Source organism: Lycium ferocissimum, chromosome 3 (assembly GCF_029784015.1).
Source record: "Lycium ferocissimum isolate CSIRO_LF1 chromosome 3, AGI_CSIRO_Lferr_CH_V1, whole genome shotgun sequence".
In the NCBI taxonomy this organism is placed as follows: Eukaryota; Viridiplantae; Streptophyta; class Magnoliopsida; order Solanales; family Solanaceae; genus Lycium; species Lycium ferocissimum.
In genome coordinates, this window is record NC_081344.1 from 5,642,753 (window position 1) to 5,706,218 (window position 63,466).

At 34.6% G+C, this 63,466-nt stretch overlaps 4 protein-coding genes and 1 pseudogene across 5 annotated transcripts in view; 2 read left to right on the forward strand and 3 right to left on the reverse strand.

The window, feature by feature from the left end:
• Nucleotides 1–92, forward strand: part of LOC132050787 (uncharacterized) — a 1,076-nt gene extending 984 nt beyond the window's left edge. The window contains exon 2 of the mRNA XM_059442145.1: nucleotides 1–92. This exon is cut by the window's left edge and continues 745 nt beyond it. Within this exon, the coding sequence (XP_059298128.1) occupies nucleotides 1–92 (92 nt within the window).
• A 7,865-nt stretch (nucleotides 93–7,957) lies between these two features.
• Nucleotides 7,958–9,629, reverse strand: LOC132049433 (secoisolariciresinol dehydrogenase-like; annotated as a pseudogene).
• Nucleotides 9,630–34,044: 24,415 nt separating this feature from the next.
• Nucleotides 34,045–36,487, reverse strand: LOC132049432 (secoisolariciresinol dehydrogenase-like). 2 transcript variants are annotated; one of them, XM_059440234.1, is made up of 3 exons: nucleotides 36,335–36,487; nucleotides 35,531–35,570; nucleotides 34,045–34,958 (listed from the first exon to the last, which is right to left on the reverse strand). In XM_059440234.1, exons 2-3 carry the CDS (start codon nucleotides 35,566–35,568, stop codon nucleotides 34,166–34,168), a joined length of 831 nt encoding a protein of 276 aa, XP_059296217.1. In that variant the 5' UTR covers nucleotides 35,569–35,570; nucleotides 36,335–36,487; the 3' UTR covers nucleotides 34,045–34,165. The 2 variants fall into 2 exon arrangements, with proteins under 2 accessions (XP_059296217.1, XP_059296216.1); XM_059440233.1 differs by having other exon boundaries at nucleotides 36,313–36,471.
• Nucleotides 36,488–47,396: 10,909 nt separating this feature from the next.
• On the forward strand, nucleotides 47,397–51,750 carry LOC132049435 (uncharacterized protein At5g41620). Its single transcript, XM_059440237.1, has 3 exons — nucleotides 47,397–48,752; nucleotides 49,532–49,654; nucleotides 49,896–51,750. The coding sequence occupies exons 1-3, from the start codon at nucleotides 48,288–48,290 to the stop codon at nucleotides 51,300–51,302; spliced, it is 1,995 nt and encodes a 664-aa protein (XP_059296220.1). The 5' UTR covers nucleotides 47,397–48,287; the 3' UTR covers nucleotides 51,303–51,750.
• Nucleotides 51,751–52,436: 686 nt separating this feature from the next.
• LOC132049434 (uncharacterized) lies at nucleotides 52,437–59,285 on the reverse strand. The gene is made up of 4 exons (XM_059440236.1): nucleotides 59,096–59,285; nucleotides 56,120–57,104; nucleotides 53,664–53,938; nucleotides 52,437–53,536 (listed from the first exon to the last, which is right to left on the reverse strand). Exons 2-4 carry the CDS (start codon nucleotides 57,097–57,099, stop codon nucleotides 52,779–52,781), a joined length of 2,013 nt encoding a protein of 670 aa, XP_059296219.1. The 5' UTR covers nucleotides 57,100–57,104; nucleotides 59,096–59,285; the 3' UTR covers nucleotides 52,437–52,778.
• Between the last annotated feature and the right edge of the window lie 4,181 nt (nucleotides 59,286–63,466).

The window sequence follows — 63,466 nt, forward strand, 5'->3', positions numbered from 1 at the left end:
CCACTTTTAGAAAGCAAATGACTCCTGAACAACACAGTCAGTTGGTGACCCTTTTGCAGCACTATGAAGGACAAGATGATGCAAGCTGTTGAGACCATCGCCTCGAGCCACAAGCCTTAGTAAAACTGCATTCAAAGTACAGGTGCGTGGTTCCTTGTTTTTGGACACATGTTGCACAGGACACAGTCTCCATTCACTTACATTCACCTTATCAATAACTTGTCCTTTGTTCTCAGTTTTCCATGCAGGTTCAATGTAATCCTTTCGGGCCTTAGCACGGGCTTGTTGAGGCCCAATGTTAGCGTAGGATATGTAAGAACCGGCAGTAATAAGAGTAATGTCAGCTGTAATGCCACAAAGAGTGAATTTGAGTTGTTTTAGTGTAGGTGGGTAAGACCAAACCACCATTATCTTTCTCTATTATCGAAGAATTCTGCTCAGATTGGCTTTAGTAATAGGGAAAAGGGTAAAAAATGTCCCTTTTTTTTTGTTGCGCGGATTGTCCTTTTCATTTGTGGTGGTCTTTAATTTTTGTCCTTCAAATTGGTTGTCTTTAATTTTTGCCCTTCGCCTAATACCCTGAGGTTTTGGGTTCGAACCTCAACTTAGTTAAAAAAAGAAGTAATTTTCACAAGGCAGATGTTTGGATTTGCAAGGTAGATTTTTGCCTCTAAACTCTGCCTTAACTCAAAGGCAGAGTTTTGCCTTCAAAACTCTGCCTTGCAAATCCAAACTCTACCTTGCGAATTTTTAAATTTTTTTTAACTGAGCGGGGTTCGAACTCGAAACCAAGGGATTTTTAGTGAAGGGCAAAAATTAAAAACCACCAACTTGAGGGGGAAAATTAAAGCAATCCTTGCAAGAAGGGCCCAAAAAATACCCCTCCCCTTTGGAAAAGAGGCTAAAAATATCCTACATTACAAATTTGGGTCAAAAATATCCTTCCATCATTAAAGTTTTCAAATATAGCCTTGTCTTAACGGAAATCCCTAACATAACTCGATTTCATTTTTAAACCCGCTCCATTAAAATCCGACCCAACTAAATAAAAAAGCATATGGGTTACCCGCTCCTGTGCCAAGTGGCTCCAGATGTAGGACTTGGGAACAAGTTGGTTGCATGTGAGTTTTTTGTGTAGTTGGGTAGAGTTTAAATTGAGCGGGTTTAAAAATAAAATCGAGTTATGTTGGAAATTTCCGTTAACACAGGGGTATATTTGAAAACTTTAATGAGGGTAAGGATATTTTTTACCCAAATTTGTAATGAAAAATATTTTTAGCCCTTTTTCCAAAGTAAAGGGACATTTTTGACCCTTTTTCCTTAGTAATAAATTTAGAAACTTTACTCGAGAAGATGATTATATGGTCCATTATGTTTGTGGGGAAGTTTAAATAGTAGTCTCTTAAATATATACTTGTGAGCATTTTGATCCTTTTAAGTTTGTCAAATTTGAACACTTTCGGTTTTACCGAATATTTAAAAAATATGTCTATTATATTTAACAAAACATTTTATAATGAAACATTTATATAACTAAGAGACACCAAGAAAGTTCCGTCAATTTAAAAAATGGCAACACAAAAAAACAACATCAAACATAAAAAGAATAGACTAAAATTAGTAGAAATTGCATCTCAAATAATTGCACCAACACCACAAATATACTAAATATAAAAAAATTTCACCTGCAAAGGTGATTTCTGCTAAATCCTTTTATTTTTCATAGTTTTCGATAAATTTAATAGTCAGTTTGTTAAATATTTGTATTATCTTTTAAATAACCAGATTTTATGTATCTTTTACATAAGGTACGATACATAAAATCTAACTTCTTCCATATTAATTTATGAAACACCATTTGTCGCTTTGACCATAAATAGAGTTTAAGAAGAAAAACTTTAAAACTTGTGATCTAAATAATCTTAGACATTTATGTGGTTATAAATTATTTCATTAAGAGTAAATTAAATTAAATTTTACGATTAAGTTAATTTCATATATAAAATGGTTATATTTTTTTAAAAATATGCCACGTCAATTAGGATTGAGGGAGTAATGTGTAATCCTGCGGTGCTACGGGGAGATCTTATAAGCATCTTAGGCATTTTAATATTAAAAACATCTTATATTAAAGTGCCTCAATTACCACATTTTGTTTGGTCGCAGAAAAAGTGTTCCCTTGGTTTCCAAGTCCGCAACTTAGGTGACACAAAAAAAAAAAAAAAAAAAAAACCAAAATAATACAAAAAAAAAAAAAAAAGTTACAAAAATAGGTTTCTCGCACAGATTCTGCGCGTGAAAGAGGCTACCTTTTTATTTTTATTTTTTTTTAAGTTATCAAAATCACGTTTTTTCCATACTTTGGGCAAAAATTTGTCACGACCCTAATTACTGATCGTGCGGGCACCTACCTTATTATCATTAGTAGGCGAACCCTTACCCGTTAACCCATTAATCACTAGCCAATTTTAACTTCTTTAATCATTTATAGTTAAACAATCAATGATCATGTGAAATAATAAATAACTAAACAATTCAAATTGATAGATAATATAAGTGCGAAAGTCTCAACTATTACACCCCAAAATCTGAAAGTCATCGTACCAGGACTCTAACTAACAATGTCTAAAGAACGAAGTATATCTCAAATATAATAACAAAGAATGTCTGGAATAAAAATAGACATCTAGGAAGAGAGATCTTCAGGTGTCATGGCATGGATAGACGCTCACCTCGGATACGATCGAGCAAACTAGCTTCAAGCTAGAGATGTAGTCTGGATGACATCTGCGGAACACAATTTGCACTCAAAAGGGTGCGACAAGATAGTATTAGTACAAACACTATGTCTTGGTAAGCATCATAGGCCGACTAAGATTAGTTTACGTATATAAGCATAAAATCATCAAGATAAACGAGATAGGCACTTAATACTCAAATCCGTATCAGAATATCCCCATAACGAGTCACAACCTAAGATGAAGCTTCTAACCCACCAGTCTGTCAAGTTTCAATAATCTCACCTGATAATCACAAATCCAAGTTCCTTCCCTAGGTAGAGTCATTAATCCACAATTTAACTCAGTCACTGATTATATCAATACCACAACAGCCGTTTCAGCAAACACACCAAAAGCAGAACTAAACGAGCCATATAATAATGCAGAATAAAATGTAATGATGTGCAATGCAAAATATGATGATATGCAATGCAATGCCCTGGCCAAATACACACTGTACACACATGCTACTGATGTCATAGCTCAGTAGTCATGACCTGCAGGGGACCCATGGTATCCATGTACCGCTCGTTCCGGAACACTTCTCGGACCTGAGCCATAAATCTTCTGCCCCGGAAAGAACCTCGGTCACAGATCCACATCCTGTATCACTCATTCCGGAACACTCCTCGAACCCGAGTCACTTACTGCCCTCTGCTCGAAATTTACCTCGGACTCGAGCTTATACACCCTCCGTTCCGGAAAGAACCTCGGACCCGGAGCCACTCGATTCTACAAGAAACACTATTACATCCCTCTTAATGAGCAATTATCAAGTAGTATATTATTTTCATCGAGAAGATCATATTGGCTTCTTACCACAATTGTCATCAATTTGTATCACAAGTCCGTCAAGAAGATTATATTAACTTCTGCACAATTTCACATCACAATGTATGTCTCAATGTATTTCAGTTCATTAGTATGTATGGACTATGACCAATCAGCAATATCAATATCAAACACAAGGCATCATGCCACAAGTCTTCCAAACCATTTCCATCATGCATGAGTGTATGAATGCATAAATGAATGTAAACGTGGTATATCAATACAAGCCAATAAAGCAACAGTGAAGGTACAAGTCACGAAGCCACAAGTCATATCAAGAATTGGATCAACTCAGCGATGAAATGAATCATACAATCATCTCAACCAACATAATAGTCTATGTCCTTCTTTACTTCCACATGTAGCAAGTACGCCTCACAACTAAGTCTTGTATCACCAAGAAGCTCCACTTTTCTATATATTATCATCAACAGCAATCATACATCAAGTTTTCATCTACATACTGTCATAAGTTTATATCACAATTCAAGCCTAACCTCATTATCCTTTCTTTCTCTGATAATATATGTCACAATAAGAGAGAACTGAGTACAACACGACAATTTAGGCAAGAAGTCTAATCACAGTAATAGGGCAACAAGCCACCATCAACAACAATCAACTAATAGAAATCCATCCCGAATTGCCACAGTATGAATACAACTACACCTCATATTTTAGTACATAAAGTAACGGCGACGAGCTCACAAAATCAGAAGTCATACCAACCTAGCTAATATCCAAACAAACACCATGTCCGAAGACCTAATCATGCTTTCTCCCATCAATTCTACACAATAAATACGTTTCGCTAATCAAAGTCTAACTAAAGTAAGCCATAACCTATCTCGAATGCAGAACAGGAGCCACAAACTACTCCACACGAGCCCTCTATGTTCGAAGCGCCTCATAACGGTCATGGTGCTAAGTAAGGAATAAACCATGTATTTAAACAAGAACAACAATTTGGGGAAGAATACCCACTCACTTCTACCCTTTTCAATTGGATGAAACCATCCTTCAATAGTGAATTAATCATAACATATATCTCTACAATCATTAACCTTCAATTCGTGGGTTTCTAATCAATTTTACCATTAAAACAGATTTTAAGACAAAGCTTCCATTTTTATTAGAACCCTAAGTCTCAACATGCAATTCCAACCATAAGAAATCAAATTCTCTTCCTAGAAAGTGATAATCTATACTCCTAGGTGATTAATCAACAATAAAATCAACAACCCACCAATTATTTAAGGGTTTACTAATTCTAGGGTTCTAGGATTTTCACCCACCATTGATGGACCTCTTAGAATAATCATGGAGCTTGAAGAAGAAGGGAAAATGAACAATTAAAGATGGGAACTTACCCTCCAAGATGCTTTCATCAATGAATGGGATGAATTTTGCCACTTTCTCTCTTGAAAACTGACTTTGGGGTCTTGGGGTTAAGGGTTCGAGGTTGGGGAATTAAAATAGAGGTTTCTAGCCTCGCTGGCTGCTGTGGCGGTCTCCAGACCGCTGCAGCGGTCCCGCTATAGCGGCCTCTTGGTCGCTATAGCGGTTCTGTTGGACTCTAAAATGGTCGCTATCCCTCATCCAAAGGCCAAACGCGTCGATTCTTTTTCCTATAGCTTTCTAATTTCAATATGGATCTAATGGTTCAAACCTCACTCAAAAAAAGGTCGGATGCTCAATCTGGAGCCATTTCTATCCACAAACCTCCGGCAAAAACATCGAATACGAGCGCGACACAACCCAAACGCATTTGAAACTCTTTGTAACCTCACCAAAACTTGTGGAAAAGTTCAAAATCATCATAATGACATGTTGGAACTTCCAAATCATTGACATGGGGTCATCCTAACCCGGCGTTGACCGTGGTCAACTCTAACTTGTCAACTTAACTAGTTTCTCCATCAATGACTCAATTACACTCGAACCTTGCGGAAACCAACCCAATGACTTCATTAAGTCATAGATCATGCTAACGGGACTTGGGTAAAGGTTAACAAGGTTAAATGGGTCAAAACACTATAACGACTAAACGGGTCGTTACAAGATTAGTCATGTTTCAAAATTTCGAAATATCAATATTTTATATAAAACTTAATATCTTTTTTTGCGTACAATAATGTCGGCTCATTACATCAAGTATAACTAAACGTTTGGATCGTTGTTTTAGAGGTTGTAAACTGCCCCAAAGTCAGTTTTGTTTGTTTGGAAACTTGTCATCTTTAAGTTTAAGTGTCATATTTTATAGGGTTTTGATCTAAGCGTTTTATTATTTAGTCAAATCGAATGTACAAATAAAAATATTTTGATCTACCTTTAATTTTTATATTATGTTGTTATTTTTCTTTTTTGTCTTTTTTGTTTTTGCTATTTCTTTTGTGTAATCCGATTTTTTTAATGTAATGTGTATTTTGTATTGTTTGAAAACTTGTTATCTTTATGTTTAAATATTATATTTGAATGTACAAATATTAATATTTTATTTAACAATAATTCATCCAATATGAGAGGTTTATCTAATTCAAAAATAATTCATTCCGTAAAATTACAATACTAATTCAAAGCAATACAATACTAAATTACAATAACAATACAATCTTCAAGTTCTAGAGGAGGAATGCTACACGAAAGAGCCTCTAGAACTTGAAGATTGTATTGTTATTGTAATTTAGTATTGTATTGCTTTGAAGTAATAATGTAATTTAATGGAATGAATGCTACACGAAAGAGCCTCTTAGGGCTGGATTTCGGAAGGATTATGTTGGATATCGTCCAAGTAAATCTCGTGCAAAAATAATAATCACTCTGTCCAAATTTACACAACACTCTTCCTTTTTAGTTTGTCCAAGAAAGAAGCGCACCTTTTCATATTTAATAACAATTTACCTCTAAAAGCAATAGAAGAATCGCGAATAAAAAATCGAATAATTCCTCCGTCCCATATTAGTTGTCCACATTACTATAAATATTCCTCCTAGAATATTTGTTCATTTACAAAATCAAGACATAATTAATTAAGTTTTTTCTACTTTGCCCTTAACATTAATTGTTTTTTAAAGTAACCAATATTGATTAGAGTGTAATTAATTAGAGAGAGATAAGCCTAATGTAGTAAAAATATACTTTTATTTATGAGTTCTTAAAAGGCACGTAAAGAAAAAAAAGGACAAGTAATATGACACGGAGGGAGTAATGATGGATAATTGGATATCGTCAATTCTTTTATTAACATAATAATCAAAATTAGGCTGCTATATAGAGAAAAGGCCATAAATAGTCCCTTATCTATGGGAGTAGGTCTAAAATGGTCCCTTAACTATACACTTATCGGTTTTAGTCCTTTAATTATTCAAAAACTTATCAAATTTAGTCTCCGTCTATTTTTTATACAAACAGCGTACAAATCCATAAACCTCTGTGAGATTAATGTCAAACCATTCCTCAAACCTGTCTCTCTCTCCCCGCTTCTTTTCCCTCAAGTTCATTCTTTAACCTCAACTTTTCCTCAAGTTCTCTCTCGCTTTTCAGCAATTGGAGCTGCGCGGCGGTGGAGATGAAACCGACGGAGTCCGTTTTGTAAAAATAAAATAAAAAAAAAAAAAACCGACGAGGACCCGTCGGGTTTTTTTTTTTTTTTTTTTGAAAATTAAAGAATGAAATGTAGGAACTTGGAATAGAACCTGAGTATGTTCCTTGGCATTAAAGGGCTTTACCACTAGACCACCGATATTCTTTGATATACTTACATTGATTTAATTTATACCGTTTTTTTTCGCTCTAAAATCCGAACGTCGAGAATGGCCACTTTGTTTTTTTATAAGAAAATTTAAAAAAATAAAAATTGACGGACTCCATCCGTTTATTTTAGAAAATAATATAAAAAATAATTATATTTTTCGTACATTTTTTGCGCAAAAAAACCGTTATAACGGTCTCGGTTTTTACATCTTATTTTTAGTAGTGTTTGAGAAGAATGGTTATAGAAATTGTGTGCAAAGTTCGTCTTTTCGAATTTCGAGACTCGAGAGCGACAGTCAACGCTCTTTTTTTTTTTTTTTTTTTTTAAACAAGAGGAACTCAAAGAAAAAGAAGCGGGGGAGAGAGAGAGAGAGGTTTGAAGAATGGTTCAACATTAATCTCACGCAAGTTTATGGGTTTGTCAAAACTGCTTAACATTTGTATAAAAAATAGACGAGACCAAATTTGATAAGTTTTTGAATAGTTAAAGGAAGCAAAAGCATGATAATAATGACATTTTAAACCTTCCTCAGTAGAGGAAATTTATGGCCTTTTCTCCTGCTATATATGCCGCCGCATTATTCAAGAAAAAACCTCAAATTCTATATATCAAAATTCTGGATACTTGAACATGCCTAGTCCCGGATTATACACAGAGAATCCCCCATCAATGAATAGATTGTGCCCACTGATATACTTAGCATCATCACTTGCCAAGAATAGTGCTGCTTTTGCAATATCATCCACCCTCAAAGTCACACCTTTAAGGTTCCCAAGCGTAACCAACGCCTGCTCAAGCTCTTCATTTTCAAGCCCAATGGCCTTCATCGCCAACGGCGTAACCATCCCGTTGGGCGACAAGCAATTCACACGTATACCGAATTGCCCCAGCTCCACCGCTAGGTTCTTGGTAAGCCCCAGCACGGCGTGTTTGGAGCTGCAGTATGCATGCGATCCTGCAGCTCCGACCACGGAGCTTATGCTGGTGGTGGAGATGATGCAACCGCTACGAGTCGGGACCATGACACGAGCGGCGTGCTTCATGCACAAGAAAACTCCTGTCACGTTAATGCTGAGGACCCGTTCGAAATCCGCTTTCATGTTGTCGAGGATTCTCGGCTTCATCTCGTCTGATATGCCAGCATTGCAGAACATGATGTCGAGTTTTCCAAACGTGGCGATGGTTTTGTCGACGGCGTTTTGGATGTCGTCCTTCGTTTGTGACATCACAGTGGATGTAAATGCAGTTGGATGAGCCTCCAAGGGCGTTGCTAACTGAGTTGCCGAGTTCATCTTGAACGTCGAGAATGGCCACTTTGGCTCCATGTTCAGAGAAGAGCTTTGCAGTTGCTTCACCGATGCCACTAGCTCCTCCAGTTACCATAGCTACTTTCCCCTCTAGCCTTCATACACAAAATAATAAAGTTATAACGGTCTCAATTTCATTGCATCTTATACTTTTCGCAAGAAAATCTAATGTCCAAATTAACAAATTATCTTTGTTTCCTAAAGAAGGACAATTTCGGATTTTGAAGTCAACGCATCTAACTTTCTATCGTATAAAGTATTTTTAAAATATATCATAGTCAAAGAAAAAACTATTTACTAAAGAGTAATAGTGTCAAGTCTAATTTGGATGGAAAGAGCAAGATCTTATGCCCCTTTACTCAAAACTGCTTTAACATTTTTCAGCAGAATATGCGAGGGCAGCAAGAGATATTGAACTCAATTAAGCTTTTTGAAAGATAAACGAAGCAATGAAGCGTGGAATGCAACAAACACCGTTACGACAGTTTCAAGAATTACCCTTAGTACAGGAAATTATCATATCCAGGTTGGTCTATTACGAACACTGTCGCAAGCTTTTCGGAATAAGTATATGAAAAAATTAAGGATGGTTTTCTGAAGAAGGTATTATATGAATTAAAGAAAATCAAATATTCACTTTGATTGCATATGACGTTATAGAGAAGGCTGTGATACATACCTTTTACCGATTGTTGAAAGGAATGAAGCAGAAGCCATAACTGGTGATATATGGAAAAAGAAAAAACTTGATTTAGGAGGAGAAATGTGAACAAAAGGCCCTCTATACTGAAGAAGCAAATATTGATTATATACAAGGAGAGACTACACAGGTTTGTCTTTTTGCTGGACATTTTAGACAGCCTGCACTGATAGACTATACTGCCTAGAGGAAGTGCAGACAAATTTGGAATTTAAAAAAACTGTGTCATCATCTCTATGGTAATCCATGAAATATTAATGCAAAAAACAAGACCTGTCGTCAGTGAGCTGACGAAGAGGAGTAGATAGAAGAGGGGGAGAATAAAAGGCATAAGACCTTATTCAATATTTGTGAGCTGAAAAACTTTTTCAAAAATGAGTAGGTGTCGTCAATATCAAACATGGAGGGACGAAGAAACGAGGTGCAAAAATGGGAAAAATATTATGAATTATAATGGCAGAATATGCAAAAAAAAGGTTAATTCTTTCTTGATTTGATAAGTGGACACTCTTTTTTTACTCAAGAAAAAAAAAGCTAAGTGAACACTTTTTTTGATCGAGGGAGTATTTTAGAAATGAAAAAGAAAAACAGATAAATAGGTCTAAAAACTAAGTACTAAATCATATATAAAAACATTCTTAATTAGGAATAAAAAAAATAGGATGAAGATTAGAAAATTCATGCACAATTATTTAATAAAACTTATGATACCTTAAACCAAAAGCTAGATCTAAGAAAACAAAAGGCTAAATTCATTTATAAAAGCATAGTACTCTTATCTTTATTTAACCAAACATTAAAGATGAAATCAGGAATTGAGAAGAAAAGAAAGTTCTCTCTGCCAAATTGTCCGACCTAGGCACTACAAAGACTCTTCCAGAAAGCCGTCACCGTCCTATTTGACTAATTCCCTGTGGTCTTGTCCCTTTGAAAAATCCTTCTATTCAAGATATTAATAAGTGAAGTATTTCAAAATCTTAATAAGCGCTTCTAAATCTTATATGGCCGATGTAAGATTTTATATACCTGAATACTCTTCCACACGTTTAAAATGAAGAACCTAAACAAGTGAAGTATTCCAACAACTAAGCCTTTTTGAAATGTTGTTATACAGTGGATGTGAGATGTCGTTATAACTCAATTCCCTTACACATATTATATGGAACATCTGAGCCTCCAACAATTTTGTGCTTCAATTCCCTTACACATATTATATGGAACATCTGAGCCTCCAACAATTTTGTGCTTTCATGCTCCGCAAGTTTGAGGTCCATACCTTAAAGTGACAAAGGATACACCGGCAGTGAGTAGAATTACTCCTTTTTTTGGCAGGAAAACTAACTATAGCGGCACATTCATCCACCAGAAATGCTCTACACATAATTTTTAATTCTGATACTAAAAGAAAAAAAATATGTATATATCAAAAAAAACATGTGGCAGTACAACATGGACTACCGTAAAGCTCATGAAACTATGAAAGTGGTCAAAGGAAACAAAAGGAAAAGGACAATTAATTGGCCATTTGTTTGCTTCAATCTAAACTATCTTAAATTATTTGTGTTGTAGTAAATGAATACTTTGTTGCAATGGTGAAATCAAAAGACAAGAAATGAGAAAATTTTCTTTTGTGTTGTATTTCTGTGAATCTGTACCAGTGTATATATACACAAAATGGGAATACTAAATTCTATCCTATATGTAATTCTATCCTATACACACACTTGTAATAATCCTAGTAAATACAAGGACAAAATTATAACTACCCTATACAAGACAAAAAAAATAAGGAATATACCTATACTATGTATGTACACGTATAACTATTCTAGAAGGTGTCAAGTGTAAAACTTCACACCTAATAAAAAATGATTTGTTAATAAGCATAGAGATCTAACGGCTGTCAAACCATCATCAAGATGGTGAATGGACGGTGATGAGAGATGGGGATATAATTGTTCCACAATCAGACTTAGACATAGAACCCATCGAACTGAACCTCAAACCTTCATCTTCTATCTTGTCCAAATCATCATCAATTCCATCCAAATTGTTTGAAGGAGACGAATGAAGATCAATTGAATTAGAGATCCCAACACCCCCCTCAAGTCGGAGGGAGGTGAGACGATTCCTAACTTGAGTAAAAAGGATCGATGTACAGGCCCAGAAAGGGGCTTTGTAAATACGTCGGCGAGTTGAGAAATTGAAGGTGTGTAGCTGAGAGAAATCAAACCGGCGAGGTATTGCTGACGAACAAAGTGGCAATCTAAGTCCACATGCTTTGTTCGTTCGTGGAAGACCAAATTCTTAGCTTTATGAATCGCGGCTTGGCTGTCGGAGAGAAGAGGGACCGGCAACGGTGAAGGAACTGAAAAATCATCCAAAAGACGAACCATCCAAGTGATTTCAGCTACAACTCGCCGCATGGAGCGATATTCAGCCTCAGCTGATGATAATGACACCAAGGTTTGCTTTTTGGATTTCCACGATACCGGAGAACCACCTAAAGTGATTAAGAAAACGCTAATGGATCGACGTGTATCTGGCAATGACCACAATCGGAGTCACAAAAAGCTACTAGATCAAAAGATGAAGATGAAGAGAGAAAGATCCCCAAACCCGGATCCGATAAAATATATTTGAGACATTGGAAAGTAGCTTCAAGGTGAGGTTTACGGGGTGTTTGCATAAATTGGCTTAAATGCTGAATCAAGGATGAATCTGGTCGTGTGTGGGTTAAGAAGTTGAGTTTGCTCAAAAGAGTTCGATACAGAGTTGGATTGGGGATGGGTTCACCAAGGTCCATGCAAAGCTTAGTGGAAGGGTCTAGAGGGCATGAAACAGGCTTTAAATTAGCACAATCAAATTCTTGAAGTAAGTCTAATGTAAACTTTCTTTGAGACAATACTATGCCTTATGGTTCTTTGATGATTTCCATGCCTAGGAAGTAATTAGCACACCCTAGATCCTTAATCTTGAACTCAGAATCTAGAAATCCTTTAAGTGAAGCAATTTCTATAGGATCATCCCCGGTAATTAAGATATCATCAACGTAAACTGCAAGAATAGTGATTCTATGACCTGATTTTTAAAAAAATAGGGAGTAATCATTCAATGAATGTGAGAACCCTTTGAAACTGAGTGCACCTGTCAATCTTGAGTACCATTGTCTAGAAGCTTGACGTAAACCATATAAAGATCTTTTCAATTTGCAAACATGAGATGGACTAGGAGTAGGCATTCTAATTGGAAATTTCATGTAAACCACTTTCCTGCAAATCACCATGCACGAAGGCATTGTTTACGTCTAATTGAGAGATTTCTCAATTTTTCTTGACTGCAACTGAGAGCAAACACTTCATTGCTGCCATTTTAACAACTGGTGAATAAGTTTATGTGAAATCAATCCCCTACCTTTGAATATCTCCCCTAAAAACAAACCTTGCCTTAAATCTCTCAACTGTGACATCTTGCTTATAATTTATTTTGTTTACCCGCTTGCAAGGCAAAGCTTTCTTGCCTTTGGGTAATTCGACCATATCTCATGTGTTGTTGGTTTCAAGGGCTTGAAACTCTTTGTCTATTGTTTCTTCCCAATCTAGATGCAAACTAGCTTGATAATAACTAGTTGGTTCAGAAATGTAGGAGATATTGTTTAATAATTACTGATTTGAAGAAGACAAGGCAGTGAAAGGTAAAACAATAGGAGAAATAGTTAAAGTGAAGCAACTTTGAGTGAGATCAGAGAGGATGACTGACTTGCATATATAATCATCTAAGTACTTAGGAGGATTGTGCATTTTGCTTGATTATCTAGTGTGTTGAGTCTGGACAGGAGGTATAGGAATAGGTTCATGTACTGGTTGATTTGGTTCCTCCATATATACAGTAGGTGAATTAGGTGGTGGATTGTGTAGTGGGGATACAGGGTTAGATGGATTAGGTGAAATAGGTGGTAAATTGTGTAGTGGAGATGCAAGATCAGATGTGGTAGTTGATGTAGAGTTGAAGGGTGAAGTTGAAGGATTAGGAATAGTGATGTGTGAAGGGTTTGTTTCATGTGCTGGGGTATCAGATAGAGGAAAAATAGGTAAAGAAGAATGAAGTTGGTTTATGTGAGAAAATGCGAAAATAGACTCATGAAATATGACATCCCTAGAAATAAAGACCTTGTTTGAATGCAAATCAAGAAGTTTATAACCTTTCTTAGCATAAGGATAACCTAAAAATACACATTTGATAGACCTAGGATCCAATTTTGTTCTGTGAACTAGAAGAGTTGATGCATAGCATAAGCATCCAAAGGTTTTCAAAATAGAGTAATCAAGGGACTTTCCAAAAATCAAATCGTAAGGAGTTTTTAACTTGAGTAACTGGGATGGAAATTTGTTGATTAAAAAGGTTGCAGTAAGTAAACACTCTCCCTAAACTTGATAGGCAAATTAGATTGGAATAAAAGAGCTCTACATGTCTCAAAGAGATGTCTATGCTTCCTCTCCACAACTCCATTTTGTTGTGGAGAATAAGCACAAGATGTTTGGTGAATTATCCCTTGAGAAGTAAGGAAATCAGAGGATTCTACACTACCTCCCAATTCTAAAGCATCTTTACTTTTGTGTGAATTGAGTTTGAGCCATAGACAAAAATTATTTTAAGACAGTAAAAGCATTTGATTTTGTGCTAAGACGAAAGGTCCAAGTTCCCCTAGAATAATCATTCACAATAGTTAAAAAATATTTGAATCCATCATAGGTACTTTTTATGGTCCCCAAGTGTCAACATGAATTAGGTCAAAAATGTGTTTAGATGTTATGTTGTAGAAGGAAATGGTAATTTTGATTGTCTTGCTTTAGCACAAACATCACAAGGAGATATATTTGTAGAAACAGGAATAGTAGCAATATTTCTCATATTAGAAAAGGGCATATGTCCCAACCTATTGTGCCAAATGCTTACATCAACAGAAACAGAACCAGGACTAGAAAGTTGTGCAACTGCACTTTGATTACAAACAAGAACACTGGAATTTAAAACTGGTGCATGAGCACTTTGATTACAAACAAAACTACTGAGAACATTTCCTAAACTAGCTTGATTGGCTCTAGGCTTGAGGTGGCTTGAATTATTTGACTCCAGAAGATATAGACCCTTACTAACCTTACCAAGAACCAGTGGCCTCTTCATTGAAGGGGCCTGCAAAATTGCACCAAAAACAGAGAAACTTAGAATAGCTTTGAGTTGGAGACATAATTTGTGAACTGATAATAAGTTGTAATGGAAACAAGGGACAAATAACACATGAGTAAGAGTGAATCCTGAAAAGAGAGTAACAGAACCTGAATGATAAACTAGAGCTCTAGTTGAATTAGGTTGATTGACATAAATGGGTTTAGGAAGGAACTTAATATTAAAAAGAAGATTTAATCAGATGTCATGTGCTCAGAAGCACCAGAGTCTAAGATCCAAGTAACAGAGTTTAAGGACACACTAATTTAAGATTTAGAAGAGGAAATTCTAGGAATACCAGCATAATTGGCAGAAGGATTGTCCACATTAGTTTATATTAAAAAGAAGACTTAATCAGATGTCATGTGCTCAGAAGCACCAGAGTCTCTGTGTTTCCCTTATGAACCCCATAGTGGTTGCTTGCCAGCATAAAATACTCCTGCAACTGGATGATTAGTAACTTGCACTTCCCTTTGCTTCCCATCTCTGATGAGAAGAGAATAAGCATATTTGACTGAGAGTCAAGGAACTAGCATTAGTAAATTGCTTCTTGGCCCAGCATAAGCATCATTCAGTCCTATAAGGAACTGAATCAATCTTGCATCTTGCTCAGATTTGTGTGTCTTTTCCTTACCTCCACAAGAACAGTCATAGTTACAAGTTTGAGAAACATCAAGACTGTCTAATTCATCCCATAGTCTCTTTAACTTAGTGTAGTACCAAGCAATGTCCAGATTTGCTTGTGTTAACTCACTGATTTGTTTTTGCAGTTAGAAGAGCTGAGGTCCATTGCTTTGACCAAATATCTCCTCTCCTCAATCTCTTCCCTGATTTCCCTTGTAGTCTTTAAGTAAAGAACACTCTCAGATATCTCCTTTGAAAGAGAGTTCAAGATCGTTCAAGATCCAAGAAAATACCATGTCATTGCACCTTGTCCAGGACTTGAGTGTATTAGGGTTGTTTGTTGACCTGGTGATGGTTCCCTCAATGAATCCTATCTTGTTCCTAGCAGACAAGGCAAAAAGGATTCCCCTAATCCAACCACCATATCACTTTCCATCAAACACAGTGTGGACAAGGGTCATACCAGGTGAATCAGATGGATGAAGTAAAAGGGGTCACTAGCATCTATCACAGCATTTTCAGTAGAAGCTGCAACAAGTCCTGTGACTTGTGGAGGAGAAGTTTTATCTGAAGTTTGAACATAATCAGTGATGTTTACCATGATGACAGCTTAGTGATGTGAGAAGAAAACAGACCAAGGAAGAAGAAAAGAGATTTGCTTAAAAGAATAAGAGAATGAATCTAAATCCCATTGCTCTGATACCATGTTGCAATGGTGAAATCAAAAGACAAGAAATGAGAAAATTTTCTTTTGTGTTGTATTTCTGTGAATCTGTACCAGTGTATATATACACTAAAATGGGAATACTAAATTCTATTCTATATGTACTGAATTCTATCCTATACGTACACTTGTAATAATCCTAGTAAATACAAGGACAAAAATATAACTACACTATACAAGACAAAATAAATAAGGAATTTACCTATACTATGTATGTACATGTATTACTTGACACCTAATAAAAAATGAGCTATTAATAGTATAGAGATCCAACGGCTGTAAAACCATCATCAAGATGGTGAATGGACGGTGATGAGAGATGGGATATAATTGTTCCACAATCAGACTTAGACATAAAACCCATCGAACTGAACCTCAAACCTTCATCTTCTATCTTGTCCAAATCATCATCAATTCCATCCAAATTTTTTGAAGGAGACGAATGGAGATCAATTGAATTAGAGATCCCAACATACTTCTTAATTGACTGGATATTTGAAACAGAGCGTAATTCCTTCAAAGGACTAGTAGATTGGACTTGGGAGCCGAGAAGCAATATCAATGGCAAAATAGACGCACATGTGGCCATTATGCTCAGACTATTATGCTGCTTGGAGCAGCTTGCTTATAAACAGAAGTGTCTCATTAAATGCAAGAAGAATCACTACTACTTCGAGATGGATTAACTCTCTTGCTCTAAATTCAGCTGAACTGATTTGGATAATTCTACGTTGTGAATCGAAGGTATAGCTAAGCTTGTCCTCCAACCTGAAGAAGGCTAATGTGGTACCTCTTACAAGATAGAGCGAGGCACGCTAGATGGGTTTCAAGAAATATTTGGCTTACATGTTTCACCATGTACGTTAATTGGTATTATTGGTTCAATACTTGATCCTATTATGGCTAACTCTAGAAGGTTTACAACAACGCAAAGGACATGCAACCAACCTGCATAAAAAAGGAACTTAATCTTTTTTGTTTATGTGGCGACTCTAGCAATCCAACGACTAGTTTCCTCAGAAACTGATCATCTAGAAGCCGCCTGTTCGGTTTTCTATCCAAAGTTCCTAACAGTTAAAGTAATGGTTGGATAATTCTGAATCAATGAGTCAATGCTTGTCTTTTCTGTTAGTTTCCAATATGTACAGTGCAGTCTCTGTTTGATTTGAAGATGGTGGCCAAAGCAGGAAATATAATATCTGCAAGCGTAGAGTTGGTGAAACATTTGTTAGATTTTGCATCTGTTACTGCTACTGTTTTCTAAAATAATTAGTTGTTTCGTTATAGGAGGAGTCTAATAGTTTTTAGTAGAATATTTAGTTCTTAGTAAGAGTCTTGTACTTTAGTTGTAGGAGGAGTCTACTACTTTATTTATGTGCCTATATAAAGGCTTATGATTAATAAAATTTATATGAGACAGTTTTCATTAATATTTCTACTTGTTGTTTGCATCTTTCTCTAAAAACAAAAACAAACAAAAAAAATCATAACAGTGGTATTTCATTAATATTAATGGGTCTGTGAAAAAGAATACTTTCAACCACTTTTAACCCATACCTATTTTCAATCCATTTTAACCCGTGCTTATTTTTAACGCTCAGGGCTATTTTCAACCAATTTTAACCCGTGCTTATTTTTAACGCTCAGGCTATTTTCAACCAATACCAATTTTCAATCCATACTACTTTTTAACCTTATTTTTTCAACCATTACAAGCAATAGTCTCTCTTTGAATGTCACACAAACCTTCACTGGTGAAAACTATCATATCTGGTCAGTGAAGATGAAGTTAAGCAATTTTACAATGTGTAAGAATAATTATCTTCAGTTTGAAAATAAAAGTTACACAATTATTTTCAATCGACGAAATAGAAAAATTGTCATAGAGAAATACTTGAAGCACGTGATGAAAAAATTCAACAAAATTGAGTTCAAGAAGAAGAAGAAGAAGAAGAAGAAAGACTCATGTTACTGATGTGTTCAAGTTCAAAAATACTCAAAAAAGAAATCCACAAACACCAATTGCTAGAGTCGAAATTAAGGAGGAACAACTTTTCCAGATTGCAACAATAGAAACAAGGAGGAGTGTTGGATTTTGCATCTGTTACTGCTACTGTTTTCTAAAATAATTAGTTGTTTCGTTATAGGAGGAGTCTAATAGTTTTTTGTAGAATATTCAATTCTTAGTAATAGTCTATTACTTTAGTTGTAGGAGGAGTCTACTACTTTATGTGCCTATATAAAGGCTTATGATTAATAAAATTTATATGAGACAATTTTCATTAATATTTCTACCTTGTTGTTTGCATCTTTCTCCAAAAAAAAAAATCACAACAACATTTTCATTCATGAAATCGGATTTGCTATTCCTATCTTGAGCAGAGGATTAAAGAAGTGTTACGGCAGTTCGGGAGTATTTGGGGAACTTTTTTATCTTTCTTGAGTTCACTTTAAATTAAACTATAGAGAAGAAGAAGAAGAAGAAGAAGAAGAAGAAGAAGAAAATAGAGAGATGGAAGAAGAGGAGGTTACCACTAATGGTAATGGTTTGAAGATGTAATGAAAGGAGCACGAGAGAGAACATGAAATCAGAAATTATGAGAAGGCAAAAAATGAGGCAAAGAAAGAAAAATATAGCTATATAATTTGTATATGTCATATGTATGATAACCATTGGTGTCTTATTCATGGCATGCGTTACTTGAATTTGGTGAATCGCATACATGCTAAGGGCATTATTTGTCAATCTGAAAGAATTTGCAATAATTGAGAAGTGCATTTTTCATACGAGAGACAAAGAGAAACGGATGTATATAGTTTCATGATGGTCTTATGGAGTAGGTAATCCTCGGAAATCAAGCTATTTATGTTCTCGAGAGAGAAGGAAGGAAATAAGAAAATATCCTAAGTTTTCACTCAGTGGTTGTTGCCTCACCCCCCCCCCCCCCAACCAGGTTTTGATTCTTTACTGAATTTTATATTGAAAATATATTCTTGATCTCATGTTTAGATTCAATTTCATTGAGATTTTCAAATAAGTTGTGAAGACAACTAGGCCTGTCAGACTTGCAATGACAATGACCAATATCTAATAGACATAAATAGATAGCCAGCTTTACCAAATGTCCATATTCAAAACCTATCTTTTTTCAAGTGCCTTTTAAGAAGATGAAAAGGAGAAGCAAGCTTATCAACCCAAAAAAAAAAAAAAAAAAAAAAAAAAGAATCAGGGATATCTCTGAACAAATTTCAGATCGATTACTATATACCAAGCACCTTCCGAAAATTTGACCAATCTCCAGGCCTTACATTGAAAAAAGAAATTGGAAGGATTTCAACCCACATCTAATGCTTTTCTAATAGTAGTATAGCACAACCAAACAATACAAACCAGCAGTATTGCCATTAATCCACCAGCCAACTCAATCCCCTTATCATCTTGAGTAACTAACTAACTATATGTCTCTATGCCATGGATTTCTCGTCTATATAAATGATTTTGACAGTAACTTAAACACATGCAGTTTGCTGGTACCCAATTACAAGTTCTCTACACCCAGGGGCTTTGCTTCATTTTTAAAACTTTAAAGGTTCGATCGGTAGAAATGAAGTTTAGGGGACTAAACTGAAGCTGACGCTAGTTTAATCGGCTCTTATACATTTCAGCACAAAGTAAATTCATAAATTTACCTTTCAAAGGCGCGGTGAGTAACGGCTAGTTGTTGGCTTGTCGTATTGATGATAACTCGCAAACAAAGCGGCATTTGGTACCACCATAAGTATTGTACACGACGCGTAAAACGAGAGACCATTTCTTATCCCGCATTTTTGTGCAATCGGATAATTCAAACAATTAGGACGAGCAAGGCCTTACTTTTATTTTGTTAAGCATATGAATGGCTTATGAAGCATTTAGAAGCGGAATTATTAAGAAAGGTCAAGGGCATAAATGGAAATTCGCAATATGACTCGTGGGAATATGGAAGAAAGACGAAGGGCAAATTTGGAAATTCGGGAAAAAAATTGTTGTTTTCAAGAATTACGAGACCTAGCCCAAAATATAAGTGGGCTTGGAAAATTTTGTTGGAACAAATGGAGGCCCAACCGGCCAAGGTTATGGCCCAAGCCCATATTGAATAAAATTTAGTCAATAAAAAGATGACTAAGTCATCTTTATTATCAAAAATCTCTAGAGTTTTCAAGAAGATAACAACAAAAGAAAGAAGGAGAAAAGCTTCAAGGCCTTTCGGCCATAGTGAAATCCCACAAGAAAAATTTGCAAAAATTTCTCCAAAAATTATTTCCTACTAAGTAAAAGGTCCCTAACAAGGTGGAGTAATCATTGGAACAAGAAAGATTCATGTTCTTGCAAGTAGGAAGCTTTAGTCAAGTGAAGAGTTGAAGGAAAAAGGTAAGAACCCCTCATCTTTTGCATGTTTTGGATGTTGTATATGATGTGGAATGTGAAGAAGGATGGAATTTATGAAAATATGAATAAAACTCATGGAAGCATGAAAACATGGCATGGCCGTGGGTGTGTGTATATGTTGTGTGATTGTGTTGTGTTGTGTGGTGTGTGTTTGTTGTTGTAAAGTGTAGATACCATGAGAATTCATGAAAAATATACTTAAGGGGGAGTTGGCCGAATGGTATAGGTTAAGGTAGGATGTGGAGGAATTATGTTTTAACTATTTTATCTAGTGTTAGTTGTTATTGATGTGGATATTATGTTGAGAATGGAAGTCGAATAATTTTGGAGAGGTTGTGGTTGTGTGTGCATGATGTTAGCCGTGGATGTTGTGCTTGTGGTAGCCGTGTGTAATTGTTGAAGTGTGGAGGAAAATGAGTTGATTTTATTTAGTGTTTTGGTTGTTGTTATGTTGTGAATACTATGTTGCTAATGAATGCATAATAATCTTGGGAAGTTGTAGAAGTTGGAGGCTTGTGATTGAAGTATTTAAATTGAATATTATGTTCTTGTATGCATGAAAGTTAATGTTGTTAGTATGGTGTTGTCGGAATATATATTATAAAGTTATTATGGTTTATTGGAAGTTGGAAAGACTTGAAGGAAGTAGTATGTTGATTGAAGTGTTAGAATATATTTTGGATTGAATATGGAAATTACTAGCATGGTTATTGTTATTATTGTTGATAGTTTGGCCGGGTTGAATTCCCGGATTGTTGTTGATGAGAATTGGCTAAGATGATTCTTGGGGAATGATGTATTTACAGAGGAAGTATTTGTTTCGGTAGCCAAGTGTTGTTTTAAGAATTCAATTCTAAAGGCACTAATCATGTTTGGTAAACATGACCAATTTGTAGATTTTGGAGCTTGAATTTGAGTGCCATAAGGAGCGGAAAACTATGTAAGGCTTCACCCTTCTTTCTATGGCATGTCTTATATATATATATCTATGACGTACTAAGTCGACTACGTGTCCGGAGACCATTCCTTTTCTCGGAATCTAAGATCGAAAATAGTTACTATTCATTCTATGTAAATTGAATTAGAACTTGCGCGGTTGGAAAACTTCCTAAACATCCAGAACTTGCACAAATAGGACTCGATCACCCTAAGACCCTCCTAAGTGACGCCATGAATTGTAGTATACGTAAAATTGATATGCCGCCTCATTTGACCCGAGGTGGGCCCACTATTCCCGAATTCTTCCCTATTGTCCCCTTTGACTTATTTTCATTTAATAACTAAGGAAAGTTTTCGGTTATTATTTTAACTACTAAATCATAGTTGTTTTAACTAATCCCTTGATTTCAAAACATGATTTTCATTCCTAAAAGTTTACAAATGTTTTCCTAAATACTCGTTTTCTCCAAAAACTAAGTTTTACATTATTAAGCCTTAATGACTTAGACGACGACTATGACTCTATGATGAAAAAAAAATGATGATTCTATGATTAAAGGTTCCAAGTCTATGATTCCGCCCGTCGAGATGAGAACGTTAAACTATTTCTTGAACCCTCGGCTTCATGAATAGTGTTTTCCTTTAAAGATTCTAAGTACACAAACGATGCCCTATGATCCTATGTTATACTTTCTCATGAAATTGCTCTCCACTAATATATATCGCCTTATATTAATCATCCCTTCAAGGTGAGATAAGCGCCCTTAATTACACTAATATGGTGCATATAAGATATAATCGGGAGGTTCCCGACCTTACGTCACTCCGATGGATACACGATTTTCTTGGGCTCCCCTTTTTTTTGTATATATATATATATATCTATGTATAAAAATGTATTTGGGGGGAAAAAGGGAACAAATGGAGGCAATAAAAATTTAGTCAATAAAAAGATGACTAAGTCATCTTTATTATCAAAAATCTCTAGGGTTACTCACGGTTTCTCCATGTATAAAAGGTCGTAATCATTGGAACAAGATATCATCCCGGACGCGGGATGCCCTCAAAATATTTGTGTACTATGTGGGCGAGCCGAAAAATATAAAGTTTTAACTATTTTATCTAGGCTATGATTTACTATGATACTATGATTTACTATGCTATGCTTTGATACTATGATTACTATGCTATGCTAAGATATTATGATATACTATGCTATGCTATGATACTATATTATAAAGATATACTCTATGCTATGATACTACGATATATTTTGGATTGACATAAATTCTATTTCTATGTCTATGAAAAGAAATGTTTTTCAACAAAAAAAAAGGAGACAATAGCCAAGTGTTGGTACTCGGCACCATGAAAAATATTTCTTGAGGGAAAAACTTTTCTTTATATATCCAAAATCTCTCTCTATTGTTATTTATAATCTATACTCTCCGTATATGTTATTTTCCATGTCTTACTACTTATTTTTCATTTAATAACTAAGGAAAGTTTTCGGTTATTATTTTAACTATATGGTCCCTAAAAGTTTACAAATGTTTTCCCCTTTTCTCCAAAAACTAAGTTTTACGACTTGCGTTATGACTCTAGAAGAAAAAAAAAAAATGATGATTACTATGATTAAAGGTTCCAACTTCCCGGTCTAGATGAGAACGTTAAACATGAATAGTGTTTTCCTTTAAAGATTCTAAGTACACAAACGATGCCCTCCTTGTTATACTTTCTCATGAAATTGCTCTCCACTAATAGTCTCGCCTATATTAATCTGAGATAAGCGCCTTAATTACACTATAATATAATCGTTCCCGATTCACTCCAATGGATACACGATTCTCGGCTCCCCTGCATCTATGATGTATATATATATATCTATGTATAAAAATGTATTTAGAAGGAAAAAGGGCAGGTATTACTTTTTGGTATATATTCGACGGCTATGATTTACTATGCTATGCTATGATACTATGATTTACTATGCTATGGTGATCGTCCTTGTATATGAGTACTATATGTTTACATACTAAATGACTATGCTATGCATACCTACTAACAACAAAAAAAAAGAGACAATAGCATACATGGTTTGGGTTACTTTAACAGTATATATATCCATGACTCCACGATAGTTATTTATAATCTATACTCCTGTATATGTTATTTTCCATGTCTTACATATTATTAAATCTTTTTTTTTTTTTTTGATAATTGTGCTATTTATGTTATTCTGAAAAAAAAAAAAAACGGCGTAGCTCATATGTGCAATAAGATGTCACCCCCGTCTTGCCCATCACACCCTAGTAGATCGGGGCGTGACAATTTCTTCATGATCTTTCAAAGTTACAACCTTTCAAAGTCAAAGAAAATTCACGAGTTATAACATTGGTATTAACATCTGATGAAATTACCGGCAAAAGAAATTGCTCAATGTTAAGAAATTGCTCATATTGTGAGATAAAATGTTCAAATGAGGATAAGGACGACTACTACCACCCTCAGTCATAAGTAGCAATTAGCTAATAAAATCTTAGCTTCAGGATTGAACATTGCTACTCCCTCCATCTCAATTTACGTGAAGGTGCGTAACTAGGCACAGAGTTTAAGAATGAACGGAAGACTTTTGAAACTTATGGTCTAAAACAAGCCATAGATATTTGTGTGGCTATAAATCATCTCATTAGGGGTAAAATAGATGTTTTAAACTTAATTTGTTCCTAAACATAGAAAGATGTCACTCTTTTTGGAACTGACTAAAAAAAAAAGTGTCACTTAAATTGGGATGGATGGAGTACTACTTTACAATTGTTATTACTCGTGGCTATTGGATGCACGATTATGCAAAATAACAAAGTTTTTTAGACAATGTTCAACTTATCAAGATATTTATGGCACATATATTTCTCTGAGTCCTGTCAGTCATTAAGATGCAAAACTAGTAAGTCATGGGCATTCCAGATAAAAGCACCTTAGCATCATACCGAGCTTTGAATGAGGGGAGCTGACGTATTAACTCATCAAGATGCTCAAAGCTTAAGGCTTTACAAGAAATGCCAGTAAAGTAAGGAGATGGAAAACTCGTAGCTAGCTTCCCCGGGTCTCACAAGAAAGACGATGGTATAAATGAAGAAAGAACGTCCTAGAGCCATCAATTTCATGAACTAGTTCAAATGACTAACTTCACTTTCATCTGCAACCAACGGTGAAAACCAATTACTTCTGTTCTGTTACTTAATTTACTTATCTGATTCTTATTTTTTTATTTTTTCAATTCTATACTAATAGATTGGGTAAATGATTTGCGGCAACTTGCTAGACTTTGGGATGTATTCCTTTTTTTTTTTTGATGAAGTAAGAATATTATTAACAAAAAGGGCATTAACTAGCCCATATACAAGAAGTATACCAAAAAAGTAGAAAATCCTACAAGAATACATGATTCTCTACAAAAGTCACCCAATCATCTATACAAAAGGTAACCTCATGAGTCATGGATGCACCAGAAAGAAATAAGGGAAAAGAGGCTCTTTTTCAAGTGTACAAAATCTCTCTCTATTCCATCAAAAGCTCTCTTATTCCTCTCACTCCATATGGTCCATTAAAGAGGCAACTTTCAAATATAACCTCCTCCGTCTTCTACGACTACTAAACATAGTTTCTTTCAAGCTCTCCGCATTACCCACTCGAAACAAACCATCTCATCAACTCCCCCATGAGGAAATGCTACCGGGCAATGTAAGAGTAGGTGATCTACGTCTTTCTCTAATTCATTGCACATGAAGCACCAACTAACACAGGTAATCTTCTTCTTCCTCAAGTTCTCCGCTGTCAAAATCACCTCCCTCGTAGCTAACCATGTGAAAAAGCACTCCTTTTTCGGAACTGTAGGGATCCATATCGAGGTATGTGGGAAAACAATCACCTCTCTCACCAAAAGTTTCACATAATAGGACTTAACGGAAAAGGCGCCGTTTCCTCCCGTTTCTCTTTTCAAAACATCCTGACAACCCCATAGTAATTTTTTGTTGGTTGAAAAAATTAAAAAAATTCTCAACTTCCCAATCTTGCAAGTTTCTCCTAAATCTCAAATCCCAAAACACTTCTCCTACTTGTAAACTAAATAATTGTAAAAACCGACATCCTTTTTGGCAAGAAATCCTATACAAATAAAAATATTATATACCCCAAAAGCTCACCCTACTCCCCTCACTCACTCGAAAAGAACTCGTTGAACTCTTCCCACCCCTTCAAGATATTCGTCGGTTTTTCCTCCACCTCCCTTCCATAACTCCATTCTTTTTCACAATCACCCCCCTCCAAAAAGCATTTACCTTTACCCTGAATCTCCATAGTCACTTTCCTAAAAGTGCGTTATGAAAGACCTTTAGATCTTTAATTTCAAGGCCACCCCAACATTTTGGTGTGGTTACGTACTTCCAATCCACCGAGTGAAGCTTCTTTTCCCCCTCTTGAGTCATTCTATAAAAAATCTCTCTGCAGTTTTTCCAACTTCTCTGTAACACCAACAGGAGCTTGAAGCAAAGACATGAAGTATGTAGGAATGCTCGACAACGTGCTCTTAATTGACACCTCTTTTCCCCCTTTGGATAAGTACCTCTTCTGCCAGCCTGAAAGTTTTTTTTTCTACCCTCTCTATCACTGGATTCAAAGCTGCTTTGTCTTTATTAGATGCTCCTAATGGTAGCCCCAAATAAGTAGTTGGTAGAGCCCCAACCTTGCAATTCAAAACTTGTGCTAGAGCCTCGACATTCTCCACCTCGCCATTAGGCATGAGCTCGCATTTTCTAAGATATATTTTTAGCGCTGACACATAACCATGTTAACACTTGTTTCAAATAAGATAACAATCAAACATCGCAAAACACAAGAGTGTCATCAAACAAAAGGGACACTCACCGCACTTAGCCACCAAACACCCCTCAAATATCAACCGACCACAACTCGATCCATCATTATACTCAAAGCTCCCATAACCAAAATGAACAACATAAGGGATAGAGGGTCCCCCTGTCTCACTCCTTTCGAGCTTCCAAAAAAGCCAAGTGGATTTCCAGTCACCAAAATAGATTATCTAGCTATAGAGATACAAAACCTGATCCATTTCCTCCATCTTGCACCAAACCCCATCTTTAACATAATGAAATCCAAGAACTCCCAGTTGACATGATCATAGGATAGTAGGCATCCAAACTAAAACATTTTGAGCCATAAGTGTTGATATAAGACCAAACCACCATTTTCTTTATGTGTTATTGGAGAATTTTCTTAAATTGGCTTTAGTAATGAAAAGAAAAATGCCCCTCTTTTTTTTTTGCGTGATTGCCTTCATTTGGGTGGTGTTTAATTTTTTGTCCTTCGCCTAATACATTTTTCAAACCTCGCCTCCAAAAAAAAAAAAAAAGAAATTTTCGGGTGAAGTTTGAATTTGCGCCTTAAGCGCAATTTTGCCTTCAAAACTCTGTCTTGCGAATCCAAACTCTACCTTACGAATTTTTTTAAAATTTTTGACCGAGCGGCGGTTCGAACCCAAAATCAAGGGATTTTTAGCGAAGGAAAAAAGTTAAAGACCACCCCCAGTGAAGGGAAATCGTGCAAAATGTCCCCCCACTTTGGAAAAGGGGCTAAAAATATCCTACATTACAAATTTAGGTCAAAAATACCCCTTCTATCATTAAAGTTTTCAAATATAGCCTTGTCTTAACACTACTAAAAAACTGCCAAAAATCGACGAAAAAAATCGCCAAAAATCGACGAAAAAATTGATGGTTATAATGAAACCGACGGGAAACCGACCCTTTACGGTCCGTCGGTTGACATAGCCTCGCTTTTTGAAAACTTATTTTACCGCGTCGGTTTTTTGCGACGGGATTCGCTTACGTGGTCCGCTTTTTTATCCCATAATTTAAAAAAATTAAAAAAAAACCAACACAAGTCGCTTTTTTAATTTCTGATTTTTTATCTTAAATAAAAATATATAAATTTTCAATATTTAATTTTTTTATTTTAAATAAAAAAACTTATCGGTTTTTCTAAAATTTTAAGATAATTTTTAAAAACCGACGAATCCCAGTCGGTTTTCTAAAAATTTCTAATTGTCTTTGAATTCAAAAACCACACTAAAAAGCTCAAAACTAATTAAAATGCTCCAAATCAATTCTAAAAGATCTACAACACATAAAATCACCCTAAGTAACAATCAAACATATCAAACACTATCTAAACACATCAAATACGATCTAAATAGACCTTCAAAGTTTAAAAATATTTAAATGTCCAACCAAAAGTATCATTAACTAGTTCTACATAGTTTTAACATAAGTCCATAAAGCATAAAACATAAGTCCATTATGAAATCCAAACTAAAACATAGGCCCCACGAATATAAATGAACTTAACCGGAAATACTCTAAACGAGAACAAGCACACCTAATTACCCCTTCATTTTGAAAAGGGTGAAGTGACATTGTATGTGAGTAAACTTGTCAACAAATTCATCCTGTACACCCACACGATCACTATTATTTATATTATACATCGACATACGATCCATCTACAAAAATATACCCACAAATTATTGACGTTATAGAAATGTATTTTAACTTAAGAATTCTAACTTAAAATATAACTTAAGAAAACACAATCCCAACCAATTCTAACTTTGAATTCTCAATAACAATTATAACTTTAATAACTTATGGATTCTAACTTTAATATAACTTAGAAAAGCACAATCCCAACCAATTCTAACTTTGAATTCTCAATAACAAATCTGACTTTAATAACTTATGGATTCTAACTTTAATATAACTTTTAAAAGCACAATCCCAACCAATTCTAACTTTGAATTCTCAATAACAATTCTAACTTTAATAACTTATGGATTCTAACTTATTTCTAAAAATCGAAAAGTAAATCTAGTCAAATAAAGTCTATATATATATATATATATATATATATATATATATATATGAAAAATTTTAACTTTGAATTCTCAATAACAAAACTTTTAACAACTTATGGATTCTAACTTTAATATAACTTGGAAAAGCACAATCCCAACCAATTCTAACTAAGCTAACACAAATACATTAACAACGAACATAAAAAATAGCACAATCTCAAGCAAATTCTAACTTTGAATTCTCAATAACAATTCTAACTTTAATAACTTATGGATTCTAACTTTAATATAACTTTTAAAAGCACAATCCCAACCAATTCTAACTTTGAATTCTCAATAACAATTCTAACTTTAATAACTTATGGATTCTAACTTTATTTCTAAAAATCGAAAAGTAAATCTAGTCAAATAAAGTCTACGCTTTAGTTTAGAGGTTATAGAAATATTATGACTTAACAATTCTAACTTTGAAAAGCACAATCACAGCCAATTTTAACTTTGAATTCTCAATAACAATTCTAACTTTAACAACTTATGGATTCTAACTTTAATATAACTTCAAAAAGCACAATCCCAACCAATTCTAACTAAGCTAACACAAATACATTGACAATGAACATAAAAAATAGCACAATCTCAAATATATATATATATATATATATATATATATATATATATATATGAAAAGTAAACTAGTCAAATAAAGTTTATATTTTTTCACAAATTCAACATCAATAATTTTAAAAAGCACAATCCCAACCAATTCTAACTTTGAATTCTCAATAACAATTCTAACTTTAATAACATGGATTCTAACTTTAATATAACTTTTGGCACAATCCCAACCAATAACTTTAATTCTCAATAATAATTCTAAAAATTGAACTTTAATTCTAAAAATTGAAAAGTAAATCTAGTCAAATAAAGTCTACATTTTAGTTTAGAGGTTATAGAAATATTATGACTTAACAATTCTAACTTTGAAAAGCACAATCACAACAAATTCTAACTTTGAATTCTCAATAACAATTCTAACTTTAATAACTTATGGATTCTAACTTTAATATAACTTGAAAAAGCACAATCCCAACCAATTCTATCTAAGCTAACACAAATACATTGACAATGAACATAAAAAATAGCACAATCTCAAGCATATATATATATATATATATATATATATGAAAAAGTAAACTAGTCAAATAAAGTTTACATTTTTTCACAAATTTAACAATAATTTAAGAAAGCACAACACCAACCAATTCTAACTTTCAATTCTCAATAACAATTCTAACTTTAATAACTTATGGATTCTAACTTTAATAACTTATGGATTCTAACTTCAATATAACTTTGAAAAGCATAATCCCAACCAATTCTAAAAATTGAAAAGCAAATCTAGTCAAATAAAGTCTACATTTTAGTTTTGAGGTTATAGAAATATTATAACTTAACATTCTAACCTTGAAAAGCACAATCCTAACCAATTCTAACTTTGAATTCTCAATAACAATTCTAACTTTAATAACTTATGGATTCTAACTTTAATATAACTTTGAAAAGCACAATCTCAACCAATTCCAAAAATTGAAAAGTAAATCTAGTCAAATAAAGTCTACACTTTAGTTTTGATGTTATAGAAATACTATAACTTAACAATTCTAACTTTGAAAAGCACAATCTCAACCAATTCTAATTTTCAATGCTCAATAAAAATTCTACTAACTTATGGATTCTAACAAAAAGCACAATCCCAACAAAAAAAAAAAAAAAAAAAAAGTATACATTTTTGCACGAATTCAACATCAATAATATTACAAACAATGATAATTAAGCTAACACAAATACATTGACAATGAACATAAAATATAGCACAATCTCAAGCAAAAAAAAAAAAAAAAAATGAAAAGTAAACTAGTCAAATAAAGTTTACATTTTTTTCACAAAATTCAACATTAATAAAATTACAAATGATGTTTAACAAAGCTAAATAGACTAACATTAGTCCTAAAATCTACAAATAAAACTAAAATTGAAAGAATTTTAAAAGCCTTAATTTAAAAGAAACTACCTCAAATTACAAGTTAAAAACAGGGCTGGGGTAGGTGGGGTTGGGCTGAGCAGGTAGCGGCGGGTGGGCGGCAGCTAGCAGCAGGTGGCGGGCGTGGGCAGAGGGGGGTGGGCGGCGGGTTAGGGTTTTTTATTTTAGAGAGAAGTGGGTATTTTTTTTGGGAAGATGGCAAATGATATGCCAAACCCGTTTCTATCATATTGTTAAAAAAAACCGACGGAAAAACCGACGTGGTCCGTTGGTTTTTTTAAAATGTTGACCAGCCTTTGACCAAAAAAAAAAAAAACCGACGTAGTTCGTTGGTTTCTTTAAAAAAAATTCGTTTATTAATATTTTACAAAACAAAATGAATTATAAATTATTTAATATATTTTTAAAAATAAAACCGACGCTGTTTGTCAGTTTTTAATTAATTAATTATTTTTTTTTTAATAAAACCGACGTGGGACGTTGGTTTTTGTAAAAATAAATTTGGCGGAAATATAAAATCAAAATTTTACGGAAAAAACCGACGTTGTCCGTCGGTTTTTTAATAAAAAAATTAGAAATACACAAAACCGACGCATTGCGTCGGTTTTTCAAAAGCGACGCAGTCCGTCAGTTTTTTGTCCGTTGAATTTTGCCAATTTTTTAGTAGTGTGACGGAAATACCCAACATAACCTGATTTCATTTTTAAATCCGCTCCATTTAAACCCGACCCAAATAAATAAAAAAAGCATATGGGTTACCCACTCCCATTGCCTAGCGGCTCTAGTTATAGGACTCGGGAACAAGTTGGTCGCATGTGAGTTTTTTATGTAGTTGGGTCGGGTTTAAATTGAGCGGGTTTAAAAATGAAATCGGGTTATGTTGGGAATTTATGTTAAGATAAGGGTATATTTGAAAACTTTAATGACGGTAAGAATATTTTTGACCCAAATTTGTGATGAAGAATATTTTTAGCCCTTTTTCCAAAGTAGAGGGGCATTTTTACCCTTTTCCCTTAGTAATAAATTTAGAAACTTTACTCGAGAAGATGATTATATGGTCCATTATGTTTATGGGGAAGTTTAAATAGTAGTCTCTTAAGTATATACTTGTGAGCATTTTGATCATTTTAAGTTTGTCAAATTTGAACACTTTCGGTTTTACTGAATATTTAACAAATATGTCTATCAAATTTAACAAAAAAAAATTATAATGAAACATTTATATAACTATGAGACACCAAGAAAGTTCCTTCAAGTTAAAAAATTGCAACACAAAAAACAACATCAAACATAAAAAGAATAGATTAAAATTAGCAGAAATTGCATCTCAAATAATTGCACCAACACCACAGATATACTAAATATAAAAAATTGCACCTGCAAAGGCGATTTCTGCTAAATCCTTTTATTTTTCATATTTTTCGATAAATTTAACAGTCAGTTTGTTAAATATTTGTATTATCTTTTAAATAACCAGATTTTATGTATCTTTCACATAAGGTATGATACATAAAATCTAACTTCTTCCATCTTAATTTATGAAACACATTTGACACTCTGACCGGAAATAGAGTTTAAGAAGAAAAAATTTAAAATTTGTGATCTAAATAATCTCAGACATTTATGTGGTTATTAATTATCTCATTAAGAGTAAATTAAATTAAATCAAATTTTACGATTAAGTTAATTTCATATATAAAATGGTTATATTTTTTTAAAAACAAACTAGAAAAAATATGCCACGTCAATTAGGATTGAGGGAGTAATGTGTAATATCTGTCTGTTCTTATAAGCATTATAAATGGAGTATTAAAGATATCTTATATTAAAGTGCCTCAATTACCACATTTTGTTTGGTCGCAGAAAAAGTGTCCCCTTGGTTTCCCTTGAAACTCATTCAGCCACTAGCTCATTAACCATAATCATACTCCGTATTAGTTATGGTAGAATGTAGCAATTATTTCTCTTGTAACTCTCATAACTTTAACTCTTTACTACTCCATATTCTCTCAATTGATTACCCTTCTTCCATTACTCATCCAATTCACTCCAAGGATGAATTTCTTCACATATAAATTAGAAGTCATTCTTATTTTGTGGGGGTGTAGAGAAAATTATAGAGGGCATGAAATAGTGAGTTAAAGGAGAGAGTTTTATTTAGTTGAAGAAAGGTGTTCTTATGGTGAAGCTTTGTACTCTTCAACCAGTCTAGTGTTGTTTTTGTTAGAAAAATAATATTTTCTATTTAATATCTCAAAAATAAAAAGACTATTTGTAATGTTCCTACGGACTTTAATACAAAAGACTTCATTTTATTTTGGTCTATATTATTAGCCTTAATGGCATAATTCATGTTAAATGAATTAGACGTTGTCAAACGGTATTATTGTATTTAATTTGGTCACTTGATGACTCTTTATAGCTATTAATTTTCTTAATCCGTTTGGGGCATTATTTGGTCGTAACCTTTTTTGAGTTCTTGTACTATATATATACTAGTAATCTTTTTCTTATGGTGTAATATAAAAAGAAATATTTTTTTCTTCTATATTATTGTTGTGCTGAGTTTTCTTCTTTGTGAAATCTTTATTAGATTCTGACCCCTAGTTTTGTACTAGAAAAGCTTGTTGAATCATGGGAGATACACCTATAACGAGTGAAATATCATTAACGACAGTGTCTTAATTGACATGCCTCAAGCTTTCAAGAATTTCCTGCAAAGTTTGTGATCAAGTATTTTCCGTAAGATTTCCAACAATCTTAAGGATATTTCTCGCTCCATTCTTACGGAAAATAAAAAGAGAGTAACCGAATTAGTACAACCTGTCTAAGTTCCAGGTATGCCTCTATTAATATTTGGATACTAACTTTGTATAGTTTTTAAGTTGATTTGAGGCACAAGAATATAATAAGCGGATAAACTTTAGCCTCAAGATGATACATATAATTTCCTTCTAATTTTAGTAGGGTTTAATGTTTATGGTTATTGTAAATTATTTACTGATGTGAATTTGAAATTTATTACTGTGTATGTGCATTTTGAATTTTGAAAGACATTGCACTTTAGTGTTTTAATTGTCTCTTCTTGATGTCGATCATTACATGTTGAGGTTACGAGCCTGGGCAATTGGAGCAATTAATTGCACTAGTCAAATTTGCTTATAACAACAGTTATCATACTAACATCTAGATATCTCATTTCCCTATGAAGCCTTTTATAGAAGGTGTTGTAGATCTCCGAAAGGGATCGTCAAAACCGGTGAGCCCAACCTGTTGGGGTTGGATTTAGGAAGGATTATGTTGGATATCGTCCAAGTATATCTCGTGCAAAAATAATAATCACTCTGTCCATGTTTACGCCACACTCTTCCTTTTTAGTTTGTCCTAGAAAGAAACGCACATTTTCGTATTTAATAACAATTTACCTCTAAACGCAATAGAAGAATTGCGTTTAAAAAATCCAATACTTCCTCCGTCCCATATTAGTTGTCCACTTACAATAAATATTCCTCCCAAAATACTTGTTCATTTACAAAATCAAAATATAATTAATTAAGTTTTTCCTACTTTGCATTAACATTAATTGTTTTTTAAAGTAACCAATATTGATTAGAGTGCAATTAATTGGAGAGAGATAACGGTAATTAGCTTGCCTAAATACACTTTTATTCATGAGTTCTTAAAGGGCGTGTAAAGGAGAAAATGGACAAATAATATGGCACGGGGGGAGTATAATTAACGACATTGTGTCAGCTGCATTCTGTAAAGGTAATGATGGATAATTGGATATCATCAATTCTTTTATTACCATAATAATCAAAATTAGGCTGCTATATATGCCGCCACATTATTCAAGAAAAAACTTCCGAATTCTATATATCAAAATTCTGGATACTTGAACATGCCTAGTACCGGATTATACACAGAGAATCCCCCATCAATGAATAGATTGTGCCCACTGATATACTTAGCATCATCACTTGCCAAGAATAGTGCTGCTTTTGCAATATCATCCACCCTCAAAGTCACACCTTTAAGGTTCCCAAACGTACCCATAGCCTGCTCAAGCCGTTCATTTTCAAGCCCAATGAACTTCATCGCCAACGGCGTAACCATCGCGAAGGGCGACAAGCAATTCACACGTATACCGAATTGCCCCAGCTCCACTGCCAGGTTCTTGGTAAGCCCCAACACGGCGTGTTTGGAGCTGCAGTATGCATGCGATGCTGCAGCTCCGAGCCTGGAGCTTATACTGGCGGTGGAGATGATGCAACCGCTACGTGTTGGGACCATGACACGAGCGGCGTGCTTCATGCACAAGAAAACTCCTGTCACGTTAATGCTGAGGACCCGTTCGAAATCCGCTTTCATGTTGTCGAGGATTCTCGGCTTCATATCGTCTGATATGCCAGCATTGCAGAACATGATGTCGAGTTTTCCAAACGTGGCGATGGTTTTGTCGACGGCGTTTTGGATGTCGTCTTCGTTTGTGACATCACAGTGGATGTAAATGCAGTTGGATGAGCCTCCAAGGGCGTTGCTAACTGAGTTGCCGAGTTCATCTTGAACGTCGAGAATGGCCACTTTGGCTCCATGTTCAGAGAAGAGCTTTGCAGTTGCTTCACCGATGCCACTAGCTCCTCCAGTTATCGTAGCTACTTTCCCCTCTAGCCTTCATATACAAAATAATAAAGTTATAACTGTCTCATTTCATTGCATCTCATACTTTTAGCGCAAGAAAATCTAATGTCCAAACAAATTATCTTTGTTTCCTAAAGAAGGACAAGTTCGGATTTTGAAGTCAACGCATCAAACTTTCTATCGTATAAAGTATTTTAAAAATATATCATAGTCAAAGAAAAAACTACTGTATTTACTAAAGAGTAATAGTGTCAAGTCCAATTTGGATGGAAAGAGCAAGATCTTATGCCCCTTTACTCAAAACTGCTCAACATTTTTCAGCAGAATATGCGGCGGGCAGCAAGAGATATTGAACTCAATTAAGCTTTTTGAAAGATAAACAAAGCAATGAAACATGGAATGCAACAAACACCATTACAACAGTTTCAAGAATTACCTTTAGTGCAGGAAATTATCATATCCAGTTTGGTCTATTACAAACACAATAAGTATATGAAAGAATTAAGGATGGTTTTCTGAAGAATGTCTTGTACTATGAATTAAAGAAAATCAAATATTCACTTTGATTGCATATGACGTTATAGAGAAGGCTGTGATACATACCTTTTGCCGATTGTTGAAAGGAATGAAGCAGAAGCCATAACTGGTGATATATGGAAAAAGAAAAAACTTGATTTAGGAGGAGAAATGTCAACAAAAGGCCTTCTATACTGAAGAAGCAAATATTGATTATATACAAGGAGAGACTAAACAGGTTTGTCTTTTTGCTGGACATTTTAGACAGCCTGCACTGATAGAATATACTGCATAGAGGAAGTGCAGACAAATTTGGAATTAAAAAAACTGTGTCATCATCTCTACGGTAATCCATGAAATAATAATGCAAAAAACAAGACTTGTCACCTTTTTTGTTAGGCTAGAACGAAGCTATACAAAAAACTCATACTAGACAAACCTCTCTTTTTTATATAATAATCCTAACAAAACCAAAAACAAACTTACATAGAAAAGATATACTTTAAAGATAATAAAACATTGACAAAATTAATCGGACTTAAAGTTAAGGCGAAAAGAAGCAATATATTAGACACCAAAAATTTATCTTTCTTCCTGTATTTAACAACGAACATCTCAAAACCAGTGCCTGAAATTTAGAATCAGCCTAAAGTCAAAGTAGCATCAACAATAAAAAGTAAAAAAATAGGGAGAGGGTCATTAGTCCCAACGTATAGTTCAAAATTCGGACTCAACTAATTAAGAATGATTACATAATGAATAAATATATTACAAGCAACCCATAAATTTTATCGAGCTGAAATATTGGAGAACCGAATGTTACATTAACTACAATATGCATTCTGAAAAGAAGAAAAAAAAGATAGAACCTGCAATGGAAAAAAATTGAACCTTAATATCTTGAAAGATTTGCTAGGGGCCAGGAAGAATTTTGAATGATGCTAGGCAAAAAGTTTACTCCCCTTGGGTTCACTCTCTATTTCTCCATTTTTTGTGTGTATTGCTCTCTATATTTATACACTGAGAAGAGGAGTGGATAGATGAGTGGGAGAATAAAAGGCATAAGACCTTATTCAATATTTGTGAGCTGAAAAACTATTTTAAAGATGAATAGGTAAGGAAAATATCAAATATGGAGGGACGAAGAAATGAGGTGCAAAAATGGGAAAAAAGTATGAATTATAATGGCAGAATATGGAAAAAAAAGGTTAATTCTTTCTTGATTTGATAAGTGGACACTCTTTTTTACCCAAGAAAAAAAGGCTAAGTGAATACTCTTTTTGATCAGGAGGGAGTATTTTAGAAATGAAAAAGAAAAACAGATAAAGAGGTCTAAAAGCTAAGTACTAAATCAGATATAAAAACATTCTTAATTAGGAATAAAAAAAAATAGGATGAAGATTAGAAAATTCATGCACAATTATTTAATAAAACTTATGATACCTTAAACCAAAATCTAGATCTAAGAAAATAAAAGGCTAAATTCATTTATAAAAGCATAGTACTCTTATGTTTTTTTAACCAATCATTAAAGATGAAATCAGGACTTAAGAAGAAAACAAAGTTGGCTGCCACAACTGACTTATACAAAAGGTTAGATAAAGAATTAGGCGTATACACTGATTAGTCAGTAGCAATAACCAAATTGTAACCATACGAAATTTATTTGTGTAACAAACTAACAATCTGGTAGCAATAAATTATATTTTTGGAAAAGTAAGATTTTTAGTAACCTCAATAGTAATAGTAACTAAATTGCACCGTGTGACTTAACTAATCTGTTAACAATACTCCTAATCTGTCATCAAATAGGAGCTCTTGGCAGCCTATAAATTCGTCCAGCTCTAGGTTAAATGCAAAATATAATTCATAATAAACAGCATCACTAAACAAATACAAAGCTCTCTCTGCCAAATTCTCCGACCTAGGCACTACAAAGACTCTTCCTGAAAGCCGTCGCCGCCCTATTTGACTAATTCCCTATTGTCTTGTCCCTTTGAAAAATCCAAAATCCTACCATTCAAGGTATTAATAAGTGAAGTATTTCAAAATCATAATAAGCGCTTCTAGATCTTATATGGCCGATGTAAGATTTGACTATGAAGAATGCAAATAAGTGGAGTATTCCAACACCTTTATAAGCCCTTTGAAATGCGCATATATAGTGGATGTGAGATGCTGTATAACTCAACTAGTGAAGTGATCTATTTTAAGTAAACCGATGAACTACTTTTTAAATTTATTGAATAAAATCCATGTTTTTCATTTTGGCTGATTCTGCAATTTGTTAAATATTTAGATCACAAGTAAAAATATTCTCATTAGAATTATATATGGAATCTTTGAAGATGAGAAATGGAGAACTATTGTTAATCTAAATCCACCAACCATCTTGAAGATCATTGAATGACTGGGCACATAAAGGTGTACAAATTACTTACTCATCTTCATAATAGTAACGTTTTAAGCTTAAAAAAAATGCGGTGTTAACAATATTGTTAACTCCCATGTACATATTTGGTCAAATAGACATAGTCACAATGACGGGGTGAGTAAATTTATCAATGAACATTAAAATTTCATCTTTTAATACATGAACAATCAACTTTTTAATCCAGAACTCCTTTATTTTTACTTTTTGGGATCAGGAAATTTGCACGATTGCCCTTTGTTGGGGGTGGTCTTTAGTTTTTGCCCCTCAAATTACTGGTCTTTAATTTTTGCCCTTCGCCTAAAATACCCCGAGGTTCTGGGTTCGAACCCCAGCTTAGTCATAAAAATTAAAAAAATTCGCAAGGCAAAGTTTTGCAAAAAAGTTCTCCTGCGTACCAATTTAAGGCATAATTAAAAACAAGAATAATTCTCTTCAAACTTTTAGTTATGCCTTAAAGAAAATAAAACTTTTAGTTACAACTAAAGTTACTTTCCTTACAGATAACTAAAAGTTTGCCTTATAAGGCAAATAGAAAAATTGCCATGGAGCAAACTTTTAGTTATGCCTTAAATATTTGAAGCATAACTAAAAGTTTGATGAAAAAAATTCAAACGGGGCATAACTAAAAATTTGGCTTACATGTTTCACCATGTACGTTAATTGGTATTATTGGTTCAATACTTGGTCCTATTACGGCTAACTCTGGAAGGTTTACAGCAACAACGCAAGGGACATGCAACCACCCTGAAAAAAGGGACCTTATCTTTCTAGTTTATGTGTGCAATCCAACAACTAGTTCAAAAATATCATCTAGAAAATCCAAAGTTCCTAACAAACACAATGGTTGGATAATTCTGAATCAATAAGTCAATACTTGTCTTTTCTTTAAGTTTCCAATATGTATAGTGTTGTCTCTGTTTGATTTGAAGATGGTGGCCAAAGCAGGAAATATAACATCTGCAAGCGTAGAGTTGGTGGAACATTTGTTGGATTTTGTATCTGTTACTGCTACTGTTTTCTAAAATAATTAGTTGTTTCGTTATAGGAGGAGTCTAATAGTTTCTAGTAGAATATTCAGTTCTTAGTAAGAGTCTAGTACTTTAGTTGTAGGAGGAGTCTAATACTTTAGTTATGTGCCTATATAAAGGCTTATGATTAATAAAATTTATATGAGACAGTTTTCATTAATATTTTTTTTTGTTTCCATCTCTCTCCAAAAACAAAAACAAAAAAATCATAACAGTGGTATCAGCGCCTTCATTGATATTAATGTGTCTGTGAAAAAGAATACTTTCAACCACTTTTAACCCATGCCTATTTTCAATCCATTTTAACCCGTGCTTATTTTTAACGCTCTCTTTTAACTGCTTATTTTTAACGCTCAGATTTTCAACCAATACTAATTTTCAATCCATACTACTTTTTAACCTTATTTTTTCAACCATGACAAGCAATAGTCTCTCCTTTGAATGTCTCACAAACCTTCACTGGTGAAAACTATCATATTTGGTCAATGAAGATGAAGTTAAGCAATTTACAATGTGTAAGAATAATTCTCTTCAGTTTGAAAATAAAAGTTACACAATTACTTTCAATCGACAGAATAGAAAAATTGCCACGGAGAAATATTTGAAGCATGTGATGAAAAAATTCAAGAAAATTGAGTTCAAGAAGAAGAAGAAGAAGAAGTAGAAGAAAGACTCATGTTACCGATGTGTGCAAGTTCAAAAATACTCAAAAAAGAAATCCACAAACACAAATTGCTAGAGTCGAAATTAAGGAGGAGCAACTTTTCTAGATTGCAGCAACAGAAGCAAGGAACAGTGTTGGATTTTGCATCTGTTACTGCTACTGTTTTCTAAAATAATTAGTTGTTTCGTTAAAAGAGGAGTCTAATAGTTTCTAGTAAAATATTCAGTTCTTAGTAAGAGTCTAGTACTTTAGTTGTAGGAGGAGTCTAATACTTTAGTTATGTGCCTATATAAAGGCTTATGATTAATAAAATTTATATGAGACAGTTTTCATTAATATTTCTACCTTGTTGTTTGCATCTTTATCCGGAAAAAAAAAAAAATCATAACAACATTTTCATTCATGAAATCGGATTTGCTATTCCTATCTTGAGCAGAGGATTAAAGAAGTGTTACAGGAGTTCGGGAGTATTTGGGGAACCTTTTTATCTTCCTTGAGTTCACTTTAAATTAAACTATAGAAAAGAAGAAGAGAAGAAAAGAAGAAAATAGAGAGATGGAAGAGGAGGAGGTTACCACTAATGGTGATGGTTTAAGGATGCAATGAAAGGAGCACCAGAGAGAACATGATATCAGAAATTATGAGAAGGCAAAAAATGAGACAAAGAAAGAAAAATACAGCTATATAATTTGTATATGTCATATGTATGATAATTGTTGGTGTCTTATTCATGGCCTGCGTTACTTGAATTAGGTGAATCTCATACATGCTAAGGGCATTATTTGTCAGTCTGAAAGAATTTGCAATAATTGAGAAGTGCATTTTTCGTACAAAGATAAAGAGAAACAGACTGTATATAGTTTCATGATGATCTTATGGAGTAGGTAATCCTCGGAAATCAAGCTATTTATGTTCGAGAGAGAGAAGGAAGGAAATAAGAAAATATCCTAAGTTTTCACTCAGTGGTGGTTGCTGCCCCAAACACCACCCCACCCCACCCCACCACCCCCCACCCCAACAAAACCAGGTTTTGGTTCTTTACTGAAGTTTATATTGAAGATATATTCTTGATCTCATGTTTTGATTCAATTTCATTGAGATTGTCAAATAAGTTGTGAAGACAACTAGGCCTGTCAGACTTGCAATGACAATGACCAATATCTAATAGACATAAACAGATAGCCAGATTTACCAAAGGTCCATATTCAAAACATATCTTTTTTCAAGTGCCTTTTAAGAAGATGAAAAGGAGAAGCAGGAAGTTTACCTACCAACCCAAAAAAAAAAAAAAAAAAAGCAGGGATATCTCTGAACAAATTTCAGATCGATTACTATATACCAAGCATCTTCCGGAAATTTGACCAATCTCTAGGCCTTACATTGAAAAAAGAAATTGGAAGGATTTCAAACCACGTCTAATGCTTTTCTAATAGCAGTATAGCACAACCAAACCATATGAACCAGCAGTATTGCCATTAATCCACCAGCCGACTCAATCCCCTTATCAACTTGAGTAACTATATGTCTCTATGCCATAGATTTCTCATCTAAATAAATTATTTTGACAGTAATTTAAACACATGCAGTTTGCTGATACCCAATTACAAGTTCTCTACAACCTGGGGCTTCGCTTCGTTTTTAAAAATTTAAAGGTTCGATCGGCAGAAATGAAGATTAGGGGACTGAACTGAAGCTGACGCAGGTTTAATCGGCTTTTATACACTTCAGCACAGAGTAAATTCATAAATTTACCTTTCAAAGCTGGCAGTGAGTAACGGCTAGTTGTTGGCTTGTCGCTGTTGATGATAACTCGCAAACAAAGCAGCATTTGGTACCACCATAAGTATTGTACACAGCATAAAACAGAGACCATTTCTTCATGATCTTTCAAAGTTACAACCTACTGAAAGAAAATTCACGAGTTATAACATTGGTATTAACATCAATGACGAAATTACCTGGCAAAAGAAATTGCTCAATGTTAAGAAATTGCTCATATTGTGGAGATAAAATGTTCAGCTGCTGAGGCATAGGAGGACAGCTACCTACTCACTTTAACTTGCTGCAGTAAGTAGCAATTAGCTGATAAAATCTTAGCTCCAGGATTGAACATTGCTACTCCCTCCGTCTCAATTTATGTGAAGGTGCATGACTAGGCACAGAGTTTAAGAATGAACGGAAGACTTTTGAAACTTGTGGTCTAAAACAAGTCATAGGTATTTGTGTGGCTATAAATCATCTCATTAGGGGTAAAATGGATATTTTAAAGTTAATTTGTTACTAAATATAGAAAGATGTCATTCTTTTTGGAACTGACTAAAAAGGAAAGAGTGTCACATAAATTGGGATGGATGGAGTACTACTTTACAATTGTAATTGGTCGTGGCTATTGGATGAACGATTTTGCAAATAGCAAGCTGTTTAGACATTGTGAGAAAGTCCCACAATGTTCAACTTCAAGATATTTATGACACATATATTTCTCTGAGTCCTGTCAGTCATTAAGATACAAAACTAGTAAGCTATAGCATTCATGGGAGACCTCAAAAGCACCTTAGCATCATACTGAGCTTGGAGCAAGCTGCTTGCTAATGGAGGGGGAGGTGGCGTAATAACTCAGCAAGAAGCTTAAGGCTTTACAAGAAATGCCAGTAAAGTAAGGAGATGGAAAACTCGTAGCTAGCTTCCCCGCGTCTCACAAGCAAGACGATGGTATAAATGAAGGAAACGTCCTAGGCCATCAATTTCATGAACTAGTTCAAATGACTGACTTCACTTTCATCTGCAACCAACGGTGACAACCAAATACTTCTTTTCTGTTACTTAATTTAATTATCTGATTTTTTTATTTTATTTTATTTTTGATTCTCTACTAATACACTGGCTAAATGATTTGCAGCAACTGGCAAGAACTTAGGATATATTCCTCCTAACAGCAACAATTATTCCAATAATAAGCCTTACTGCTTTTCTACATAACTTCCAATAACTACTAGCACTCTCCTCCTTAGTCCTTGATTCCAAAGACACAAACCCACTCCCCACATAATAATAGAGGAAAAAGACTCACAAAACTGCATTTGCATAAAATAAAATAAAAAAACAAACTTGATTTCTTTTCTACGAATTGAATAAAAGCATAAAGCGAACCAGAAAAACAAACATGAAAAATGCATTAAACAGGAAATGGAAACATAAAACTCTCAGTAAATTCACAAAATTCTTACCCAAGAAAAAAATGAAACCGGTTTGGCCATGAGAATTTTTCACTTTTGTCCGGAATTTTTTTTCACTTTATTTGGAAATCAGCGTTTGGCCATGAAAATTCCAAATACACCTTGTATTTGGAATTTGGAAAGCAGCTAAAATCTTGCTTTCACTTTTTCACTTTCGGAGTACATTCAAACAACCAATATTTTTTGCAAAAACTATAACCAAACACAACTCCAACTTCAAAATTTCAAATAAAGTGAAAAATATTTGATTTTTATGGCCAAACGCCTACTGAAAGTGAAAAAAGTGAAAAAAAAAAAAAAAAAAATTTAGTTGTTTTCCAAATTCCAAATACAACTTACACAAAGAACCAAACGCCTGATTTCCAAATAAAAAAAAAAAAAAAGAGTCCACTTAAAATTCTCCTAGCAAAAATAGATAATTTGACAAATGGGTCCTTAAGTAAATTGAATTACGAATACCCAATTACACAAAGAACCAAAAGGGTTGAAAGTTCTCGTGGTAATAGATAAACCTGATTTTGTATAAGTATGTATTAAACACGTAGTATGAAGGTACTCCCTCCAGATCAAAAAAAAGAGTCCACTTAGCCATTTACACACCCTTAAGAAAATATAACTCCTAGACAAAAATAGGTAATTTGATTAAAGCGACAAACCTCTCAATTAAATGTAGACATTAGGATTTGATCATATAACACTTAATAGAAATTTAAAGAGCAAAAGAAATCGCAAAAATAATTCTTGATAAGTAAACACTTTTTTTGATCCAAAAAAAAGGTTAAGTGGAGACTTTTTTGATCCTATTAATTAATCTTGGAGAAGTTGTGTGAGACGGGCTTTAATGTAATCTTTACGGGCTTTTGCACGGGCTTGTTGAGGCCCAACACTGGCGTATGAATAAAGGGCAATTTGCAGGATTGTCCTTCGCTGGGGTTGGTCTTTAATTTTTGTCCCTCAAATTGGTGGTCTTTAAAGCCCAAATTCACTCTTGCAAATTCTGCTCACATTTTATTTTATTTTTACTGAAAGCAGTTTGCCCACAACTTCTAAGACAGCGAAGACAAAACTTAGACCCCCAATTTGAAGGACAAAAATTAAAGACCACCCCAAATGAAGGGCAATCCGCGCAAAAAAAAAAAAAAAAGAATGATAAGTAGGTACCGGCGGTGATAAATCTATATTACAAAGAAAAGCATGAGCTGAACCAGAAAAACAACATGAAAAATGAAATACTATTAAAAATTAACACAACAGTGGAAATGCACAAATTCAAGAAACTGTAGAAGGAAAAAACGATTCTTACCCAGTAAACACATCAAGCAAGTCAGCAATACTTGACCAAAAGGGTTGAAAGTTCTCGTGGTAATAGATAAATCTGATTATGTAAAAGTAGACGTGTATTAAAGACGTATTATTAATCTTGGACAAGTTGTCTGAGTCGGGCTTTAATGTAATCCTTTCGGGCCTTAGCACGGGCTTGTTGAGGCCCAATATTGGAGTAGGATAAGTAGGCACCGGCAGTGATAAGAGTAATGCCGGCAGTAATACCGCAGAGAGTGAATTTGAGTTGCTTTAGTGTTGGTGGGTAACACCAAAACACCATTCTCTTTCTGCTTTGTTGAAGAATTCTTTTAGATTGTGGCTTTGTGAATCTAAAAGCCTGGACCCTTTGAGATTACTTCTCGAGAAAATGGCAAAAATGGTCCGTCATGTGTGTGGGTAAGTTTAAAATAGTCTCTTTAGTATACTTGTGAGTATTTTGATCCTTTAAGTTCGTCAAAATTAGACACTTTTGGTTTTTATCAGATTTTTAACAAGTATGTCTATTTTAACGAGAATCAAAAGATTCCTCAGGACAATTAAAATAAGCAGAATCTACTTAATTGCCATCTTAATAGAAAAAATATTGCACCTGCAAATGTGAACATTTTTTTATTTTTCATTTTCGACACTACCAAAGTTTGTTAAATATTTGACTCAACAAATATGCTCATATGATAGAAAAAGGATCAAAACTTGTAATTTCAAATAATTTGATGTTATTTCTCACTGCCCTTTGATGTGGTTAAATATTTTCTTATTAAGAATAAATTAAATTGAATCTTAAGATTAAGTCAATTTCATATATAAAATGGTTATATTCTTTTGAGACATACTAAAAAAAAAAAAATATATGCCACGTCAATTAGGATTTAGGGAGTAATGTGTAATCCTCGGCGATGCTACACGGAGATCTTTATTTAAAAATAGTATGGACTGTAGGAGTATTAATATATATGTCGATGTTGTCATACAAGCTCCAATGAAACTTGCCAGACTCAAATCAAACATTGAATTAATGCAGATGTGCCAAAACTCATCTGGCAGTCTAGCAGATATTTCTATAGCGCATAGGCATACTTATTGTGTTATGTGTTATGTTCGTGTACATTCCAAATGATTGTAAGTCATTTAGGATATTTTTCATATGATTTTGCGCTACTTCTTCCTCTTTTTATCACATTTAATTGTCATAATGTTACTTCCACGGATAAGTGTATTTAAATATCTTGTTAAGATAGATGTGCAATCATATAAAATTAGATAAAATAAAAAATATTTATATTTGTCAAAAGGTGTAAGTAGTATATGTTGAGGATAAATAAAAGGTCACCTAGAATAGTTTGGTCATATCTTACGTCAACCTCCATATGCTCATATCCATTACATTTTTCTAGTCAAAAAAAATGTTATAAAAAAATGAAGTAGACCTAAAATCGCAAGGAAAAGTTGTTCGAAAGTCCAACAATCTACTGGAAGACCAAAATTGGAAATAAAAATCTTATATATAGGCGATATCAACTAGTTGAGAGAATATATATTCTAGTTGTATTAATACTTTAGGGTAGGTTCTATGCTTTTTAGGAGTCTTTTAGTCTTGTCATGAGATTCTTATATAAGTGGGAAATATGGAGAAGTCCTAATTCTTTTTATTTTTATAAGTGAAAATTTCATTTAGCCGATCCAACTTGTTTAGAATTGAGTAATACTAATTATTATTCCTATACACATTTATTCAAAAATGAGGAAAAAAAAAAAAAGTGAAGAATAAAGAAGTATTAACATATCTTTAAAAGATTTTCTCCTTTCCTTTTATCTTTTTTCTTTTCCTTGGTATCATGAATAAAATTGGGATTCCGAGAGGGTTGATAAATGATAACGTATCTGTTTATGAACCACAAAAATATAAAATCAATGAAGAAATCCTTAGATACACCCAAATCGATACGTTTATTTCTAACATGTAATTTTAGATTTTTTTCACAGTTGGAGATCGAGAACAAATCAAGAATGATTTTACCCACTTATTAATTTCACATGGAATCTTTCTTGGTAATCATTATCCCAAATCCCACTTATCCTTTTTTCACTTTTCTACAACCCGTTAGGCTGTAGCTGGTCAATCTTGCACCTTTTTTATTTTGATAAAGCAACAAATTGAGATTTCATACAATATGTAGGAACCATCCAGCCCATTTCAATTTTACTTGCCACGACATGTTTGGCGAAATGGTCGAAATCGACTTAAAAAAAATTGAGAGAGTAATAGCTTGAATTTAGTTAAATTATTTGAGAAGTATTTTTATTAGTAATTTGTGTTATTTTTAAGAAATACTTTTACGTGTCAAATTAAAAATAAATTTATAGATTTGATAATATTTTTAATATGAACAACGTTATTCTAAAAATCATAATATTTATTTTTGTAAGAAACAAATTATTAAAAGCTGAACAACATACTAGTATAATTTAAAGTACTAGATATGATAATAAATCAATAAACTTTAATATGGACAATGTTATTCTAAAAATCATAATATTTATTTTTGTAAGAAACTACTTTCTTTTCATTTCCTCCCACCCCACACTTTTTTTCTTCTTCATCACACCGCTCCCCGTGCCTTTTCTTCACGCCCCATTTGCCATGTCTTCTACTTCATTTTTTCTCACTACACTTCTCTACAACTTAATTGAAAAACAACTTCTTCTTCTAGTATAATTTAAAGTACTAATTTCTTTATCAAAAGCTCCACCAAACACTTTTATTCTTCAAAGTAAGTGTTCTTTTCTCTTTCGGTGCCTCGAAAAAAAATGTGTTACAATTTTGTTCACTGTATTTGGATCGTGTTCCGATGGTCCAATGGACTTTAGAACTTGGCTTAATAAATTAATATCCAAATTTGGGTGAATTTAAAAAGACATGAAAGCTACAAATGGAAAATTTAGACTTTCGCAAAATTATGCCAATCGAAAAGAACCACTCGACAAGTTTAGACATTAAATGATGGATTTAAAAAAAACAAATTTGGCAAGAAGTAATAATTCCACCAAAAGAAGAAATTTGAACTACTACTTAAAGTGCAGCCAAACAAAATAAGAACTGAAGCCAAATTTGGGTGAAAAAAAGACATGAAAAAAAGAACCAACAAGTGGACAAGAAGTAATAATTCCACCAAAAAGAAGAAATTTGACAAAGAAAAAAAAAATATTCTTTACAAAGAAAAATATGGAGAAGGACATATAAAACGACAGGAAAAACAAAACTGATCATCAAAGCACACCACAGCAGAGCAGCCATTGAGGGGAATACAGGTAATCAGCAGAGACAAAGGCAAACAAAAGGGGAAAAAAAGAGAGAAACATCACAGTAGTACAGTGAAGATCATCACAGATCAAAAAACCTAAAACAAAACTAAAAATAAAGAAAAGAAGAAAAAAAAACATTCTTCTTTGAGTCACAGCAGCAGCAAAAGCAACTATATCAGAATATATTGATAGTAGCAAAACACCAATAATTCCTTTGCACGTTCTTATCCTCACATGCATAGTGAAACTCCCCTTTACTTCCAGTCCCACCTTTTCCTCCACCCCCACCCCCACCACCCTCTCCCTACTTAACCAATCTTCCCTATGGGTACACTTATGTCTAGCATGTACTAGTTACTGATTACTAGTACAAAAAATGTATAAAGATTTGTAGTAATCAAAAGTCAAGCTGTCAATAACTTTGCTTAATTGTTGCTCTTCTCTCTATTTGCATCATCATCATTTCAAATCAAAATCATATTATCAAAAGAATAAGCAAACACATTTCTGTCTCCCCTTACCACTTTGTCCCTTTTCCATTTGGAATGTCATTCTCACATCTCAACATCTCAGTGAAAAAATTCAATCTTTTTCACTACCCAAGTGAACAAATTCAGTCTTTTTCAATACCCAAGTGAAAAAATCCAATCTTTTTAAACACCCAAGTTGAAAAATTCAATCTTTTTAAATACCCAAGTGACAAAACCCAATCTTTATCAATACCCAAGTTGAAAAATCCAATATTTTTTCAATATCCAGAAGTTTTCTGATCAAGATCTTGAAAACCCTGTTTAAAATATTCCAAAATCTAGCAGTTTTTTTGTATGTATTTCACTTCAGATCATACAGATTGATAATGCCAAGGCAAAATCAGGCTATGGTGGAGGGTTTAATACCCAAGATCCGCAAAAGGGGTTGTTCATCTTCATCATCTGCATCATCAAAAGTGTATAATTACAGATTTAAACGGGCTATTTTAGTAGGAAAATCTAGAAACGGGCTGGGCTTTGGGCTTAAAGGGTCTAGATCCAGTACACCAGTACCAACTTGGAGAGCTACACCATTGAGAAACGTTGCTGAGTCACCCAAACAGTCCCTTACTAGTGGGATATCACAACCTGTATCAGCTAGAAAACTAGCTGCCACATTGTGGGAAATGAATGAAATGCCTTCCCCAAGAATGACTGAGGACTTAGGGAAAAAGAAGATGATGATGATGATGAAGAAGGAGAAATTACGGACCGGCTATCCGGGTTCGGGCTCTGTTTCGGGCTGTTTGCCTCCACATTTGTGTGATCCATCACATAGCCCGGGCTCTGAGGTGAGCTCACTATTTTGCTACTTAATTTAGACTGAAATTTTCTTTTAGAATATGTTAGTATCATTTTCTGCCTAAGTGTTTGTATCTTAATGTGGGAACTATATTTTGCTGAATTTAATTTGATTTGTTTCTTGTAGTTGTTAGAAAATCCAGAGAAAATGACGTTTCAAACATGTGTATAATTCAATTCTCAAGGATAATATAGTTTGGTAATTCTTAATTATTAATATATGATTGATTGTAACTTGTAAGGTAGAGTATAGTGAAAGTGACATTTTCATTCTCTTAATTATCCTGCTGAGTTTTTTTTTTTTTTTACAATTCTTTTGAGAAAAGAAATGGATGTTATAGTACTTGCTTTGTTGTTGATCAAATACAGTCAAACCTCCCTATAAAACGTTGTTTGTCAGGATATTTTTTGGCTGCTATAGCAAAAGGCTGTTATAGAGAACATATAATATAACATAACATGAAAAATTGGTTCCAAAGAAAACTTGGCCGTTATAGTGAAATATTGGTATAGAGAGGTCCGACTGTAGTTGCTACTTGACATCATCTTTGGAGGTTTAATAGCTTTAGCAGTAATGTTTGTCTTGTTATTACTGGCTTTACAAGACTTGGCCTTGAGAAAAAGAGTTACCAAAGATAATGTTATGCTTTTTTCTTTTCTATTTGATGGGGGTATACCACACTCATTTGCTCGATGCATAATGACAAGTTGGGCGATCTTAGTTACTTAAATTCGTTGTTGGTAATCCATACTTACATTGATTGTGCAGAGGATGGATCGATCTGGAACAGGAAGCTATCAGAAGAGAACATCAACAACTTCCCGTAGACAAAGGACTACGGACCATAATGTTGGAATGTTAGATTCTTTAAGCAGCGCCAGTTTAATGGAGGTGGCAACCAATTCCTTCAAGTGTCGATCAATCTTATTGTTGTGTTATTGTTCTTCATGTCCTTTATATTTCATTAGCATGCAATTTAGTTATATTTACTTGTAGTCTTCTGTCACACTCTATCTCTTCGTGTTCGTGCAAGTGAAAATGGAAATCAACTATAATTATTTTTGAAATGCTTAGACTGTGAATAGTTATGTTGCTAAAAAAGAGTGATGTTTTATATAACTCTGTAATGCAGCTTGAGACCAGGTCTCGTGCCCAGACTCCACGAGGATCAGTGGCTGGTTTTGGCAGCCGTCTGAAAGATGTTAGTAACGCTTTGACAACATCCAAAGAGCTTTTGAAAATAATCAACCGAATTTGGGCACATGCTGATCAACCTTCATCTAGCACGTCACTTGTCTCTGCATTACACACTGAGCTGGAAAGGGCCCGCCTGCAGGTGAACCAGCTTATTCAAGACCAGCGGTCGGATCAAAATGAGATTAATTATCTCCTTAAATGCTTTGCTGAAGAGAAAGCAGCTTGGAAAAATAAAGAGCAACAGGCAGTTGAGGCTGCTATCGAGTCCATTGCGAACGAACTCGAGGTAGAGAGAAAGCTAAGGCGGAGATTCGAGAGCTTGAATAAAAAACTTGGCAAAGAGTTATCGGATACAAAAACATCATTCATGAAGGCAGTGAAAGAGCTTGAAAGCGAGAAAAGAGCTAGAGAAGTAATGGAACAGGTATGCAATGAATTGGCTAGAGACATTGGTGAAGACCGAGCGGAAGCAGAAGAGATGAAGAGGGAATCGGCAAAAGTTCAAGAAGAGATTGAACAGGAAAGAGAAATGCTCCAGTTAGCTGATAGATTGCGCGAGGAAAGGGCTCACATGAAACTCTCGGAGGCAAAGAATCATTTCGAGGAGAAAAATTCTGCTATTGACAAGCTCAGGAAGCAGCTCGAAGGATTCCTGGGAAAGAAAAAATCCAAAAGCAGGGGAAACGGTTCCCTAAATTTCAGAAGTAATGAAGAGATGACAGCATCTTTGAGTAAAACGCTATTAGTTAACAATCCGAATGAAGAAAAAGAAGATGATGGAGGAGAAGTGGAGAATGTTGGAGACTGTGAGGAAGATTCAGCCGAAAGTGATCTTCATTCAATTGAACTTAACATGGACAACGCAAACAAGAGTTACAATTGGGCTTATCCATCTGGTGTAGTTCGTGAGTCAAAACGAATTTCAGTTGACGAAAGAAGAGCAAGAACCTCCATGTCGGCGCAGCCCAGAAGAAGCGCTCCCATTCAAAGGAGTATTTCTGGTGGAGTCATTGAGTATGTCAATCAAGCTGCAAATCTTCCAACCTCAGGAGACGGATTAGACAGGGAAAGGCTTCATGAACTCGAGACACTAGGTCAAAGATATAGTTATTTGGACGAAGCACAAAGATTTAAAGCAGTGAAGGGCCTTAAGGATCATCTATTAGCTAGTACGGGGACAGTGTCTGCCAGAGACATTTCCAGTCCCATCCGACAGTGGGAACAACCTTGGCCTTCTAGAGATCCTTGTGCTACAATTCCAGAAAGGTCGAGTATTATTCAGGGGAGCGCCACAAAATCAAGGCTAGGAGAAGGCCAAAGTGTCAGAAGATCAAGACGGTGAGATTGTTTGAATACGTGTGAGTTGTCAAGGAAAAGGGGCCCGGCTCATGTCTGTCTCATGAAATGGTCAAGGAGAAGGGGCCTTCTAATTATAGGAACTTTCTAAATTGGTTCCACTGCTATGGCCTAAGTTATGTGCTTGCCTAACAGTTCAAACTTCAAAAGGAATTAAGACTGAGGGATGCATTTTGACTATGTCCAAAAGAGGTTAACATCTTGTTGATTAAGCTTCGGATGTCATTTTTCAATTGTTTTCTTCTGCCAGTTTTTCGCTGTGTGACTCCTTTTTGTTGAGGCGTGTTTGAATTAGTCGAAATCGACTCTGTAGAAAGTTGTGCTGATTTTAGCGAACTGCTCACTGTATAAAAAGTTCTCAGCTACTACTCCAATGCTTTTTCCTCTTGCATACAATTTCTCTTCCATGAAGGTACTTCGCCTTTTTAAGACAACATGTGCCCGATAAACTGTGTCACTTTTTTTTTTTTTTTTTTTTGTTCCACTGTTATATGTTCAGAATATTGTACAAATGCGAACTGCTACAGCTTTGTTTTCTATTTTCTAGTCATTTTCCTCGTGGGTTGATAATTATGGAGGGGAGTCTTGTCACTCTGAATAGCCTAGAAATATGATTTTGGTGCACTTCAGATATTAATTTCTTAATTTTTTTTAAATAAAGTTACACATACAGAAAATACATTAAGAAAAAGTAAAGCTATAATTTTCTTTATAACTAAACATATTTGTAAAATGTTTTAAAACGTCTATAAAAAGCTGCTTAACTATCCAAATACTTCTAGTAATAATTATGCCATACAATTTACAAATGAAACAGTATGCCTTTTTGTGCAATGCGAGGCACCAAAGGGTTTCTCATTCCTTTTTCCTTCTCCTCTTCATTTTTTGTTTTCTAAACAAATTTCGTTAATATGGACATAATTTACGTAAGAGATCGATTATGAGAAAGATGACCAGATTAATTATTGTGTTTGGTGTTCCAGTCAATTTAATTAATAGCATTTAAAGTAAAACTAGTCACATTAACTGATTTTTCACATTATTATAAAATTAAAAGCCAACTGCCTATACTGATTAGAACCTACCACATTATTGTTCACCATGGCATTTTAACATGAAATTACCCAAATATGGGACATGTAATAAACACATGTATGACAACATAATATCCCTCAAGAATATCAGTAGCATCGTCATTCCCAGAAAAATAGGAGGAAATGGAATAAAACATAGGAGCATGAAAGATCAAACATCACAGCTCACTAGCTGTTCAGTAAAGAAAGATTGGGGTAGAGCTAGCTCATTTCATTACATGTTGCAATGTCGGATCGACAACCATCTTAATTTACAACTTACATATAGAAGCACAACGTTTGTCCACTCAACCGTAGCTCAAAGGATAAACCTTTTTGCATGAAAGCTTTATACTTGTTGCAGGAGTAGTCAACTTTATCGACTCAAATCACCTCGTAGCAGTTCTTACACTCATTGTTGAATGATAATTGGTGCTTCTATCTTTCCTGTACGAAGTGTAAACATCATCATATTGATTTGGCTCGTTTGGATTAGCTGTGGCTCCAAGTCCTAATCGTCCTGAGCTATTTGATCCAGGTTTCTGCGGTACACTTCCATCAGGATAAGTCCCGGTTTCAGGGTCAACTTGAAGGTTCAGAGGTGGAGGAATGCAAGCTCCTCCCTTGCGGACAGGAGACTCTCTCTCATAGTCGTCATAATCGTTGGCTGAATCAGATTGTTTATTAATAGGTCCTTCTGATGGATTAACTTCTCCAATCTCTTTAAAAAATTTAGACACTCTTTCAAGAATTTCAGATTCAGATACAGTGGAGGGTGGTATCATGGTCGGGATATCCAAGGGGCTCATAGGAGAGTAAGGCACCCCACTACCAATCTGCATCTTCCTGACCATACCAGGTATAAGACCAGGAGGAAACAAGGGGTAAGGAGGTAGTTTTTCACCTACATTTGCAGTTGATGCCGGTGTCAGATGAGCTGCCGGTTGTAGATTAGCTGGTGGAACAGAAGAAGGTACGTGCATTGACCCAGGAAATCCAGCAGGCGGAACAGCACCAGGATGAAAATGCTGTGTTGCCCCAGATGGTATCGGAGGAACTTGTTTGCCTTGATCAGCTAAATTTGCTAAGCTTTGATGGTCAGGCTTCCATTGTAAAGAACTCTGGTTTGGTGCCTGGTGCATTAATCCTAGGGAGCCATAAACAAAACCGTATGAAATACAAACAAGAGTACATTTTTACATTTGCAACTAACAAAGCAGAATGTTGTTTTAGGAATCCCTGATATTCCATATCTTAGAAACGCAAACAATTACCTGCAGCAGCAGAAGGATCTGCCATGATTAATTCCTTAGGAGGAACAGAAAAATTTGCAGGGTGCCCACCTAGCATCTCATTTTCAAGTGCACGAATAGTATCCTGATCATAAACTTCCTTCGTACCCCAAAACTGTAAAATCTTTTGAAGCCGAGATTGATTTTCTTCCTGGTTTTGAGGGTTGTGGTATATCCTGGCAAGCATGGGACCCAAAACGGGCTTAAAAGCAAGTGCCTCATTGTCAAGCTCAAGAGGATTGATTCGTCGCTGCAAGCTGCACAATGAAAATAAAATGAGGATATAGTTGAGTACCATTTCCTTTAGTAAGGGCATTACCCGAAAAGATAGTGAGAGGACAAGTGTATTAAACACAATAGTGTTTTTGATAAAGTAAAAGTTTTTAGGAATACTTTCAGAGACCTCGCCTCAAGTTTGGCTAGCATTGATCTCCCTTGTGATTTACGATTTAGCATCAATGGAGGATAAGATGAAACTTGGTCAATAGTTTGGGCATGTGAGGGAGAGAAGCACGGATGCTGATGCGGAGATGTGAGAGGTTAGCTACATGATTTCGGAAAGAGGTAGAGACGGTGCAGTATTGAGGAGAAAGTCTTGAACAGACATGACGTAGGTTCAAATTTTACCGAAGATTGACCTCGAATGGAGGTTTTGGAGGACTCAAATTAGAGTAGAAGGCTAGTAGGTAATCGCAAGCTTTCGATCTATAGTCCGTTGTCCTTTGTTTTTTGCTATATATGTTGTTTCTTGTACTTCGATTATCTTATTTATCCGTAGTAGCTATCGCTCCCTTTTAGACTGCTCTACGTATTTTGACTTATTCGCTTTTTTTAGTTTCATTTGGATTTTGCTTTGAACTGCTTCGTACTTATCTAACTTTTCGCTCGTGTTTTCTCTTGAGCCGAGGGTCTTCTAAAACAACCTCCCTATCTTCAAGATAGGGTAGAGCGTCTGCGTACACTTACCCCCCCCCCCCCCCCCAAACCCCACATTGTGGGATTTCACTGGGTCTGTTGTTGTTTACCTCCCTTATTCTGATTTCTTTGTAACATTCTTTTAATATACTTATCATTAACGTCAATAATTGTCACCAGACTAATTTATGTTACCCTGTCTAATACACTTTTTTTTTCTTCTGAAACTGGTAAGTAGTATTCCTAAGCATTAAGGACATGTTGGAGACCTCCAAAAAATTATGAACAAGAGGAAAACCCTTTCTACTATACTTTGTTTTATTAATTCAATACAATATTTCGGCAAAAAGCACCCGCATACAAGAAGTATACTGAAAAGTAGAAAACTACAACACGCAATCTTCTATACTTAAAGAGAACAGTTCGGAGTGGCAAAAGCCAATTGTGCTCCAAAACCAACGAACACCGAATACATCAGAAATAATGATGCCTATTGGCTACTTTTTTGTGGGGTTCTTACGTGGGCCCACCACTGCCAATGCTACCTCCACCTTCAAACTGGATGTCGTCCACTCAGACTTCATTAGTTCTTGTTGACATCAAACTAAAAATCCTAGCAAGATTGCTACCATCTAACGAACCCCAACTGCCCATGCTACCACTTTTGAACCAATATTGAACCAACAGTTACAAATTAATACAAGCAAACACCAAGCATTTCATACTAACCACCAGTGTGCACCATCTCCACTCTATTGCACTAATTCTGCTAGGTTTTTACTAAAAATATTATTCAAAAAAATGCAAAGAGATTTATAGGTTGGTACAGAGCAAGGCATTAATCACTACAATTAGCCCACAAGAATCTGTAGTAAGAGGTAAAAGATGGTTGCTATTCATTTTGACAATCAAGAGTAGTTTCAGAGTGTCTTCTTTTTATTACAATTTACAAGAGACGAGCTTGATGCATCTTAGCTACTATGAGAAAGCAGTGTTGTCAAAGGCGCGCTTAAAGCGCGCTTAAGCCCTGAAGCGAGGCTCAAAACATGTTGAGCGCTTCGCCTCGCTTTATTTGCGCTTCAGTGTCATCATCAAGGTTCTAAGACATACTTTCCTTGCCAATGAGCCTCTCTTGAAGAAGTGACACTAGAAAACTGATATTTCAGTTTATCATAATGTTTGTACAATTTCTTTGTCCATATATTTGTTATTCATGTTTATTATTATTAGTCTTGGACTAAACATATATATATTTGTATTTTTGCACCATTGCGCCTTTTTTGATTAAAGCCCACACTTTATTTGCGCTTTGCGCTTAAAGCCCCAGCTAACCTTAGAGCTTTTTTGCGCTTAGAGCTTTTGATAACACTGTGAGAAAGTCAATAACATGCACCAAAGAAGCAATAACAAATTTTTAGCACTTGAAGAAGTTTAAAAGCAAAAGGAAAGCATAGACAAAATTCAGAGTCAATATATCTAGGAGTCCGCAGTAAATCATTAGGCACCAACATATCAAATCTTACCTATCAAATAAGATGTCATTGGCAAGATAGACTATATGCAGTTGCCTCTCCGAATCATCTACGGAGAACACCCTGTCTCTGAGTGCCTCAGCCAAAGCAGGTATAAATGGAGATCTCTGCATAAACCAACTCTTGGCACCTTTAATTGACTCTTTCGTACCAGTAAGATTATTTATAACATTACTCAGCTCCATCTCAACATCTGATGGAAGAGGCCTAGATAGACCTTTAAAAGACCCATATGAATGATCATAATCTGCTCGGCTAAAAGGCTGAGAGTGATGTTGATCATAAAATGGTGGGAAAGGAGGTCGATGCATATGGGATGGACCCAACATTGCAGCAGAAGGATTGGAGGCATTATATGGAGGTGTTAATGGTGACGGACTCATCATAGGATTTGGTGGATGCATCATAGGCAAAGAGGAGGATGGGAAAGACGGATTGAAAGCCCCACCAGGGGGCCGAGTAGACATCCAAAGCTTATAGCGATAGTAATAATGGCCTTCGCCACCAAAGAGGAACCTGTAATCAGGATTGTCTTGTTGCTTTTCACGGATCATGGCTTCAAAGTCAGGACCATTCTTGACAGCATATTCAATTAATTTGTCAATACGCTTTTGGAGTTCAGGGTCAGATGGTGGAGGAGCAGGAGGTGGAGGAGTATCGTATGGATTGAAGAAAGGTGATGGAACAACGTGAGGAGGCATGTGTGGGGGGAAAGGAGGAGGTGGTTGCTGTTGCTGCTGAAGGTGAAGAAGATGCGGAGGGGGTAGTTGTGGTTGCTGCATAGGGCGAGGATAAGGGAATTGTTGAAGAGAAGAATGCGGGCCTAGAAATGGAGGACCATGAATTGAAGGAGGAAATTGTTGATGTTGGGGATGAAAACCAAACTGTTGTTGCTGTTGAGTGTTAGCTGCTTGGTGCTGCTGTTGAGCAAAGGCCATAGCAGCTGCATAATCAGGAGCTTGTCGATCCATCAGCACTAACAAGAATTAGCAGGACATGAATATTAGAGCTGTGCAAAACTCATGGATTAAAACATAATCAGATAAACTAAAGTTCTATAAAAACCAAACTTGACTCTAGCAGAAGAAAATGAAGGGAGGGAAAAGGTACATAAATTAGAACAAAGAGATTCAACAGAAAGAGAACAATAAATAATGCTTTCCGATTTCATAGAATGTGCAGAGTATCTTTTTCTACTTTAGCATAAGCAATAACACTATACATTCCTTTATTTTTATTTTTCGGAAGTAGGGATACATTTTAACAAAGACAAGCAGCTCAAAGCCTCAAACCACTTCATACTGCCTCATATGAGTCTAAACCTCAGATAGAGGGAAAAAAGAAAGGGTTTGGCAATGCTCAACCTGACAAGTTAAACACTCAGGAGGATAATACTCACAGTCATTCACCAAGCACAAAAAGACGTCTTTTCCTGTGATTCAGGACCAAATTATGGAACAGGGAAATTAAAAATGTTTCACTTATTCAAAAATCCTAGCTAAAATGATCGCACACAAGATGAGGAAAACTTCACAGCTGCAGAAACTACAAAATTTCCAGCATATATGGTATCAGAAGTTTAAGACACACAACTTTAAGTACTTGTTTTCATCTTCATACAGATCTGTAGTTAAAAGAAAGAAGCACTTTATGCTGGACAGCTATCAATTACCAGTTGGCTTTAATGTTCAGCACTGATACGCTTAACGTGTATTGAACCCTAATTCTTGGTGAATAGCTGCCCATATAAATTTCCTTGATCAAAAAACTAGCTCTCGATAAAAAAATATTTTTTGTGGCAGCTTAAACCTTGAACTTTTACGAACAAGAAGTTGCTCTTCTAAGTTTAATGTACTAGAGATTTCATTCACAAACAACATAAGAATATAACACAAACCCTTCTTTCTTTATTCTTCATCCTCCTTCAAAAGTCACAGGACACCCTTGGCTTCCTTCTTCCTTTTTAATTATCCTCTCGTTCTTGATAAGCAAAAGCAGGGCTCCTATTAAAGGATCCCATCGACTCACATTAAGAGCCATTGTCCCTTTCCCGTAAACAAACGATGGTGTCACTCCTCTCACTTGGCATCTCACAACATATTGGCCAATTCGGCTCATGCATTCACTTATGCTGCATGCCTAACTTTATGCTTTCACAGGCTGTACAAGCAATCGACCAACTCAGCTGATGTTTTACCACCTGATTGCCCCAACTTGGGTTATAAACCTATTCTATCAAGCCCGATTTACCACTCTTCTTCTACCTTCATATTCTACTTCCCCCTCCCTTTCTTATACTTCAAAATCCACCAAAGGGCATATCCCGGTCAATTTCATAAAGAAGAAATATACCAGTCAAACCCATATCCTCCTAAACTCACTAATAATCAAGTTCTCCAAGATCCAAGTGAATAAAATAATTCAGAGGCGGAGCCAGGATTTAAAGTTTGTGGGTTCGGGATTCTAATCCTTCAAAGTTACTGGGTTCTAAATTAATAATTTGTACATATTTCACAAAAAATTTGATACAAATATATGATTCCAACCAAAGCTACTGGTTCAGCCGAACCCACTCCCGAAAGCCTAGCTCCGCCCTTGCAAGTGATGCCAACAAGAACTGACACTTACATGAGTCATGACCTCCGTCATACCAAACACGCCCTTAGTAGTTATTTAACACTCACATTAATCGAGTTCTCCAACATAATAAGCTGCTAAGCTTAACCCAAGGTTCCATGTGAATGCACTTACTTGAATTTTAACAAAATCTTTTCAATTCTAATTTTTCAAATGTTTAGGTTAGGTATATTCAGATTTTAATCAGCTCTTATACTAATTATTATAAGGGATTTGGTAAATGACTTAAAAATCATATCTTTCTTACAAATTGTAAGAAACCCAAAATATAACGATACATAATTATTATTGCTAGTAATAAAAATTATTAAAAAATTAGAATTAACTTACGATTCAATTTTGTCGCCGGTAGACGAAATTCGCAGCTCAGGGAAGTGGTGTGTCAACGTTGGTGAAGAAAACTCAAATTGCAAATTGGGTCATTTGGAGCCCATTTGTTAAGTTAGAAGGAACTTGGGCCTGGATGTTTGAAACCTACGAGCCCGCCCTTCATTCCAATCGGCCCAACTATTTTTCTTCTTTTTGGTTTCCGGCCCATTGTGCAGCACGCGAATTTTTGGACCGACTAAATCTGAATTCAACATTGGAGGTAAAGCGCTCGAACCTCCCAAATATTAAGGATGGAGAAGTAATTATGTTCCACCACAACCCTTGGTGGTTACTCACAGATTATTTTTCTGTTTGTAGTATATTATATTATCAAACGAATATTAGTAGGTCGAAAAAATATTAATATTCTCCTTTTCATCTTATAGCTGATTGGATATTGAGTTTAATTAAGATAGTAATTTGGATTATATATTATATTTATTAATAATAAAAGAAAAGGCCTTTTAATAATAATCGAAAATTTAGTTTCACGTTAAAACTTGAAACTTGAATTGTTTTGAAAGTCGTAAAAACACGATAAAAATGGAATGATGTCAAATATTTTGAACAACAACAATTACACAAACCAACAGAATCTCAAAAGCCGTATTGAATGATAGAACAGACGCAAATCTTACTTCTATCTTTATGCACGTAGATTGTTTTGGCACTTCTTCAAAGACAAGAACGAGGTCAAATATTTTGAAACAACGCAAAATGAAAAGAGTATCATGTGGATTGAACTCCGAAGTGATATATGAAATATTTTGTAGATAATAGTCATCTTTTGTTCACTTTTTTTCCACTCAACGTTAGGCATAGAAAGAATATCGTGACAGGTCGGTTTGATGTTTTCTTCTTTCTTTTGAATTTTCTAAAGCTTATTATTCCACTTTGGTTGGTGACTGATTAGTCCTATATTTCTGCAAAATGTTTGAACGATAAAAGAGAAGGTCCAAAGTGGAAGTGTAATTTGACATCTTGAAGACCCTTGTGCTTAGTAATTACTCTAATTTTCCCCGCATATTATGCAATTTGCAAGAATTTAAGAAGTTGCCTAGAAAGATAGCAATTTTGATGGGGACGTTACTATCTGTGAACACCCTCATCCCATTCTTTTGATGGACTTAAATTTCTCCCCTGCAGCAGCCATGGCCTTCATAGGGACCACTCTTGTAGGACCACCATTTTCTACTTTTTTTTTTTTTTTTTTTTTTTTTGAAGAAAACAAAAACTTTTAAATAGACCCTTCTCATGTCCAAGCCGGACATCAGGAGTGTGAGCAGTTTAATATGGGGGCCTAAAATCGAGTAAACAATGAATTGGGGTGTGTGAATCTTGCGCTAAACTCAATCCAAAAGCTAGCTTATTAAAGGAGAATTGTCCAAGTCCATATAAAGAGAACACCCATCTCATTAACCACTTATATGGGACTTTTTTCAAGTTCATATAAGAAAATTACCCATCTCATTAATCACTTATGTGGGACTTTTTCACTCCTCAACACCCTCACCTCACGTCAACGACCTGACAAACTAAACATGGACATAATTTAACCACGATAAACATCGAAACTCGCCTAAACAAAAGCGAATTTGACAGGTCTAACTCGATACCATGATAAAATTTACCTTTGGTTAAAGAACTCCACCCCAAAAAATTTAGACATTATATAATTGCATATATGTGTGCACATTTACGATCACTCTTTAAGACTAAATTTGATCAAGAAACCAACAAATATCTTAAAACTTTGGTTCAAAGAACCAGCCCTATATAAAATTTAGACATTATATAATTGCATATATGTGTGCACATTTAATTACTCTTTAAAGTACTAAATTTGATCAAAATTTCGTGCTTACAAGACATATCTTTGGAAAACATAAGGTGGAATAACACAAAAGCGTTAGATGATGAGGACATGTCATTGTATAACTAAATCATAAAAACGCGTTGCAAGTATGGTTTTAATCATGTTTCAAAGACCGTTAAACATTCGCTATTTATAAGAATTTCTATAAGTATTTCAGATGGTTCATGAAATTGAGTTATTTATTTTAAAATTAAATAACGTAAGTGTTAGACAAACCAATACCTTTCAATTCAACACGTGCAAGGCAAATAGTGATTGAAGAAAGATGAAAATGAGTGTTAGATCACGTAATTCTCTCAATATATTATATACTCGACGCGCATTAAATGTGGGCCTGTAGAAAAGGCTGGCTCTATTAAATGATCTTGTGGGCCCCCGTTTGGTGCCTTCAGTGGGCCCCCAATATTTGGAGGACTTACAAGTTACATGGGGCAATTTGCAGGAATGTGCTACTTTGGGGTGGTCTTTAATTTTGGTCCCTCAAATTGGTAGTCTATAATTTTTGTCCTTCTCCTAATATTATGAGATTTAAAAGCTTAATTCCACCGATTAAAAAAAAAAAAAAATCAAAGCCAGAACAGAAGAAGTTAGCTTATTCACAAAAGCTAGACGTCAAAAAGTTTTAATACAAAATGTATACATGGCGCACGTAGTTCTTGCGAAATCCAAACCTCTATTGCGAAATTTCTTTTTTTTTTATCGAGATTGGCAAACCCGGTAATCCTTGTGAAGCACAAAAATTAAAGAAAATTAAGAAAAAAATTAAAGACCACCAATTTGAGGGACAAAAATTAAAGACCAGTGCTTTTGAAGGGAAATCCGCACAAAGAAATGAGTTTCATGCACGTTCCTATTGAAGTGCAATAGGCGTGAACCAAAGGGACCATTTCGAGCTAGGCCAAACAGGAAGAAAGAGGGGACTACCTGCGTGACCCAGTGGCTGATCCAAAATCTTTGCGAAGAGAGTTCAAAAAATTAAAAGAAAAAAGAAATTGCAGCAAGCAAGATTCAAACCTACGTGCTTTACGAAAATTTGAACCCCTTTTATCACTAAGCTAAGTTTTTAGTTTGTGTTAAGGGGGTTTAAAATTTAATATACACACATACAATAAAGATTTAACCCTATATACACAGTGTAATTTTTCGACGAACGGGATTCGAATATACCCCCTCGGCTTCATGTAGGTCCGCCCCCTGCTTGCATCTATATTTCTTTTTCGTCCTTAATTAAAAATTTTAAGTTTGAGCTATGAAAATAAAGAAGGTCATAATAAAAATCACTTCTCTCGTAATTGTGAAAGGAAATATTACACTATTGATGAAATTTGAACCGTTCACATACAATGTGAAAGGTTATTCATCAATCGATCGAGGTAGCCCTCAATCCAATTCTAAGAAGTTTAACTGATATATATAAAATACAAATAGTTTAATTTATACTCCCCCCGTGGTTTGTTTCATTTCTATAGAGTTAATTTGACTAATCTTTCTAGCTAAATTATAATAAATTAAATCAATAAATAGAATTAAAAATTAGATATACAAAAACTATACACAATATATACTATAAGCTGCAAATTTTTATATTAATATAGTGAAAAATATATCTTAAGATATTGGTTAAAGTTTATATAATTTAAAACCTCCTAAACAAAAAACAAGTATTTTGAAATGAAATTTGAAAGTATTTTACAACAGTTTGAGTGTGTATTAGCTGCGTATATTAATAGTGGTGGTCCTGCACATCAAGTCTTGCATCTCAATGAAATATCAAATTTACCAAGATTAGATTAATATACCCAAGACATGCGAGCCAAATCAAGAAAGTGGTAGTCAAGCAAAACTTGACGCAACAATACTTTCATAATCCAAAAAGTTATTATATCCATAAATCTGTTATCCAAAATCCTTTATTATATTAAACTAGAAGACAATATAAATCTTTTGAAGATAGCCAGGCATCTGAACAATATTTGAGTAGAAATTGAAGAAAAAACACATCTAATGAAGAGTTCGTGTAAGTTGATCGAGTTGTATTTGCAAATGGACTTTTGACCGGAAAAAAAGTATTTATGAAAATTAACAATTTGTGAGAAAAAAATCAGTACTGAATTGAAATACATCTTCAAATTAATGTTGAGATAAGGGTCAAAAACACATCCCAACTATCACTTTTTTTTTTAGTTTCATACCTAAACTATCAGAAGGTTGAAAACTACCTAAACTATCACTATCTAACATAAAAACACCCTCAAATTATTCTTGAATGATACGTGATCTACACTCTCCATTTATATAAAAATGTTGTCAAGTGTTTCCACATGGATAAATAATGTCACAATGACACCTACATGGAAATTATAAAAAAAAAAAAACTATTTATTTTAAAAAACAAGCTGAAAAATAATATTTTTTGTAAAAATATATCAAAAATTATAGAAAAAAAAAGTTTATAA

Excerpts from the sequence above, each read along its gene's own strand:
- LOC132049432 (XM_059440234.1), bottom strand. The coding sequence starts at position 35,568 with ATGGCTTCTGCTTCATTCCTTTCAACAATCGGCAAAAG. Across the intron at positions 34,959-35,530 it reads CTTTCAACAATCGGCAAAAG|GCTAGAGGGGAAAGTAGCTA; the intron begins GTATGTATCACA and ends TTGTATATGAAG.
- LOC132049434 (XM_059440236.1), bottom strand. The coding sequence starts at position 57,099 with ATGGATCGACAAGCTCCTGATTATGCAGCTGCTATGGCCTTTGCTCAA. Across the intron at positions 53,939-56,119 it reads AATGACATCTTATTTGATAG|CTTGCAGCGACGAATCAATC; the intron begins GTAAGATTTGAT and ends TTCATTGTGCAG. Across the intron at positions 53,537-53,663 it reads AGATCCTTCTGCTGCTGCAG|GATTAATGCACCAGGCACCA; the intron begins GTAATTGTTTGC and ends ATGGCTCCCTAG.
- LOC132049435 (XM_059440237.1), top strand. The coding sequence starts at position 48,288 with ATGCCAAGGCAAAATCAGGCTATGGTGGAGGGTTTAATACCCAAGATC. Across the intron at positions 48,753-49,531 it reads CACATAGCCCGGGCTCTGAG|AGGATGGATCGATCTGGAAC; the intron begins GTGAGCTCACTA and ends TTGATTGTGCAG. Across the intron at positions 49,655-49,895 it reads GCAGCGCCAGTTTAATGGAG|CTTGAGACCAGGTCTCGTGC; the intron begins GTGGCAACCAAT and ends TCTGTAATGCAG.